General features: G+C 35.9%; 4 pseudogenes across 1 annotated transcript; all 4 read right to left on the reverse strand.

Annotated features, from left to right (window-relative positions):
• Window positions 1–2778: 2778 nt before the first annotated feature.
• Window positions 2779–14480, reverse strand: LOC129879830 (uncharacterized; annotated as a pseudogene).
• A 1308-nt stretch (window positions 14481–15788) lies between these two features.
• LOC129880186 (probable RNA-dependent RNA polymerase 1) lies at window positions 15789–31248 on the reverse strand (annotated as a pseudogene). Its single transcript, XR_008765344.1, has 4 exons — window positions 30714–31248; window positions 19470–21334; window positions 18065–18215; window positions 15789–16942 (listed from the first exon to the last, which is right to left on the reverse strand). The product of XR_008765344.1 is annotated as a probable RNA-dependent RNA polymerase 1 (transcript).
• A 4928-nt stretch (window positions 31249–36176) lies between these two features.
• LOC129879831 (F-box/kelch-repeat protein At3g23880-like) lies at window positions 36177–38768 on the reverse strand (annotated as a pseudogene).
• An 876-nt stretch (window positions 38769–39644) lies between these two features.
• On the reverse strand, window positions 39645–40486 carry LOC129879832 (F-box/kelch-repeat protein At3g23880-like; annotated as a pseudogene).
• Window positions 40487–60836: the final 20350 nt, after the last annotated feature.

Genomic DNA, 60836 nt, shown 5'->3' on the forward strand with positions numbered 1-60836 from the left:
GTTATTTTGTGCTTACAATAAGCCCCAATAAATAGTTGGATTTATTTGGATGAACTTATTTTAAGCAGTTTATAAGTTGAAAACAGTTTATAAGTCAAAAAAAAATTATTCTGCACCTACTTTTTTTTTTAATTTATAAATAATTTTCAACTTATAAACTGCTTATTTTACATCCTATCTTATTTTTTTCTACTAATTTCTTCTTCTTTAAGTTTCTGCTTTTTATTATAAAAATGAGATAAATGATGATTGGTATCTTTGTTTTTTCCTCTCTTTTTCCTGGCTCCGCCCCCCGGCCCCTCACTTTCCTCCCATTTATGCTCTTTGCTATCATTACAAATAATTAAAAAAGATAAAATTGTTGCATTCACTTGCTTTTAAAAATGAATAAATAGCGAAACAGTTCCACCAATCAAGGAATTTGAAAGGATGCCTATGTAATTGAAAATTTCCTATTAGAGCAGGTTTTGAAAAAAATTATTGAAACAAATAAAGCCCAAAAGGCTTTGCATTGACAATTATTTGAAGAATTTATCATAAAGTTGTCCTGAAATTTATTGTTCTCCAAAAATCACTCCTCAAATGGTAAATGTTGATCCATGGATGAGATCGATCCCCAAGCTATGTGGCGAAGAGGTCGATGTTTTTGAAATTTGTTGGATTTTCTACCATGAATAAATCCTTTAAAATTCTTTGTGTACCTTCGCAAGTCTATCTTTATTTTGGGAGAAAGTCGGAATCACTTATGTCATATATGAATCATCGATACCAATATTGCTTCATTTGGGACCTGTTTCATTCCGATACTTAATAATATCAAGTTCTCTTCACATTCCAGAGACAATATACAAATATCTAATTACAATTGTTATCAGGATTTGGGTTTACAATGGATGATTGTAAATCTGATAACAAAATATAACTACAAGTCTGATACTAAATATAACATATATACTATGGAGAAAGCAAAAGAGATCATTGTTCAACTTTGGCAAGCAATTGAAAGATCAGTAATTAATGCATCATAATAAACATCAAAAACAGATAATTACAAGGCTTCATCATTTCGATCCACACAGAAAATGTTGCGGAAGCCGGATATATAAAGAGTGAGGAAATCACAACGACAAAAGTTTATTTTCTTTTGCTTAATTCTCGGGCAAAACCAACCAATATTTATCTTACTCCAAAAGAATACAAGTGAAATACTACAAGAGAGAAAGAAGATCAAATACCTTAGAAGATGAGAAGGAAATTAGTAAGAGGTGTGTTACAAATGAACCAAGAGCTACCTATTTATAAGAATGAAATCTTCCTCTTGATGTCATCCATGAAATCACTATAGGTTAAAATGTCAATGTTTATCTTGTGAAACCATTTAATGATTTACCAATATTTCAACTACAAATTTTCTACCTTGACTTTTTATATCAAAGAAAAATTATCTTCCTACCATATATTCAAATTAATTCATCTAGAATCTTGACATATTTAACAGTCAACAAGTACGAATTTTGTTGCATCACACAAAATATCCCTGAAATTCAGTAGTACGAAACAAGTTAAGGTTGCATCACACAAAATATCCCCCAAAACAGTGTATAGCACTACAGGATCCCTTTGCTTTATCCCCTTTGAATGTCTTGAGCATATACATGGAGCACCATTTGGATGAAACTATTCACTGTGTGGACTATTTTTTGGGCCGAGGGTCTATCGAAAACAACTTCTCTACTTCTAAGTTAGTGATAAAGTCAGCATACACTCTACCGTCCCAGATGCTACTTTGTGTGATTACCGGGTACATAGTTGTTGCTTTTGCTCAAAATATTGTCTAAAAATAATGCTCTAAAAGATACTCCATCCAAACAAACTCTCTTCTTGTTTCTTGTGTCCATCGTTGCATCACATGTACGATTAAGTAATTTGGCCTTTTTATCTTTACATCTTCGTATTCTAAATTACACTGTGTATGTTGTTGTATCCCACATATTCTCAATTTATCAAGTCCCACTATAAAAATTTGCATTACTTGCGTCTTTGTTCGAAATTATAATCAGAGTTTGTTATAGTTTATCTTATTTATAGTGATGAATTCTTTCAAACAAGGATTCTCTATCTCTCTCTCTTTCTCTTTTATAATTATTGCAGACGAGAACAGTGGTTTAAGAAAATATAATGAAAAACTATATATGTACCTAAGAACATTCTGTTTCATGAATTATAACAGAATAAAAAGGAGAAATACGTACAAGAACTACAAGCTATACGTATATATATAATGTGTTGTCACCTTATCAGGAAAAAAACATATACAACGTCTTCTTCTATATTTGACTAAAAAAAGAAGTGCACAAAGAGCATATCACTACAACAAACAAAGCATTTTGTGGCAAGTCTTTGTCCATCAAGTCTCTACTAAGTTATATGAATCAGCAATACCCATTTTGGATCTGTTTCATTCTGATACTCAACAATATCGAGGTTCTCTTCACATTCTAGAGACATTCAAATACCTAACTGTACGATGTAGTTGAATACTAAAGAACCCTAAAAAAATTCGAATGCTCTTTTGTTTTCCGTCTACTAGTCAAGAAAATATGATTGAAGCCTCTTACAGGTCCTACCTTTATTTAAGGAAACAGAAGGCTTTTATGACACGGTAATTAAGTTCCGATATCAGAACAAAATATATTCAATGTCTTGTCCTATATTTGACAACAAAAGAGGTGCCAAAAAGGCATACCAAGCTAAACTAAGCAGAGCCCTTACAAGTTATCAGTTATGTGATGATCGTGGGGTTTCCTGGTTACAACGTCCCTGGTAAGATATCGTTAGGGGATTAACAAGGTTTTCTACATACATTTCTTCAGCATGACATCTCTTAACATGATCAGTGTGCTTTAGTTATCCAGTTGAACTGATAATGCTCAGTGTAGTTGGTTTTGATGATTTGACAAACTCAGGGAACATGTAGAGGACCTGGTCTCTTTGAGGACATCTTGCTGATAATGACAACACACAAATAGAACAAAATAGATCTTGCCAAGTTTGCAGGTCTGTGTGTACGTGGCCGAGTCCCTGTGCAAAAGGTCAGTTGTCTAACCAATACAAATCGTCCAATGCATAGTATATCATTGATATATACATTCTTTACAACATTTCTCATTTGGCTTTTTGGAATCAAAAAAAGGAAATATCCATTGAAGCTCATGCTCTCAAGTATCTGAAATTTGCTCTGGAAGAAGATTGAGTAGTCATGGCTTGGGCTAACATAGAGATGGTGGTCCGGAATTCGGCATGAGTATATTAGTTGTGCGCAACATGATGCAGCCGCGACATATTCAGATTCATCTATTGAGAGAGCAAAAAAATTTTGTTTTTTAGTTCCCCAAGAGATAAGAAATGAACCGAAGAAATGAGCCATTCCTGATGTGTACTTTCTGTCAACCTGAAACCCTGCATAATCTGCATCTACATAAAGAGTAGCCCGGTGCACTAAAGCTTCCGCTATGCGCAGGGTCCGGAGAAGGGCCTAACCACAAGGTCTACATATCCCACTAAATCAAAACAGTCTCCTGATGGGTAAAATAAGACCGGGTCCTCAGTCTCCTTCAGATATCTTAGAATTCTCTTAGCAGCTTTCAAATGTGATTTCTTTGGAAAAGCCTGGAACATTGCACACATACCAACACTGAACACAATGTCAGGCCTGCTAGCAGTTAGATATAGCAGGGAGCTAATTATCTCTATACATAGTCTCATTAATTGCAGAACGGTTCCAGCAGAATCCAATTTTAGATTGGTTCCCATGGGAGTATCAATAGGCTTTGAATCCATCGTATGAAACTTTTTTAGTTGTTCCTTAATGTACTTTTCATGACAAATAGACGTTCCAGTTGGTGTTTTCTTGATCTACAGTCCCAAAAAAAAGATTAACTCTCCCATCATGCTCATTTCAAACTCACTTCCCATAAGGTTTGCAAATTCTTCACAAAGAGATTCAGAAGTGGCTCCAAAGATAATGTCATCAACATATACTTGAACAATAAGCAATTTCTTGCCTCTAAACTTCTAGAATAATGTGTTATCAACTCTTCCTCTTTTTAAGCCATTTCCAAGAAGAAACGTTGATAGTCGCTCATACCATGCCCTAGGAACCAGTTTCAGTCCATATAAAGCCTTTTCCAATTTGAGAATGTGATTTGGATGATCAATATCCTCAAATCCAGGAGGGTGTTTCACAAAGGCTTCTTCTTTTAAAAAGCCATTTAGAAAGGCACTTCTTACATCCATTTGAAACAGTTTAAATTCCATAAAGGTTGCAAAGGCAATAAGAATTCTGATTGCTTCCATCCTTTCCACAGGAGAAAATGTCTCATCATAATCTATTCCTTTTTTTTTGATTATATCACTACACTACCAATCTTGACTTCTTTTTTTTGTAATGACTCTATTTTCTTCTAGTTTGTTCCTAAACACCCATCTTGTTCCAATTATGGTTCTATCAGAAGGTCTAGGAAGTAGGAACTAGATGTCATACCCTGCTTCTTTCGAACTGATGTAATTCCTCTTGCATAGAATTCACCCAATCAGCATCCTTCGAGGCTTTCTTGATGTTCTTTGGCTCAATATTTGAAATAAATCCTGAGAATGTCATTAGATTTCTTGTCTTGGATCTAGTTTGTATTCCTGAATCCAATGAAGAAATCAAATAATCAAGAGGATGAGACATTTTTTGTTTCCACCCCATTTTGGATGTTGAGTGTTGAGAAGGTTGCTCAAATTCTTCATTCTCATTTTGTAGATCCTCATTTTCAGTTCGAATAATATCATTCACTGGAGAGTTATCAAGGAGACCAGGTCCCTCTCTAGGTTCAAATATCTTCATTTATTCCTTCATCTTGTCCAGGTTCAGCCATATTAGTAACAGGGTTCACATCACTCTGTGACTTCATTGAAGGCATCTTTATGTATTTGTAATAGTTCTTCCAACTCATCATCATCTCTGCTTGTAAGATCTTTGATTTTACCATTTTTATCAAAAATCACATGAACACTCTTTTCAATGCATTGAGTTCTTTTGTTATAGACCCTGTAAGCTTTGCTCAAGGAGGAATATCCTACAAAAACTCCTTCATCACTTCTAGGATTAAATTTTCTGAGATCATCTTTTCCATTATTCAATACAAAACCTTTACAACCAAATGCTCTTAAATAGCTCAATTTAGGCTTCATATTATTGAGAAACTCATAGGGTGTTTTGTTCAGAATCAACCTTATTAAACATCTGTTAGTCACATAGCAGGCTGTGTTGACAGCTTCTACCCAAAAGTTTGTAGGAAGATTTGAGTTAACTCCTGCATTTTCAAACTCTGTCCCATGATCAGACATGATTCCAGTGATCTTGCAATTTAACTTTGTCTAAATCATCTTGAAAAATATCAACAATACATCATAAGTTTCATCCTTAGACCTCAGAAACATCATCCAGGTGTATCAAGAATAGTCATCCACTATCACCAAAATATATTTCTTTCCTCCTCTACTTTGAATTTTCACAGGACCACACAAGTCCATATGAATTAATTCTAGAGGTCTTATGGTACTCACTTGTTTCTTGGATTTGAAAGAGGATTTAATTTGCTTCCCTTTGACATAGGCATCACACACTTTGTTCTCTAAAAATTTAACTCTGGACAGCCCACGGACCAGGTCCTTGGATACCAGTTTGTTCAGTAGAGATGGGCTTACATAACCCAATCTTCTGTGCCGTAGATTAGCATTCTCACTTTGAGCACTTAAGCAAGTAAGATCACTCCCTTGAGCAATATCCAGATCAACAACATACATGTTTTTGCATCTACGAGTAGTCAGAATTACTTCTCCTGATTTTAGATTTGTAACAATACATATCTCTAATCGAAATCTGACTTCATTTCCTTTGTCACATATTTGAGAGACACTTAAAAGACTATATTTCAAGCCATTCACATAGTAAACATTCTCAATGGAGTGTTTTAGAGATTTGCCAATTCTTTCCACTCCTAGAATAAACCCTTTCTTGCCATTGCCAAAAGAGACACCTTCTCCTTGAAGTGCATTAAGTGAGAGGATGTTTTTGATCTTGCCAGTAATGTGCTTTGAGCAACCACTGCCAATGAACCAGCACTGTTTGTTACTTTCCTCATTTCCTACAGTACAGATCATTTGTTAGATTTAGAAATTCATTTCAATCTGAGTTCCCAGTAATCAGACAAAGGGTCAACAAGAGTTTTTTTATCCAATTGAGGCAAAGTATCTTTTCTCATCTTATGATTAAGCTTAAAGTTAGAACCAAGTTCCTTTCTGTGCATCACTTCCTGTTCATCAATAGAAGATCGATTCTAAAGACCTTTTCATAGCTAGAAGTCCTTCTTCAAATGACCATCATGACCACAACGAAAACACAACCAATTTTCAGATTCTGAATCACACTTTCAACTAGAATTGCAAGAGGGACTGATTCTAAGATTTTTTAGACTTCTTCTACCATTGTTATTCTGATCAATAGCATTTTCAATTGTTTTTGGGTAATTAGTCCATTTTAGTGATTTAAATAGTTCTTCTTTTGCCAAATCTAGATCATTTTTAAGCTGTACATTTCTATCAAGAATCATAGCCAACTTTACTTTAGCATCACTAAGGTTTCCTTCTAGTTCAAGTTGAACACTACTGACTATATCTTTGCCATTAACGCGATTTTGGTTCAACTTTTTAATATCGAGAGTAAGATTTGTATTTTCTGCCACCAGGATCATTATCTGATTTTCTAGATCAGATATTTTTATAACTAGAGACAAATTCTCATCTTGAGAAGTATTTGAGCAGTTAATAACTCTATCTTTATTGTTTGATAGGTCAATAATTGAATCTATCAATACAGTAACAAGACTTCTCAATTATTTCATAGAATAAGTGTGCAGGTTCTGTTTAAGATCAAGGAGTGTTACCTCTTCTTCAGCTTCTGATTGAGCCATGAGAGTAACTATTGAACTAGAATCAGTTCTGTCATCTTCCACATCATATATTTCTATGAGAGCATCCCAGATTTTCTTTGCAGAGGTACAATTAAGTACTTGAGCACACTCATCTGGTCTTAGACCATAAATAAGTATATGCTTAGCTTCTGCATTCTTTTTGAGTAATCTAAAGTCATCTGCTTCATACTTGCTCTTCTCTTTTTTCACGTCATTACCATCACTGTCTCTTTTCATTGGATATTCAGGACCACAGTAATTCTTGTCCAGAGTTCATAGTCTTTAGCTTGAATGAAAACTTCTATTCTTGCTTTCCATAGTAAGAAGTAATGTCCCTTGAACACTGGAGGTCTATTGATATTCTATCCTTTGGGGTATCTGAGTGAAGCATTCATCTTCATAAGACCTTCTTTTGGTGTTAACTAGATAGAGGAAACCTGCTTTGATACTAATTAATTATTAGAATGTATGCTTCCACCAGAATAGTTGGGACCGGGTTCCTTATCAGAAATTAGTGCAAAAACTTAAAGAATAGAAAGATAAAATAGACACAAGATTTTTACATGAAAACTCCTTGCTCAAGAGAGAAAAATCACGACCTATCCCATAGGATTTCAGCTCAAAACTTCACTAGAACAACTGAGCCAAAGATTCATATTACAAGCTATTGTAATCTAGGAATTGTACTGTAACACCCCCTAAAATTTTTCCTGAAGATTCGGACCCTCCTTGTATTCGGGTAGAGTCGAACTCTAGTATTGTGAAGTATATGCTTGAGTTAAGATGAGTCCCTGAGAAATTGAAAGAGTGTTAGAGGTGATGTGGGGTCACAGAGGACCCTTAGAACCGAGCTAAATCCAAAGGATTCATCGTGGCTAAGTTTTAGGATGAGTTCGTATAAGGGGTCGACTTCTAACGACCTTATCTTTTGAAAAACGACAATCTAGGTGGCCCACGACCTATTAAATTAAAGGTTATCGAGTCTTCTTTCCAACGCCACCAAAAATCTATATTTTGGAGTTTGGAGTCAAAAGATATGATGATCCTAAGATGAACTAGCACGACAGGAATTTCATTTTAGGCCTGGGTTGCAACTGCTGGAGAAATGGCCTTGGCGCTGTAAGGGCGCGACGTGCCACTATCGCACCAGAAACATGCCTCAGTAGTTTGGTCCTTGGCGCGATGCGCCACTAAAAGTTGTGTAGGGTTTTTCAGGCCAAATTTCTAGAACCCAGAAAGTATGGCTTTGGCGCTGTAAGGGCGCGACGCGCCACTATCGCGCCAGAAACATGCCTCAGTAGTTTGTTCTCTGGTGCGGCGCGCCACTATGAGGTATGCAGGTGTTAGGCATAATCGTCCTGGCGCTGCAATGGCGCGATGCGCCACTATCGCGCCAGGAGCATTTAGCCTATTTTTAGAACTTTTGAGGAGGGGCAATTTGGGATCTTACCCAAATTATATATGTATTACCCTAGACCATTTTGGGATCATATTTTGCAGCCACTCTCTCTCTCTAAAAGCCCTAGGAGTTTCTCTCTCTCTTCTTCTTCTTTTCTATTTCCAACAAGAAGGGTCCAAGAGCTTCAAGATTTGAGTTCTCCATTGAAGACCCAATATCAAGGTTTTCTTCAAGTCTTCACTAAGGTATGTAAGGCTAATCTAAAATATGGATTGAGTTCTTCCATATGCCTATAGATGTGTTAGATAGGAGTTGTGAAAGAGTTGAACCTTCTAAGAAGGTTTTCTTGAAAGTTTTCCTAAACTATAGAATATTTTTAGATACTATTGGTTGATTGATGCTTTTAATAACTTGAGTTACTAAATAGTTATCTTTCATATTATTGACTACAAATGGATCTTTGTATATAAATTTGTAGATATTGACGATATTCTTGAGTTGAGTTTTGTTGAGAGTATAGATTCATGTTTCATTCACATGAACCCAAGATGAGATTTCTTTGTCATAATTGTCTTGAGATTGAGATGGATGTTTTTATGTATATATGTATTGATTGGAATAAAAAGAATGAATTGGATAGTTAAGAATGTCCTTTTGCTTCTATAAAATGAACATAAGACTAAAATAAGGATTTTGGAGTAGATGTTTGATGATTGATGTGATGATGATACTTGACAATGATGTGATGATAATGTTTGATGATGATGTGAATGATGATGATGTGATGATGATGTTTGTTGACGATGTGAATGATGATATTTGACGATGATATGAATGATAATATTTGATGATGATGTAAATGATAATATATGATGATGATGTGATGATGATGTTTTGATGACGTGAATGGTGCTTATTTAATATGTGTATAATGATTGATGAAGAGGTATATTGATGAGGATGTTATGTGATGGAGCGGATTGGAGTCTAATGTGATTATGTGATATGTGATTTGCATAATCTGAGTTGATTGGAGTCTTATGAGTATTTTGGAAATAAGGGATCTTTTGAGAAAGAGTTTTAAATAAATGATTTGTGAGAATTTTTGCATAAACTATTTATACACTATTTTTGAGTTTAAGAAATGATTATTTTCATCTATGATCTAAAAAGAGTTTAAGCATGAATTGAGTTTGAGGAGTCTTTTAATTATTTTGAACACGAGTATTTTGATTATAAATGACTTGAGCATTTTTACTTGTTAATATGTCTTATTGATCTCTTTAACCATGTGATTATGTTGCATAAACCATTTTCTTAAATGTGTTATTCTACTTGAGTTGTTGGGCTAAAAGCCATAGAGTTGTGATGAGTCTTGAAGAGATGTCATAAATGCTTATCTAAATGAGGCTTGATTGAGTTGATTTGAGAACAGAGTTGACTTAATTAAGTTGAAATGAGAACAGAGTTGATGAGGTGGCATTGTTCCACATGAAACTAGCCGTGAGGGCTTGTTTGAGATGATTGGAGGGAGTTTTATGAGCATGGAGTCATGGGAAGAGTATTGAGCATCGAGTCGGGTGAGAGTACAGTCCATACTCAAACCCCAAAAACTACACCACCAACGTAGGTAGGGATGGAGTCGTTAAAGTCGGATGCTTCCCGTGGGATCGAACCGTTAAAGTCGGATGTTTCCTATTTTTATTGTCCTGAAATGATAAGACTTGACTAATCGATGGTAACCATGATTAGGGAGGCGTTCATGCACTGGCAAGGTATGGACGGATGTGGCAACGACGTCTGATTGTTGTACTATCACTAGCTCATAGGTGATGATTGTCGGATAAGAGAAACTCCCATTTAGGTCTTGATAGTGCTCCGAGTCAGTTGAGTTGAGTGGTTTATGAGTTGGTCCTGTCTAAACTATTTCTTGTTAGACTTAGGGCACTTGAGTGAGTTGCTATATGCTTATGAGTTAGTCCTGTCTAAACTATTTCTTGTTAGACTTAGGACACTTGAGTGAGTTGTTACATATTTATTGAGTTGAGTCCTTTGAGTTGATTGTTGAGTTGAGGGTACATGATCGGGTTGGGTTAGATGAGTTGTGATTGGATTGTGCATGATTGGATGGATATATGATTCGATTGGATTAGATGATATGTGATTGACTTAGAGCTAACAGTGTATGATCGAATTGGATTGAATAATTTGATTGAAACGTATTGTGTATGATTGGATTGGACTGTATGGTATATGATTGGTCTTTGTCTAAAAATGTATTATTACTTTAGACTTATGATGCTTTGTTGAGTCTCTCTTATCTTTCTGATTTGAGATATTTGGACCACTGCTATTCTTTCTTGAGGTATGTTTTATTCTGCCATATTACATACTCGTACATTTCACGTACTGACGTCTATTTGGACCTGCATCGTTTCATGATGCAGAGATAGGTTAAAAGATCGTCAATAGGAGCATCATTAGGGATCTATTTCACACTTAGTGTATTGGTGAGTTCTCCCCTACATTCGGAGGACACCGCTCATGTAATCTTGCGTCGAGTTAGCCTTTTCATTTTGAGTTGAGGTAGCCATGAACATGTCATTGGCACCAATTAGATAGTAATGATAGAGGCTTCATAGACTAGATAGTGATAAGTCGATTAAGTATTTCTATCCTTGAGTTATCCTTGTCAAACTATTTTTATGACAAATATTGGAGTTGATTTTGTTGGTCTATGGCCTTATTCTTTGAGTTGGATGGGTGAATTGAGTTGCCCGCTAAGTTACTCTTTATTTTTTTTTTCTTCCGCTGATTGAATGAATGAACGGATGTGTGATCAGGCTATGTGGTTCACTTGGGAGCCAGAAATGATTTCTGAGTGCCGGTTACATCTAGGGTACCCTCCCGGGGCGTGACATGTACTCACAATCTCTCTCCACACCTTGTAACAACTTTGTTACAGATTTGAAGCAATAACTCTACTACTTCCTAAATCACTAACCTCCTAGATGATTTAGAGTTCAGGTGGTCTCCATAACTAGCTCTAGTTACTTTGACAAAATGAACAAAAGAAATAGAAATAATAACTGACCTAACTTCCTTTACAGATTAGGAGTAGACCTTAGAAGATTAAGAACAAGAAATTATAACTCTAAAACAAAAATACAACGCTAATAACTCTATCAGATCAAGCAACAACTAGAAGATTTTGGGATTGTCACTCATACAATTCCTCTTTTGTATGAATACCAGCTTTCTAAATATGGTAAAAAAATCCAGTACAACATAAGAGAACAAAACACATAGATATTAGGCATCATTTTCTAAGAGACAATGTTGAAAAGGGACATATCTCCATGAAATTTTGCAAAACTAAGGATTAAATTAATGGCATCTTCACAAAGGCTCTGAACAGGATCAATTTGAAAAGAATAAACTGAAGTTAGGATTATTAAAGTCAAACTGATCTGCACGATATCTGATGCTTGCAACTCTGATTGACTATGATCAGGATGCAGATATCTTTAATCTTTGCATTACTTTAATTGTGAAAAATCAATTGGGTACTTGTACAGGTATACACTCATAGGAATTACTATTGAATAAAAAGAGAACTGAAAGGAAAGAAAATTTGTTTACAAAATTTTGGAGAAGGACCTGGTCCTGTCTCAAGATTAGTACTCTGTACATTGCTCTATTAACTGCTTGTGTAAACCATTGTGATTGATACTTGTTAGCCATCTGTCCTTGAACAATTGTCCAAAATGTCAAAACTCAATTGTTGTGCTCTTGTCAAAGGAGCCCGATTCTTCGGATCAACTAAAACAAATTTGAAACCCTTCTTCCCTCTCATTGGTTCATCAAACCATTGATCATACTCTTTAATGTCTTTTCCAAATGAGAGTGTATTGGGGGGAAAACTGGGCAAGTAAGCAAGGTGTCTGAATTGTTGTTTGAGCAGGAGCAGTTGAAGCATAAGTTGGAATATATGACAACACTCTTAAGTGCTACAAATGCTGAGATTGCAAGGCTTAAGGTATAGATAGCTATAGCACAATCAGAGGAACCAGATTCTTCTGAATTACAAGCACTTAAAGAAGAAAATGCTAGCCTGCGTCAGTCTCAAAGACAAACTGCTTCTACATCATGAAATTCATGCCGATCAGATGTCTCTTCTCCTCAAATCCCTCACCCAAAAGCCCCCATCCATCTAGTGTCATGTCCCTTTTTGAACTAATCACAATGGTTTACTTTTCAGTTAGTTTGTAATGTTTTGAATATTATCTTTTAGTTGTGATGAATGAATATTTCCGTTTCTCCAGTTAATCCCCTAATTCATTGCTTATTGTCTTGTGCTTGTGTTGCCCTTAGTGGCTCTAACTTTTTCTACAATAGTGCATGCTCAGATTTTAGTTTACTGTTTTCCTTTTTAATGATGTCAAAAGGGGGAATATTATAAGTTGATATGTTAGTAATTCACTTGATGAAATGGGAAATGATAAAAAGGGAAAATTGGAAACTGGGATATTGGTAAAAGGGGTAACACTAATTTTTTTTGTGACTTTTGGCTAGAGAGATCGGCTTCTGATTCTGTTATCCGTTTGTAATGGGGGAATGTTGTAAAGGAGTTTTCCATCATCAAAAAAGGGGAAATTGATAATGCCCAATATAGTTAGTTTTGATGATTTGACAAACTTAGAGAACAGGTAGAGGACTTGGCCTCTTTTAGGACATCTTGCTAATAACAACAACAAGCAAATAGTACAAAATAGATCCTGTCAAGTCTGCAGGTCTGTGTGTACGCGGCCGAGTCCCTGTGTAGAAGGCCAATTTTCTAACCAATACAAATTGTCCAACGCATAGTATATCATTGATATATACCTTCTTTACAACATTTCTAATTTGGCTTTTGGGAATCAAAAAAAGGAAATATCCATTGAAGCTCATGCTTTCAAGTATCTAAAATTTGCTCTGAAAGAAGACCAAGGATCTGATAGAGTTATCAGTGTTGTATTCTTGTTTTAAAGTTGTAATTTCTTGTTCTTAATCTTCTAAGGTCTACTCCTAATCTGTAAAGGAAGTTAGGTTAGTTCTTATTTCTATTTCTTTTGTTCATTTTGTCAAAGTAACTAGAGCTAGTTATGGAGACCACCTGAACTCTAAATCATCTAGGAGGTTAGTGATTTAGAAAGTAGTAGAGTTATTGCTTCAAATCTGTAACAAAGTTGTTACAAGGAGTGGAGAGGGATTGTGAGTACAATTCCTAGATTACCATAGCTTGTAATCTGAATTTTTGTCTCAGTTGTTCTAGTGAAGTTTCGAGCTGAAATTCTATGAGACAGATCGTGGTTTTTCTCTCTTGAGCAAGGAGTTTCCATGTAAAAATCTTGTATCTATTTTATCTTTCTTTTTTTTAAGTTTCTGCACTAATTTCTGATAAGGAACCCGGTCCCAACTATTCTGGTGGAAGCATACATTTTGACATGAACCATCATATATCATGATGGCTGAGTGAAGAACAATCAAAATTTCACCTTGGCGAAAATATATATAGAATGTGAAAGCGGGTGCAAAACAGCTATGAATCTCAATTTTATACCGATATTCGAGGTGAACAATTTTGTCCAAGATACATTAACTCCAGAATGCTTCATAATCCATACATTAGAGGTAGTAGCACCTCGATGAAAAGTGCAGAGAAAGTTCACGTCCCACAACTCCCAAATTGATATTAGAATTGTCTTCTCCACAACTAGGAACCTCCAAGCTTCCCCATGTCTCGTCTGCTAAATCAAAAGAAGTGATGTTGCACACATTGTAATCATTAATACCAATAGATGAAGTCCAATAAAGCTTTCCATTAACAAGTCTATTGTAAAGATTTAATAGAAAGATGGCCTGAATCTATTCATGGAGCGTTGTCCAAGAATCAGTTCTCAAACTGTATATGTTGGCCATAATCCTCATATTGGAAGCGCTGTAAACTGAACTAAAAAGATTACCATAATCGATAGATACAACTTTATAATTGTCACGTGACTCATCATATCTGAAACCATATTTGCTAGAGTAATAGGAGCGCAATTTACTCATCGTAAACTTAGGTAATTCCTTTGACTTGGTAATGGTGGGGTTCCATATATATCCATTCCTTTCTCGATTGAACACAAAAATTAACCCATTGAAAGACCCCCACAATGTAAATTAACAAAGTGGAGCTTTCGAGGGGAGAATCAATGTGGAATAGCTCCCAAGTGACTTATTGTTTTGTAAACAACGGAGGGAGAGCACAAAACTTAAAATTTCTGTTGTTGATGATGCCTCGAAATATAACCCTATTTCGAGAGAGATTTGGTGCGAAGCCTTAATAGGATCTCCGTTATGATTTCATCCGGAAAAAGAAGAAAAAGAAAAAAAGGAACTATGGAATCAATCGTTGCAGTTGACATCGCACAATTTTTTTCTGGTGAAGGGTCTAAAATGCCCCTCAACTATTTGAATTGGTACAAAACTACCCTCCATCTACCTTTTGCCCCCCAAATATCCCTGATGTCAGCCTTTTGGCTCAAAAATACCCCTCGATATTAACCCTTTGATTCATATTTGCCTTTATTTTTAACAATTCCCCTAACGTAAAATCATTAAATATTTATTTATTAGGTTGCCTAATCTGATTGGTCCAAGTTTAAACCATTCTCAAATAAATAACAAAAATCACATATAATTCATATTTTGACCTAATACACTCGAAAATAATAGTCAAAAAATATATTAATTTCATGATATCTTTTTATTGGCCTATTTTAGATTAATACCCAATTCGTTATAACCCAATTCATAAATGGGATCCATCTAAAATCCTCGCATGAATGTTCATTTTAAAAAATATTATTATATTTTATTAACATAAAATTTTATATTATTTATCCAATTGTCTTGTTCATTCTCTCTTTTTATTCCTTTTTAATCTTTTATTCTTAATTAGGATATCAAAGACTCAAACTTGAAATGAACCTAGATGCTCATATTCTTTTAATTTATATTATTATCATCATGGGGTAAGGGTGGAGATACGAAAAAAAGATTATTTTTTATTTGTTTATTTTGAATTTTGGATACACACACAAAAAAAAATTGCTATTAAATTATCTTCTATTGAACTAATTATTTCTATATGAATGTTTATTTTCTTCCTTTTTTCTTTCTTATTTTTTCATAAGTTTAAAAAAATTAAAATTTAAAATTGTAGACAAAATTCCAAGAAGAAAAAAAAGTGGAAGAGAGAAGAAGTAAAGGAGTGGGAAGGTGATTTTACTATTTAAAATTGGTCTGCACTTATTTTTTAAAAAAAAATTATAAGCGGTTTTCAACTTATATAATGCTTAAAAATAAGTTCATCCAAACAGACTATCCGTTCTCAAACTGTAAATGTTGACTACGGTATCACATGAGCCACCATCATCATAAATACACTGAATAACTACCACTTTGTAATCATTATTATGTGACTCATTATATCCAAAACCATTTTTGCAATAGTAAACAGTTCCTCAATTTAGCTCCCAATGTAGGCAGTTTCTTAATTAGACTTCGTAATTGTGGGATTCCCTCCGAGCCAGAACTATCTGGGGGGAAAGCCATCCCGCACCCTACTTCCATTATATATATATATATCAGCATAACGCTTACTTGAAACCTCATTTCAACACTAATTTGCGACTCAGCTGAGACCGAGAGATGACAAATTGAGAACTGGTCTGTTAAGTGCTTTCTCCTTCTTAATCTGGATCAGCTGGTCATAAACACACCAGGGAAAGCTAATGAAATGATCTCTTTTCAACCCCTGATTGTAGCAACCCCAATATCTAGGATGATATGTAACGTGGTACCAAGCCGAAGCCTTTGGTAACATGTCATCTATATCATTAAGCCTCTTGAACCAGGTCCCGGCCTCCTTCCTCAAGGACCTCACAGCAACACTAATGGCCTCTGCATCTTTTCTGCGGTCAAAAGTTTTTGATTCCTTCATAATGCCATCACCACTAATTATTTCAGCCTCTGTTTTTATGCCATAGTAGTCCATTAAATTACCCAGCTTGTTGTCATATTCAGTTTTGTAGTCAAAAGCTTCGTCAATGTAATCTTCAAATCCATCAACTTCCAAATCAGTATCATATGATCTCCTGGCAACATCCTCTGTGAAGGTCGCGATAGAGCTAGCCTGAGGTGCTCTGTCCTTCACTTTCCTGAAAAGCTTTCCAATAACTCTTTCTGAGTTATATGTTGGCTTGTCTGGCTTATCCATGAAGTCTGGGTATTCTTTAGGGCGCAACCGAGATGGTATTACAGCAGGAGCACCAGTCTTTGGAAAGTCAACTGCAATTGAAAAGAGCTCAGCAAGTTTTTTGCATGGATTACTCATGGCCATATCAGGTTCTCTGTCTGCAAATACGACATGGGCATTTGCTATGATTCCCAAGCTGTCATTCACAATATAGTTGGTGAAGTACTCTTGAACTTCCTGCAGTAGGCAGACAGTTGAAAAGGAGTTCCTCAGTACTTGCACATACTGGCTAATCCCCCCTCCCCCACAACAACAAAAAATAATAGACTCATCAGTACTTGTATTGCATTACACATCTTATAAGTATGATCTCAAGAGTCCATTCCCTAATACAAACTCAAGAGATGTAATTCTTCTAGCACAGATTGGTATGCAAACCATGATTGCAAGAGATAAATGATAGATACGGCGTTTTAAACCAAAAACCCAAGAATGGGCACTCTTCCATGAACTTTTGGGACTCTCAGGATTGACCCCCCTCTAGAATGAGATAATAATAAACTTGGAAAAGGAATCTCACATGTGCAATTGAAAAGGTAAATAAGAAAGGGGAAAGAAGAAACTATTTCAGGCTTGACACAACGGAAATCTTTTATTTATGGCTTTGGTCACTTACAAGTTGTTTATATTCAGGGTATATTTTCCTCCAGTTTTTTTTTGTGGTAGAGAATTTTATTGATGTAAAAAACAAAGAAAACAAAGGCAATGCTGTTAGCTGTACATCTAATATAGGTAAATTGGACATTAAAGAAAATGCAGTGAAAATATACAATTATGGCATTAAAAATATACATAAGCATTATTCATAAATTACAGTAAGCCAAGATCAATTAATGAACAACATGTAATTCCAAAACTAACTTTGACATCCATAGTTTGATTTTGGTTAAAATTTTTCTCTAGTCTTGAAGTTTACTAACCACTCTGGAATTAGGAATCCAACATTCCTGCAAAAGTTCTAGTTTCACACCCCATCATCCACCCCCATACCTTGCACCACTAAACATATTTCAGGTAGTAAAGATTATGGTGAAAAGTACAATAACCAGTCTGTAGTTGATGCATCTAACACTCATACACTAAAATAGATTCGACTGAATCAAAATCTCGGAGAAGTTAATCTCAGCAATAGAATAAGTGGACTAATATGAAGCGTTGATAAAAAAAGGATAAAAAGGAAAGACTAATATCAAGACCATGCCAATTCTCCCAATGGAAGGTAAGCAAGGTTGAACATAGTGATGCATCAGAAGCATGATAATTTTGGAAGGAAAACTAGTTGTTCGAAACTAAGGGTACCTCAATTGTGACATCATGATCCAACTGTTTGTTGGGTGCTGGAAGATATTCCATCGCCTGGACTTGCTTTGGCGGAATCATGTCTTGATCCCAGCAAACAAAGTAGAGATCCCCATCCAAATCACTCCCAGAACATTCATTTGGATGAGGTCTGTCATCAAAGTTTTAACACTTGAGTAACAATGCCATGAAAAAAGAAATAAAGATAGAGTTCATAAGGATGGAAACTAGTTTCACACTTTTACTAGAAAGAACAATTAATAAAGTTCACATTTGAAAATTCTTCCATGAAGAAAAATTGAGAATATTCCAGATAGATGAAATACTGCTGAAGTATACAACATCAAAATACCCAGTATAATACCACAAGGTGGGGTCTACGGAAGGTAGAGTGTACACAGACTTCACCTCTACCTCAGAGGTAGAGAGACTGTTTGAAATACTGCTGATCAACTATAGTCATAAAAAAATTTGACCCCATAATTATATAAATGCTGCATGATTGCATCAGTTCCACAATCAATAGGGATATATGTTGAAGACTGTAGAATATCATCATTCCAGACTTCAACTCTATGGAACTTGTAACATATACAATGAACCCAATGGGGTCCTAATTTTTTTTTGAAAAATGAGAGACTAGGGTGCATTGGTTTGACTGAAGTCATTTTTCAGAAAATATGTTTTGGAAAATAAGTCATTTTATTATCATTGTTTGGTTGGTCGAGCGGAAAATATTTTCTGCAGAAAACTTAGATATTGATGAAAATATAGCTAAGTGTTTGATGAAATATTTGAGTATTACAGCTTTGATGATAATGTATGAATGTTGGCCGGAGCATTCGTACAAAAAGTTAAGAGTTGAAATAATTGTGCAGCCAGTAGGAAAATGATTTCCACCCATAAGTTAGTATAGAATATGGGAAGGAAGAAAAGACTTCTTCATATTTCAGTATAACTTTAGAAGGGGATTTTATACAAGTGAATTCTAACTAAGGAAAGACGCTCAATTACTCCCTCTGGTGCTTTTTGCTTCCCAAGAGTCAATGTGACTTGTCTTTGAAACTAATTTGGATTAGAGCGTTAGTAAGACCAGGCTATCAACAACAACAACATACCCAGTGGAATCCCACTAAGTTGAGTCTGGGAGGGTAGAGTGTACACAGACCTTACTACTACCTTAAGAAGGTAGAGAGTGTTTCCAAAAGACCCTTGGCTCAAGTGCCTCAAACCCAATTAAAAGATCAAGAAACAATAAAGACAGCATAGCAATGAATAGGAAAGTCTACAATGGAGAAACAACACTAACAGCAAAAAAATTACGATAATAGAGACACAATACACAACACAATGCGCTGATTACTCGTAAATAAACAGTTAATAGGTTTCTAACGTACGATTTTACCTTTTTCCTTTCTGGGGGAATACAACACAATCTACCATGTGGTGCAGCGCGGGAACATCTACAGCCCTTAAAACACGAATATCACCAGGATGCAAGCATGGATTTTTTGCAACAACCACATATCCCTTGAGAAGGAAATTACAGTTGGTGGATCTGCTGTCATTAATTGGATGTAAATCCTCATAACACTCTCTACGTCCAGCACCAGTAATCTGAACAAACACCTGACCATATTCCAAGGTTCTGGATTCATCCAAGCATCCCATCATTGTTCTTCCATTTGGAATGAATATTCTTGTTCTAGTCCGCAAATCAAGCAATTTTGATGCGCGGAAGGTTTGCAGCATCATTGAAAGAAAGGGCTCGGCATCAGGAAGATAACCACAATTTAGCATTGCTTTGAGAATATTAGTGTTCTCTCCAGGAGACATCAATTCCAAAGCCTCCTGTGCCTTCAAAGAATCATGCAAGATAGCATCAAGCTGATCTACGGTTTCCTTTTGCTTCTGTTCGAGAACATAATCTTTTACCCCAAGTGTAGACAAGAGAGTAACCAGTTGACGATTGAGATAACAAGGCTGATATTTGCTCCACCCAAGGACATCTAACTTTATGTTGTTTGATTCATATTTCGACATGCTCTTTCTCAACGATAGCTTCTTTGATGAATGTGGATCAACAGCCACAACACCTTTGTATCCACCATAACGAATCTGGAAAGCAGATGGAGTATATTGAAGGCCACATTTTGTGGCAACTCTACGAGCAAAGTCAGCAGATATTTTTCCGATTCCATCAGAAAAGACATAGTTGGTTCCTTGAACCTTTACGTCAGGAATAACTTTAATCTCACGTCTACGAACACTCAAAGTCTCTCTTGAGGAACCAAAAGATTGACCAAGTCTGGCAGCATATTTTGCGACATTCTTGATCTGCGAAAAATCACCCATCCATGTTCTTATATCATTTGCAGTAAGGCCAGGTCTAGATGCAAACATCCACAATGAATTATCCCGCAACTGGCTTGATGAAAATGCAAGAAATTCAAATTTTTTATCACCAATTACAAAGCCTTTCCTCAGAGTTGATAGGATCCTCTTATAGATGTTTGTCCTAATACCATTTCCAGTACTTGCTCTTGGTAATAAGTCTGTAGAATACAGTTTCTCCCACTCCTCATCAACAAAAGAAACTCGAAGAAAGTTATCGATGTCTTCAGAATATTTGCGGAGAACCCGATTGGAAACATTAGCCTCTGGACCACAAAAATAAACTTTGCATGGTGTTACTAGGACCCTTCTTACATACACCAATCCATCATATAAAGTGATGGACGGAGATTTTGGAGGTTGTCTACCCTTGAGATACCCATCATACTGCTCAGTGAGCCACCTCACTGGATCATAACAGCACTCCTTTAAATAGTACAGTTTCTCTAACGCGTGCTCAATCCATGCAATATTTCTCCTTTGAGGATCAACTAATCGGAAAAAGTAGACATTTAATGCTGGCCCAGGAATGCATCCATGCTGTACCAAAGAACTAATTTTGAACAATATCTTGTAGGGCAATGTGATTCCTTCAGGAGGCTGGACAATGGGAACCAGAGCTGATCTTTTGAGAGACGAAAAAGTGAAACCAGTCTGTAAAGTAATTTTGTTTTCACGTTCTGCATAGTGAAAAAAAAATTCCTGGAAATTTGGAAGATGAACGCCCTTACGAAACTCCAAACATAAGCTAGAAGATAGCCCTATCCAAGATGGAGCGAAATCTGTTGTTCTCACCCACTGATCATCAGGAGTTTCCATAAAGAAGCTATAACGGGAGTTTTCAAGTTTCTTATAGATCCGAGGAGCACCAAATAACTAAATCATAGAAATTGAATGGATAAGTCAATACAGAATCTTATTGTAAATCAGTAGAGTAGACTACCGATCTAACCAGAATTCAATTATATGAAGCGATATATTAACTGATGCAACTATACTCTTGAAGAAATTTTGCAAATACAGTAGAAAAGTTGATTTCGCATTCTTTAACTTAAAAGATCACGAGCACACAAGTCACAAGTATTGAAGAATTTGAAAAATGTGGACTTATATTTGTTAACTTACATAATTATGCAAGTTAGAAACTTGACTTATTTAATTAATCAATGGTACCAAGCCTGTGTAGAGCACATGCCCAAGTTTAACTGCTGTAATGTCTTTATCTAACACGTTTTTTTTTTATCATCATGAACTTTTGGTTGTTAAAGAGAAATTGTTAACTCGGTATCTGTGGGTTGGAGGTAGCAGGTACCCGGGGACTTCGTTGAGGTGCACGCAAGCTAACATAGACACCAAGGTTATAAATTTGAAAAACTGACAAATGTTCTTTAATCATTTTTCAAGTTTTCTTCTTTATCGAAAACAGAAAAGGGCTATCCAAATGGCTCTAGTCTATGATGCACACATTTTGCACCTAGTAAATTTCCAGTCTATTTTACATGATAACAGAGTACATGCCTGTTAAAAGACTAATTAGAAACAATGCAATACTTTAAAATAGGTGTCTTAAGGATAGACAGATCATAAATTACTGACAAATTAAAAATGATCATGTAAATAGTACTATTAGAATGTCTCAACTACCAAATATCCCCCAAACTAACTGAAACCATAAAGTGTGACATGTAAACTGAAAAAAGGCATTAAAATAAGGAAACAAATTACAATTTTAAAGATACCTAACTTTGCCCCCCAAAAATAGAGATAAGCAATACATCATATGCATAAATGAAAAACTACAATAAGGTGCTAGAATGAGTTTTCAGGATAAATATAATATAATTTCACCCATCACAAACTCCTGATTAGGGAGAAAAGAGAGAAAGGATAATGAGGATAAGAAGAATTATCTTAATGTTAATTTTACAGAAATTCCATAATTAATGAACGGACAACAAAGAGCAATATTGATGCTACATCCTACAATATACCTAGAGATCCCCTAATTATTTAATGAACAGCCTTTTGTGAGGAAGTTATTTAATGAACAATTGAACAGCCTTTTTTGAGAAATATTTAATGAACAATCTATCACCAAATTTAAGGAACTAACTTTACTTGAAAAACTGAACTCCAAGTACTGATCGAACACTAAAAGAGCGCAAGATGGTAAATTTGGACAGTAACGTGTGATGAGAAAAGGACATTACAGACAACAAATGTAACACCTTAAAAATTTCTACGTCAAGATCCGAACCACTCGTCATATGCGTGTAGGATCGAACTCGGTGACTTCGAGTTGTACATATGAGTTAGGATCAATTTCTAATTATTTAAAGTGAATTAGATGTGATTTAGGGTCATAAGGGATCCCTAAATTGCTCTAAAACTCATGGATTCAAGCTTCCCATTGAAGAACTAACATCAAGGTTTCTTCAAAATCTACTCTAAGGTATGTAAGGCTACTCAAAACATGGGTTGAATCCACCCATGTGCCCTACATCTTCTTTGAGATTGAATGTTAATAAGAATGGAGTTTCTTGATAGATTTATGTCCTAATGAGTTTTTACATCTATTAACTTGATTTTTGTTATGTTGATATTGATGAGTTGAGAAATTGATAAATGCTTTATGTTGATATGAGTTCATTGATATCAGTTGTTATACATATTTTGTTATGTCTAAGAGTTGATTGATATGAGTTGTTAAACATATTTTTGTTAAAAACTTACATATTTTGAGTATCTTCAATTATTGATTTAGAGTCTTGGAGTCTTGATGAATCCCAAAAAGATTGGTGAAATGAACGAAGAAATGATTGAATAGGATTGAATGTTGTCATAAATGCATATCTAAACTACTCTTGAAAGATGTGATTGGATAGTATGATTGGTTGAGATGTTGATTGTGATAGAATTGATGAATTGACAAGGATCCAAATGAGACTTGTCGATATGATTAGATTAAATTGATTAGATAGAGTTTTATGAGCATTGAGTCTTGGGAGGAATATCGAGCACCGAATTGGGTAAGAGTAAGCAATAACTTGAATTCAATAACTACGTCGCCAAACGTAGGATGAGATTGGACTGTTAAAGTCGGATGTTTCCCAAATTACTATCCTGATATGATAGGACTTGATTGGTTATGGATCCATGATTTGTTGAATCGTTCTTACCCTAGCAAGGTAAGAACGGACGTGGAAACAACATTGGCTTGTTGTATTATCACTGGCTCATAAGTGATAGTTGTCGAATAAGAAAAACTCCCACATAGGTCTTGATAGTACTCTGAGTCGGATTGGGATGGATTGGGTTGGATTGTATGTGATGGGTCTTGTTTAAATCATATTTTGTCTTCTCTGCTGAGGCATAAGCAATAGCAAACAATCTCTAACTAAGTAGTTTAAGTGGTCCGCTGTCTAACATCTTTCGTATCTTGTTCGTGTTCGGATTCAGGACATCTTGATTAAGTTGTTCCTTCTTTTGAGTTGATTTGATCCCACCTTGATGCATGTTTCATTCGGCCATTTTACATACTCATACTTTTCACGTACTAACGCCATTTGACATGTATTATTTTATGATGCAGAGACAGATACTAGAGGTCATCAACAGGCGCACCATTGAAGATCCATTCGCTTCCAACTAGTTGGTGAGTCCTCTCTGTTTTTGGAGGATACCGCAGTTACCTTTTCAGCTTTGAGTTAGTTCTTCTTTTATTTGATTTGTGGTAACCATGAACTTATCATTGGAACCTCTTAGATTATTGATAGAGGCTTCATAGACTAGAGTGTGGATGATGTTGATTTGTTTCCATGTGACTAGTTTCATTTTTACTAGTTGTTGATTGGAGATGTGGTTGGCCTTTGGCCTTATTTATGAGTAGTATTCTTATGAGTTGAGTCTTCCGCTGATAGAATGTGACTGAATGGAAGTGTGATTAGATCAAGTGGTTCGCTTGAAGGCCAATAATGGTTTTTGAGTACCGGTCACGTCTAGAGTACTCTCTAGGGCGTGACAAACTTGGTATCAGAGCCCAGAGTTCAAGAGTCCTAGGGAGTCTATGAAGCCGTGTCTAGTAGAGTCTTGTTTATATGTGTGTTGTACCCCACACTTATAATTAGGAGGCTATAAGACATTAAGAATCGTTTCACTTCTTTCATAACCTGAGTTCGTGCGATAGAGTTTAGCTCTATAAGACTTTATTTCTAATTTGTGCATTTGTACGTTGCATACAATGCCTCCTAAACGTACTGCCAGCCAGAGGAATGCTGATAATACAAAAATTCCACAGTCAGAGATACGCCTACCGAGGACTAGAGACCAACCAGTAAGTTATGCTGAGGCACCTCAAGTGCCTACTACTCCGCCTGCACCAACTTTGGAGGCAGATTTCCAAGGAGCGATTGTTATGCTCACTCAATTAGTGGCTGCCCGTAATGATAACCAGAGTTCGCCAACTCCTAGCTCTAGTTCTCCATAGCCATCTTCTGCTACGAGGATTAAAGATTTTCTGAGAATAAATCTGCCGGTATTCACTGGTTCCAAGGTTAATAAAGACCCCCAGAATTTCATTGATGAGATGTGGAAGATCTTGAAAGCGATGCATGCTACAGAGATCGAGGGGGTTGAGTTGGTGTCTTATCAGCTCAAAAATGTGGCAAACATCTGGTATAACTAGTGGGAAAAATATAGAGGTGAGGATGTTGAGCCTGCTATTTGGGATGAGTTTGAGGGAGCATTCCTTGATCACTTCTTTCCCAAAGAATTGAGGGAAGAGAAAGTAGAAGAGTTTGTAAATATGAAACAAGAGGGTATGACAGTTAAGGAGTATAGTCTAAAGTTCATCCAGCTGTCCAGATATGCTCGAGAGATGATCCCAGATATGAGGTCAAAAATGAGAAAATTTGTCTCTAGATTGGGAAGACATGTGAAGGAGTACAAATCAGCATTGTTGATCTCTGACATGGATATTTCCAGGTTAATGGTATATGCTTAGCAGATAGAGGATGAGAAGAGGAAAGACAAGGAGGAGCATTTGAGTAAGAAGGCAAAATCAACTGGACATGAGAGTGAAGGTAGTACATGAGAGTGAAGGTAGTAGGCCATTGATGACTTTTGGGTAATGATTGTGAGTGATTGTATAAAGTGGTGGGGAGTAGTAGTATTCTATAAGTAAAATGTCCTTATAGAGGTATAGAGTATGAATTCAAAGGTTAGATTTGTATAAGTATGATCTTCTTAGGACTAGCACCTCAGGACTTAGAGCTAGGTTTGAACTTGGTCAGAGGAATGTTAAGGGGTACATTCGAGGTTGTAGCTCTTTTCTCATCCCTGGTTATTTGTCTGCTAGTGGATAAGTTCCGTATCTTTGAATGGATTGGACCATACTTAGTTCACCAAGTTATAGAGGAAGTGAAAACCATTTCGGAGAGTATGAGAATTAAGGTAAGGGGAAAAGACTTGAAGTTTAAGGTGAATTATTGGATAGACGTGAAGGGTGTTATGAGGCTTGGAAAGAAGAGGAAGCTTGGGAACCGATATATTGGCCTTACCAAAGTGTGAAGAGGATTGGAGATGTCACTCATAAATTGGAGTTAACTTTTGAGTTAGTCGTCATTCGTCCAGTATTTCATGTCTCAATATTGAAGAAGTGTTTGAGCGATCCTTCATTGGTATTCCCCATTGATAGTATTGGAGTTAAGAATAATATATCCTATGAAGAGGTTCCGGTCTATATTCTTGATCGTCAGGTTCGCAAATTAAGGAACAAGGAGATTGCCTCGGTCAAAGTCTTGTGGAGAAATTAATTTGTTGAGGAAGCCACATGGGAAGCTGAGAAAGATATGAAATCTAAATATCCGCATCTATTCGTGCCTATCGATGAGAATGTTGGAGGTAATGTCCATTTTCTTGATTTGAATTGATATGTCTATTCTTGAGTTTGAATAGTAAATTATTTTACGAATTCGATTAGTTGAATGATTGAGTCCTGATTTCCATTTGTACGTTGAGTCCATACTTAGTTTACTTATCATTCAAGGATGAATGATCCCAAGAGGGAGATATTGTAACACCTTAAAAACTTCTATGCCAAGACCCGAACCACTCGTCATATGCGTGTAGGATCGAACTCAGTGACTTCGAATTGTACATATAAGTTAGTATCAATTTCTAATTATTTAAAGTGAATTAGATGTGATTTAGGTTCATAAGGGATCCCTAAAACCAAGCCAAGTCCAAAGAATTCGTCTCGGTTAAGTTTCTGAATGAGTTCGTATATGGTTCAACTTCCAATGACCATATCTCCTCAAATATAATGAATTGGGTATTTTGTGACCTATCAAATTAAATATTTTTGAATCTTCTTTCCAACACCACCAAAATTTTAATTTTTCGAGTTCTGAGTCAAAAGTTATGACCATTTTACGACAAACTATATATGACACCCCTCAAAAATTTTCGCTAAGATTCAGACTCTTCTTGTATACGGGTAGGGTCAAACTCGAGTATTGTGAAGTGTATGCATGAGTTAAGATGAGTTACTAAGTAATTGAAGAATGTTAGAGGTGATGTGGGGTCACAAAGGACCCCTAGGACCAAGCTAAGTCCAAAAGATTCGTCGTGGCTAAGTTTTAGGATGAGTTCGTATGAGGGGTCGACTTCTAAATACCCTATCTTTTGAAATACAAAAATCTGAGTTGCCCACGACCTATTAAATTAAAGGTCGTCGAGTCTTCTTTCCAACGCCACCAAGAATGTAATTTTTGGAGTTCGGAGTCAAAAGATATGATGATCCTAAGACAAACTAGCACGACAAGAATTTTAGGCCTGGGGAGCAACTGCTAGGAATATGGGCTTGGCGCCACTATCGTGCCATGAGCCTTTTTAGCCTATTTTTCAGAATTTTGGAGAAGGGGTAATTTGGGAATTGTCCCAAATTATATATACACATCCTTGGGACATTTTTGGGATCATTTTCAGTCCCACTCTCTCTCTCTAAAAGCCCTAGAAAAATTTCTCCCTTCTTCTTCTTCTCCAAATCTTTCTTCAATAAGAATTGCCTCCAAGAGCTTCAAGATTCAAGCTTTCCATTGAAGACCCAACATCAAGTTTTTTTCAAATCTTTACTAAGGTATGTAAGGCTACTCAAAATATGGGTTGAGTTCACCCATGTGCCATATACTTTCCTTGAGGTTAAATGTCCATAAGAATAGAGTTTCTTGATAGGTGTATGTTTGAATGAGTCTTGTCTCCTATTAATTTGATTCTTATTGTGTTGTTGTGGTTGAGCTAAGAAATTCCTAAAAACCTTCATGTTAGCATATGTTGATGGAGATAGTTTGTTAATGTGCTTTGTTGATTTCCTTAACCATGTGATTATGTTGAATATGTCAATTTCCTTAAATGTGTTATTCCACTTGAATTGTTGGTTTAAAACCTTAGAGTTGTGATGAGTCCTAAGGAGGTGATAAATAAGGAGAGGAATGGTTTGTTATGTTTGTGGGATGTTATAAATTCTTATCTAAATTAGGCTTGATTAAGTTGATTGGAGGATAGAATTGACGAGTGGACAAGGTCCTGAATGAGACTTGCCATTATGACTCGATTGAGTCGAATTAAGGATAGAGTTGAGGAGTTGGCAAAGTCCTAAATGAAACTAGCCGTGAGGGCTTGTTTGAGATGATTGGATGGATCTTATGAGCATGGAGTCATGAGAGGAGTATCGAGCATCGAAGTGGGTAAGAGTATAGTCCATACTCGAACTCCTAAAACTACGCCGCCAACGTAGGTAAGGATGGAACCGTTAAAGTCGGATGCTTCCCGTGAGATCAAACCGTTAAAGTCGGATGTTTTCCATTTATTTGTCCTGAAATTATAGGACTTGAATAATCGATGGAATCCATGATTAGGGAGGCGTTCATGCCCTGGCAAGGTATGGACGGGCGTGGCAACAACGTCAGCTTGTTGTACTATCACTGACTCATAAGTGATGGTTGTCGGATAAGAGAAAATCCCATTTAGGTCTTGATAGTACTCTAAGTCAGTTGAGATGAGTGGCATGTGAACTGGTCCCGTCTAAGCTATTTCTTGTTAGACTTAGGACACTTGGAGGAGTTGTTACTGATTGCTGAGTTGATGTGTTCGAGTTGGTTGATTTCCTTCTTTTCTTTGATGATTGTATTACTCGGCCATTTTACATACTCGTACATTCCACGTACTAACGCCATTTAGCCTGCATCGTTTCATGATGCAGAGACAGGTACCAGAGATCATCAACCGGCGCTCCGTTGAAGATCCACACACACTCCCAGCTAGTTAGTGAGTCCTTCTAGTTTCCGGAGGATGTTGAGCTTTCCTGTATAGTTTTGGTGTTATTTTCTTTATTTTGATTGTTGGTAGCCATGGGCTTGTCATTGGTACCTCCTAGACTTTGATAGAGGCTTCATAGACTAGAGTGTGGGAAGGTTGGACTGTTATTTTGAGTAATTATACTATGCTTGTCGTGTTGAGTTGATAGTGTTTGACCTTCGGCCCCCATGATATGAATAGTGTGCTATTGATTGATTCCTCCTCTGAGGGAATGTGATTGAATGATAGTGTGACTGAATCAGGTGGTTCGCTTGAAGGTCAGAAATGGCTTTCGAGTGCCGGTCACGTCTAGGGTACCCTCCCGGGGCGTGACACTATTACTGCAGGAATTTCAGGCCTGCCGCTTCAGTGGCGCCCAGCGCCACTATAGCGCCAGAAACTAGCCTCTGAAGTTTGGCCCTTGGCGTGGCGCGCCACTATAGCGCCTGTATGGTTTTTAGCCCATTTTCTAGAATTTTTAATGTAGTGCAACTTGGTCATTTTTCCTAAATATATATACATGAACTTGGAACATTTTGGGGTCAAATTCTGCAGTTTTTCACCTCCAAAGAACCCTAAACTCCATCCTCTTCTCTCTCAAATCATCTCCAATAAAAATTGCTCTAACACTCAAGGATTCAAGCTTCCTATTGAAGAACTAACATCAAGGTTTCTTCAAAATCTACTCTAAGGTATGTAAGGCTACTCAAAACATGGGTTGAATCCACCCATGTGCCCTACATCTTCTTTGAGATTGAGTCTTTCACGGATAGAGTGTGATTGAATGGAAGTGTGATTGGACCAAGTGGTTCGCTTGAAGGCCAGCAATGGTTTTTGAGTACCGGTCACGTTTAGGGTACCCTCCTGGGGCGTGACAACAAAATTAACAGAGTTTTAGTTGCATTTTATATGGTTATGAGCAGTGACTGCTTTCATTTATGATTCATCAATCGATATAAGGTTACAGGACGACAAGCAGTACTGATATCCTATCGCTGCTGTGTGAAGTGCAATACAAAAATAGCAAACTCAAAGGGAAGATTCCAAAATTACACAATTGGTCGGTAGACAGGACGACAAGAAGCTCCTCTGACTCTCCCTTATTAATATTACTAATAGTAGTAATAGTAATAGTAATTTCTAAATTTGAAATAAGAGGGCATAATAACAGAAAATCAACATTTTTTATCTTTGATGAAACATGTGCACAAAAAAGGAAAGACATTTTCTTCAAGAATTCTGAATGTTGACAGTGCCATATCATGGTGATTCTACTAGATAAAAAGTTCTAATGCAAATATTCATGAAAGAGGTTAAGAATTTCAAACACTCATTTTTAAGGATGTCGACAGATCTTTTTATAAAAAAGAAAAGGACGTCGACCAATCAAAAGATAGGCTGAGAATATGTCACTCTGGCATGTTAATTAGGGTTTTGGACAGGATGCTAGGTTATCCACGTAGCAATGCTTATAAACGCACAAGCATTCAACCTTGACTTCAAGCAGAATGATATTGGGGAGCGCCTAACCACTATTGATGCTAATGAACTTGTACTTTGTATTTTATAAAGCTTCTTTACGTCATGATCAGTAGCTAGTAAGTTTCTACTTAAATAGTTCAAGCCTTCATGCATGTTCAGTTTCTAGAAATGGAATTGATTGTCAAAATTCTCATTAATAGGATTTCAACCCCTTCCATATGGTTCATAACTCAACAAATAAATATATGTTAGCAGAAATGATTTTACCTTAAAAGAAGTGGATCAAAAAACAATAAGAGACCCAATACATGAGAATTGTGTACCATTCCCCCAACAATCAAATAGTCACAATATTCACAAAGACCAGCACAGGGAAAAGGATGAAAATAATAGCTAAAGGTTTGGATAATTGAAAAACCTGTATGAGGAGAAACTGAGCATTTTGACCATATGGACGATGAAGCACAACCTGCCATATATTTTCATATGAAAGCTGAAGTTTATAATCAGCTGAACCACAAGATAAAAGGAAGTATATTTTCTTTAATCCAATGCCAAATTGAATTGAAACTTCTGTTCTTCCCAACACTGCAAACTTCTCATGTGATATCTGACATCCAAAATTCAAAGTTATGCCATCCATGTGATCCATATCCGTCCGCAGTTGGACAATATCAGTTTTCATTTCCGAAGCCTTCAAATAAGAAGTGCCAAAATTCAGCCTCTCACTAGCCAAAGAGATGATTTTGTCCGCACTTATGTTGTCGACAAATTGAACTTTGGCAAATACTCTACGTCCTCCTTTGGGCTCTTTAACCTCCAATGCACATACAGTTCCATATCCTGTATATTTCTCTAAGAATGACTTTACCAGTTCTGCAGACAGAAGACGAGGGAATCCGTAAACCTGAATAGTCTTTCCCATATAGCCAAATTCCAAGTGCAGTTCGACTTTCAAATACTAATCACCAACTGGAATACCCCCTGAAGTCTACAAACATGTGTAACACAAGTAAGAATACTTGTAAAGAATGAAGATAACAAGAATAAAATAACAAGATTAAGGTAAAAATGTTACTATACTAGGTAAAAGAAGAGCCAAAAGTTACTAGGTAAAAGAGAATCCTAAATGTTATGTATTTCAAATTTAGCTGCATCCTCCTGTTTCACACAGACATAGTGTGTCCAAAAGCAAGATCCTTGAACTATTGATCTTTTGTGTTTTTCCCATACCTTCACTAGAGGACAACCCAGAGCTTCATATCCGCAGAACATGTAAGCAACTAAACAGCTGCATAAGCAGGATATCTAAAAGTATGCTCAGCCTAATGTGCTGAAAACTAGAATCCACAAAGCTATGCAAAACTATGACTAACTATAGGAATACAGCAAACTACTAGACACCTATTTGACTTAGTGAAGCTCAATTTACATTTTCCGGACTAGTGAGACATGAAAATGTAGGATTTATTGCACTACTAAAGGCAGAAGTATGTTAATGTAGTTGTGAAGTGTTTAGAGAACGAGCCACTACATTTACTATGCTTGTTGATCTGTAGTCTAACCAAATAGGTCACAGACTCGCAAATAGAAGAACAGATGACAACACAAAAGAGAAAAAAAAGGGTTTTTTGGCCTATAAAGATATGGTACCCATTCCTAACTCAACCCCAGAAGCTTACTTCATAGGGGGAAGATTGTCCAAGTCCATATAAATCGATCGCCGCTAAAGCTCACATTAGTCGCCGCCAAAAAGAAAATATTAGTGACAACTCTAGGCGCTTCAAAATCATATATTTGTTGCCACTAAAAGCGACAATTAGTGGCAACTGTTCTTGCCGCTAAAGCTCTTATTAGTCGCCGCTAAAAAATGTTTTAGTGGTAACTCTGGACATCAATCCATTCCCCAATCGATGTGGGATCCACTCTAACACCCTTTCACACCAGGCCCAAATAAAGCGTGCACCGGGAGCCCAAACACGATGAACCTAACTCTATACCATAGATATGACCACCAATACATTCCCCAACTGATGTGGGACCCACACTAACACCCCTTCACGCCCAACCCCAACTAGAGTGTGCACCAAGGCCAAACAAGATGAACCTAACTCTGATAGCAGGTAAGATATCATGTAAGATAACTTTTGCTTCTTCTTAGCCAATGATCAACAAATAGCATACTAGAAACATTAGTTAAAACATTCTTTCCATAAGACATTTTACAAAAATTTCACCACTCATGATCATATAGATTCAGTCAGACTCACAAAATCGTTAAAAAGATTCAAACTTTAAACAACTAAAACCAAAAAAAATAAACCAAGAAACAGTCACCCAAAATCCTCAAAGACATAAACAACACAAAATAAACTGAATCAAAGAAAAATTTCACATGGGTCTTTGAAGAAGAGACTTACTATTAAAAAATTATACAACCCAGTAGTGCCAGAAACTGAAGCATTTATTCACACACACACAGAGTGGGGGGTGGGGGTTACGGGGTGTGATTAGTCAATCCCTAGTGAACTAAGTAAAGAATCTTTCTTTATCAATGTCTGGTTGCTTTTTCTTTCAAAGTTTTTGTAACATAAGTTAAAATCGAATATAAGACCCAATAATTCTTCGCTTTTTTCGTACAATGATTCAATTGATAAAATTTTGGGATTGGTTTAGATGCTTGCTGATGATTGAGACTTACGTAAGACAACCAATCAATTATTAAACTATTAAATATTTTTGAAGATGAATTTTATGTTCGAAGATCAGGATAGAATGTTAATTTGTAATTGAGCATCTTTTAGTTTTGCTTACAAGTATAGTATTAGTAACTCTCCTATTATTATATTATTTTATTATTATTTGTTGTTTTCCTTGCTTAGTTTATCAAATATGATTTGTGGTTGCTATTGTTTTTTCTACAATATTTTTTATGACTTTCAAATATGATATTATTTTTCATTTTTGTTAATCCTTCCATTGGAGTTCTCAGCTTTTTACCTTTTTATGACTAGAATTTAGAATTGAAAGTGAAGGACCATTCCAACAACTCATCTATTATTTTTCAATTTCTTTCAAATAGTACAACTTTTTGTTTTTAAATAGTACAATTTTCATGTGTCCTTTGGACTCATTGCTTCTTTTTAAATTCTTCTTGTTTCTGTTTATTATCTTTTATCAAAATACATATTTGATAGGAGAAAAATATCATATATAAATTAAACTATTAATTAAGTTTTAATATTTTTTACTTTCTTTGTTGAAAATTTCATGATTGAATAAGAAAATTATTAGTTCATTAATTAAGGAGATGTATGGTAAATGAATTTCAAATACTGATTTTAGAAAGAAAAGTTCAAAATAATCAAACACATAATAGCATAGTACTGTAGAAGATAAGGAAAATGACATAAAACAGGGAAAAAGATTAATAACAATCTATTTTTAAATAGATGATTTCTATTTATCTTTTTTCCTATTTTTATGACAATTTCCATATCTTTTACTATTTATGTTATAAAAATAGATGATTGCTATATTTTCACCATTAATAAGGAATATGAAATACTCTTTGTTTTTGGTTTTCCATCCGATGTTCGGAGTTCGTGGACCCCAATTAAATTCGGATCACGCACTGCAGAACCCATTTGAGGGTGGAGCTCCCAATATGATTTTTTCCATACGACTCAAATTCGAGACCTCTGCTTAAGGGTGAAACAATCCACCATTGCACCACATCCCATATTGATAGGAACATGAAGTTCCGGCTTATAATAGAGTTAAAATTAGTATTAGTATTAGTATTAGTATATGATGATGATAAAGGTGACAATTTGAGACAAGTCTTACTTCCGTAAATTTTATCAAATTTAAAATACGACTCTTTAAGTTCAATCCATCTTTAAATTCTAAGGTCTATTAAGATTTTTTGGAGGCTATTCTATCCCAAATTTTAGCTTATGCCTATATAAAGAGATACGTATTTCCTTGAATAAATATCTTGAATATCCCATAAACTCTTGGTTGTTCACAAAGAGATCAAGACATCAAATAATGTCTTTCTCAAAGATGAATAGTGGTCATTTCGAATGCTCTGATAAACTCTTGAGTATTCATAAAAAGATCATGATCTCGAATATTCCATAAACTCTTGAATATCATAGTATTAAATATTGTATTTCTCAAAGTTGCTATCCGATGTTCCTAGCAATGAAATACATTGTCAGAGGTTCAAATCATCCCATGTTCGAGAAATAAGTTCTAGTTGAAAGGAAATTCAGGGAGAAAAGAATTATACTCACAATTTTAATAAATAAAATCACTTTTTATTTATTTATTTTGTACGTAATTGCGGTTGATTTTCCTTAGAAAATTTCTTGCAAACATTTACCTTTATATTTTGTACATTTAAAGGAGGATAATTAGTTTTCGGCTGCTATTTAAATATTGATCGTTTATCTAGAAAAAAACATTCTTAAAAAAAACTAATTATGTTTTAAAAAACTGAAAATTGTTGTAAATATATTATTTGGGGATGTGATGACTTCACCTTGTTACTGTAGCATTTTGACTATTCTTAATGCCTCGCAATATCATGCCTTACTGTAGCATTATGACTACTCCAAGTCTTAATGCCTTGTTACTTTTATTTACTTTGCTCTTGCAATATCATGATATCTCTTTCTTCTCTAGTTTTGCTATTTAAAGTTTTAATATCCTATCGTTATCTTTTTCTACTAATTTCTTCTTCTTTAAGTTTTTGTTTTTATTAAAAAAATGAGATAAAGGATGATTGGTATCTATGTTTTTTCCTCTCTTTTTCCTGACTTTTCCCCCTACATTCCTGCCATTTATGCTCTTTGATATCATTACAAATAATTAAAAAGGATGCCTATGTAATTGAAAAATTCCTATTAGAGCAGGTTTTGAAAAAAAATTATTGAACGTATCGACATCAACAAATAAAGCCCAAAAGGCTTTGCGTTGACAATTATTCGAAGAATTTATCATAAAGTTGTCCTGAAATTTATTGTTCTCCAAAAATCACTCCTCAAATGGTAAATGTTGATCCATGGATGAGATCGATCCCCAAGCTATGTGGTGAAGAGGTCGATGTTTTTGAAATTTTTTGGATTTTGTACCATGAATAATTCCTCTAAAATTCTTTGTGAGAAAGTCGGAATCACTTATGTCATATATGAATCATCGACATCAATGTTGCTTCATTTGGGACTTGTTTCATTCCGATACTCAACAATATCAGGTTCTCTTCACATTCCAAAGACAATATAAGAATATCTAATTACAATTGCTATCAGGATTTGGGTTTACAATGGATGATTGTAAATCTGGTAACAAGAAATAACTACAAGTCATATACTAAATATAACACATATACTATGGAGAAAGCAAAAGAGATCATTGTTCAACTTCGGCAAGCAATTGAAAGATCAGTAATTAATGTATCATAATAAACATCAAAAACAGATAATTACAAGGCTTTATCATTTCGATCCGTGCAGTCAGTTTTGCAGAAGCCGGATATATAGAGAGTGATTAAATCACAATAGCTATATCTAAAGGTAGCTAATAAATAATAAATGAGACAACAATAAAAAGAACATCAGGAATTTACGAGATTCGGCAAAAGTTTATCTTCTTTTGCTTAATCCTCGGTCACAACTAATCAATATCTATCTCACTCCAAAAGAATACAAGTGAAATACTACAAGAAAGAAAGAGGATCAAATACCTTAGAAGATGAGAAGACAAAAGAGAGGTGTGTTACAAATGAATCAAGAGCTACCTGTCCTATATTGGACAACAAAAAAGGTGCAAAATGAGCATACCAAGCTAAACTAAGTAGAGCCCTTACAAGTTATCAGTTATGTGATGATCGTGGGGTTTCCTGGTTACAACGTCCCTGGTAAGATATCGTTAGGGGATTAACAAGGCTTTCTACATACATTTCTTTAGTATGACATCACTTAACATGATCAGTGTGCTTTAGTTATCGAGTTGAACTGATAATGCTGAGTGTAGTTGGTTTTGATGATTTGACAAATTCAGGGAACAGGTAGAGGACCTGGTCCCTTTGAGGACATTTTGTTGATAACGACAACACACAAATAGTACAAAACAGATCTTGCCAAGTTTGCAGGTCTGTGTGTACGTGGCCGAGTCCCTGTGCAGAAGGTCAGTTGTCTAACCAATACAAATCGTCTAATGCATAGTATATCATTGATATATACATTCTTTACAACATTTCTCATTTGGATTTTTGGAATCAAAAAAAGGAAATATCCATTGAAGCTCATGGTCTCAAGTATCTGAAATTTGCTCAGGAAGAAGACCAAGTATCTCATAGAGTTTTCAGTGTTGTGTTCTTGTTTTAAAGTTGTAATTTCTTGTTCTTAATCTTTTAAGGTCTATTCCTAATCTGTGAAGAAAGTTAGGTCAGTTCTTATTTCTATTTCTTTTGTTCATTTTGTCGAAGTAACTAAAGCTAGTTATGGAGATCACCTGAACTCTAAATCATCTAGGAGGTTAGTGATTTAGGAAGTAGTAGAGTTATTGCTTCAAATCTGTAACAAAGTTGTTATAAGGAGTGGAGAGGAATTGTGAGTACAATTCCTAGATTACAATAGCTTGTAATCTGAATCTTTGGCTCAGTTGTTCTAGTGAAGTTTTGAGCTAAAATCCTATGGGACAGATCGTGGCTTTTCTCTTTTGAGCAAGGAGTTTCCACGTAAAAATCTAGTGTTTATTTTATCTTTCTGTTTTTTAAGTTTCTGCACTAATTTCTGATAAGGAACTCCGTCCCAACTATTCTGGTGGAAGCATACATTATAACATGAATCATCATATATCATGATGGCTGAGTGAAGAACAATCAAAATTTCACCGTGGCGAATATGTATATAGAATGTGAAAGTGGGTGCAAAAGAGCTATGAATCTCAATTTTATACTGATATTCGACGGTGAACAATTTTTTCCAAGATACATTAACTCTAGAATGCTTCATAATCCATACATTAGAGGTAATAGCACCTCGATGAAAAGTATAAAGCAGAGAAAGTTCACGTCCCACAACTCCCAAATTGATATTAGAATTGTCTTCTCCACAACTAGGAACCTCCAAGCTTCCCCATGTCTCGTCTGCTAAATCAAAATTGTTAGTGTGGTATTTTAATATTTTATTAAATTGCAATTTTAGCAATTGTCCATTGATGACATTTAATGTCATCTTTATTATATTTTCTTTAATGCATAAAAATGTCTTTCATTATCATCTTTAGTTAATGCAAAATTATTTATTCCATTATGTATTTTTTAACCTAATTATCACTAATAAATGGTGCACTAAATCATAATGGTGCTCTAAATCATAATGCTGATAACGATCATTAATAAGTGGTGAACTAAATGATAATGATGGCATTCCATTATTTTTCATCTTTTGAATGATTTCCTCTCCTATAAATGGAGAGGTCTTCTTTGTTTTGAAATGTAAGAAAATATTGAGTGCATTAAATTTTTCAAAAAAGAAAGTTCTTATTAGTTGAAGGGATGTGTTCTTATTTGTGGAGCTTTAAACTCAACTCTTGTCCAGAGTTTGTTGAGTTACATTTTGTGATAAGACTGTTGTATCCTGGACAGGACAAGTCAAGAGGGCTACTGCTGAACCGGTGAAAAGATTTGTTGCAGTGGATTTGAATCTCCTTAAAGAGAGCGAGATATCCGCGCCTCAGCCAAGAAGTAATTTATTTTTTTCACTTTATTTTTCAATTGTAATTATAATCTTGTAATTTCAACAACAAAGAAGTGATGTTGCACACATTGTAATCACTAATACCAATAGATGAAGTCCAATAAAGCTTTCCATTGACAAATCTATCGTAAAGATTTAATAGAAAGATGGCCTGAATCTATTCATGGAGTGTTGTCCAAGAATCAGTTCTCAAACTGTATATGTTGGCCATAATCCTCATATTGGAAGCGCTGTGAACTGAACTAAGAAGATTACCATAATCGATAGATACAACTTTATAATTGTCACGTGACTCATCATATCTGAAACCATATTTGCTAGAGTAATAGGAGCGCAATTTACTCTTCGTAAACTTAGGTAATTCCTTTGACTTGGTAATGGTGGAGTTCCATATATATCCATTCCTTTCCCGATTGAACACAAAAATTAACCCATTGACAGGCCCCACAATGTAAATTAATAAAGTGGAGCTTTCGAGGGGAGAATCAATGTGGAATAGCTCCTCTGTGACTTGTTGTTTGGTAAATAAGGGAGGGAGAGCACAAAACTTGAAATTTCTGTTGTTGATGATGCCTCGAAATATAACCCTATTTCGAGAGAGATTTAGTGGGAAGCCTTAATAGGATCCCTGTTATGATTTCATCCGGAAGAAGAAGAAAAAGAAAAAAAAGAATTATGGAATCAATCGTTGCAGTTGACATCGCACAATCTTTTTCAGGAGAAGGGTCTAAAATGCCCCTCAACTATTTGAATTGGTACAAAACTATCCTCCATCCACCTTTCGGCCCCCAAATATCCCTGATGTCAACCTTTTGGCTCGATATTAACCCTTTGGTTCATATTTGCCCTTATTTTTAACAATTCACCTAACATAAAATTATTAAATATTTATTTATTATGTTGTCTAATCTGATTGGTCCAAGTTTAAACCATTCTCAAATAAATAGCAAAAATCACATATAATTCATATTTTGACTTAATACACTTAAAAATAATAGTAAAAAAATATTAATTTCATGATATCTTTTTATAGGCCTATTTTAGATTAATACCCAATTCATTATAACCCAATTTATAACTGGGATCCATCTAAAATTCTCTCATGAATGTCCATTTGAAAAAATATTATTATATTTTATTAACATAAAATTTTATATTATTTATCCAACTGTCTTGTTCATTCTCTCTTTTTATTCTTTTTTAATCTCTTATTCTTAATTAGGATATCAAAGACTCAAACTTGAAATGAACCTAGATGTTCATATTCTTTTAATTTATATTATTATCATCGTGGGGTAAGGGTGGAGATAGGAAAAAAAATATTTTTTATTTATTTATTTTAAATTTTGGGTACATACAAAAGAAAATTTGCTATTAAATCATCTTCTATTGAACTAATTATTTCTATATGAATATTTATTTTCTTCCTTTTCTCTCTCTTATTTTGTCATAAGTTTAAAAAAATTAAATTTAAAATTGTAGAGAAGATTTCAAGAAGAAAAAAAAGTGGAAGAGAGAGAAAGTAAAGGAGTGGGAAGGTGATTTTACTATTTAACGAATAAAAGCCTAAAATATTCTTAAACTATGAAATCGGGATTCAACATGGCTTCTGCAGCAGCGCATTCCTCAAATTGTTCAGCAACCTCTAGTTGTTTGGTTAAACCATTATCTATCATGATAACTGGGGAAGTAAAAGTAAAATTTCGTTCTTATTTGATTGGTAACAAGGTACGGAGAAAATGGGTGTGAAGAATATAATTAAACTCCCCAAGGTCTTTAAGATGATCGACGGTGAAAATCTTTGTCCATGATATTTAACTCCACAATCCTTCATAATGCACACATCAGAATTAGTTCCTTGAAGAAAATTAAGACAAAGAATAGAAAGATGACTTCCCACTATTCCCAGTGCCAAAGGATAACTACCTTCTCCATGTCTCGTCTGCTAAATCAAGAGAAATAATGTTGCACATATTGAACATATCAACATCAGCAGATAAAGCCCAATAAAGCTTTCCATCGACAAATTTACCTGGAGAATTTACCAGAAAATTGCCTTGAAACTTATTGATTGTTCTCCAAGAACAAGAATCGGTCCTCGAACTGTAAATGTTGACTACGGTATCACATGAGCCACCATCATCATAAATACACTGAATAACTACCACTTTGTAATCATTATTATGTGACCCATCATATCCAAAACCATATTTGCAATAGTAAACCGTTCCTCAATTTAGCTCCCAATGTAGGCAGTTTCTTAGACTTCGTAATTGTGGGATTCCATAGAACTGGCTCCTCTGTCTCACTGTACAGATTTTGAAACACACATGAAATTCAACAGAGACTTTGGGGGCACCTTTAAGAGTATCTCTATGATGATTTCACGGGGAAGAATAGGGATTATCGATTCAGCCATAAGTCTAATGGAACAGCTTTTGTGTTTTTTTTTATAAGCATAATAGATCTAGAATATTAATCAACACACATAAATTGAAGAAAATCAACAGAAGGGGTAAGGTTTGTGTAGAGTTACGGTATGTTGTTGTAAAGTAAGGAAACAAAAATAGAAACTTATAGAGAAAGGGAAACGAGTGATTTTGGAGTAGAAAATATGGGAGCAGGCATTAGACGATATGTCATCCTTGTTCTTTTCTTCCTCTTCTTTTGCTGTACGCATGATTGTACTTATTTAATATGAGGTTTTAATTTTCTAGTCAAGGTAAAATTAGTGGCTAAATTTTTGAAGGGTAATTTTGTAAATCAACTTTCAACTATGGGGCTTCCCACTTCTAGAATAAGTATGATGATATGTTGTCCAAAAGCAAAGCAGTCCTGAGCAAGTGATCGTTGAATATATTCACAATTTATTTAAAAAATAAATTGTTTTTGACGTTTGTCTTGATTTAGAAGGAGTTATAGTTTGAATGGAACACAGTTTGTTTAGAAGTCTTGAATTATAAATTTATTAAAAGTATACTTGACGACATAAATAGAAATCCTAATTTGGTTCTTTTCTCTCCCTAGTTGACCGTCGAACTTGTGGTACAAGAGATTTGATTCCTTCATTATAAGCCTTGGATACAACAGACATAGTTCAGATCCTTGTGTTTATTATAAACGATTTGGTGATGACGATTTTGTTATTTTGCTGTTGTATGTTGATGACATGTTGGTAGCAGGCCCCAATAAAGATCGTCTCACAAATTTAAAGGCACAGTTGGCTAGGGAGTTTGAAATGAAGGACTTGAGACCAGCAAACAAGATTCTAGAGATACAAATTCACCGAGACAGAAATAATAGAAAGATTTGAATTTCTTAAAAGAACAACTTGAAGAAAATCTTCCGACGCTTCAAGATGCAAGAATGTAAGTCAATTTCTACCCCACTTTCTATTAATTTCATGTTATCCTCAAGAATGAGTCTTAACAATGAAGCAGAGAGGATGGAGATGTTTCGAGTACCATATGCATCAGCAGTAGAAAGTTTAATGTTCGCCATGGTATTTACAAAACCCGATATTGCACAAGCAGTGGAAGTGGTTAGTCGATACATGGTTAATCCTGGTAGAGAGTATTAGAATACTGTTAAGAGGATCCTGAGATATGTCAAGGGTACCTCAGATGTTGCAATGTGTTATGGAGGATCAAACTTTACTGTTAAAGGTTATGTTGATTCAGATTATACAGGTGATCTTGATAAAAGCAAGTCCACCACAGGTTATGTGTTTACTCTTGCTGGAGGAGCTGTAAGCTAGGTTTCAAAACTGCAATCTATCGTGGCTACATCTACGACGGAAGCAGAATATGTAACACCCCAACTTTTTTTTCCACTAAAATTCGGACCATTCTTCATGTACGTATAAGATCGAACTCGAAGGCTTCAAATTGTATATATGATCTATGATTGATTCATAAGTATTTAAAATATATTATATGTGATTTAGGGTCATAAGGAATCCCAAAAAAATCAAGCCAAGTCCAAAGAATTCCTTTCGGCTAAGTTTCCGAATGAGTTAGTATAAGGGTCAACTTCAAATGAGCATATCTCCTAAAATATAACGAACTGGGTGTCCCATAACCTATCAAATTAAAGGTCTTTGAGTCTTCTTTCCAACGCCACCAAGATTGTATTTTTCTGAGTTTAGAGTCAAAAGTTATGCTTAGTCGAACAGAGAGGACCTGCAGCGAATTTTGGCCGATTTTCAAGATTTTGTAGGGATATTTTGGTAAAATTATCTAATATCTATATACACAACTGGACGCGTTTTGGATCATAATTTCAGTCTTTTGCCTCTCTAAACAACCCAAATCTTCATTCCCTTCTCTCTCAAATTATCTCCAATAAAATCCTCTCAAACTCAAGGATTCAAGTTTTCCTTTGAAGACCTAACATCAAGGTTTCTTCAAAATCTACACAAAGGTATGTAAGGCTACTAAAAACATGGATTAAATTCACCATGTGCCCTACATCTTCTTTGAGATTGAATTTTCATAGGAAATGGGTTTTCTTGATAGATTTATGTCCTAATGAGTTCATACATCTATTAACTTGATTTTGTTATGTTGATATTGATAAGTTGAGAAATTGATAAATGTTTCATGTTTGATATGAGTTGATTGATATGAGTTGTTATACATATTTTGTTATGTCTAAGAGTTGATTGATATGAGTTGTTATACATATTTTGTTATGTCTAAGAGTTGATTGATATGAGTTATTATACATATTTTGTTATGTCTAAGAGTTGATTGATATGAGTTGTTAAACCTATTTTTGTTATAGTAGCAATAGATAATTAGCTTGCAGTAACTTGGAATCCGTTGATACGTTACAGTTTAATTCAATTACCAAATGATGGAACATAGAAAGAATACTGAAATGTTGGTTAGGATGTTTTCATTAGTTTAACACCTTCATAGATTCAAATTGCTAGAAACAAGATGGGGACAATATTTGATTAAACTTTTAGTTATATAACATGAATCCAATTTCTGTGAGTTGATGCCTCAATGGAATTCCATTAGCATTATGAAATTAAATTATATTTAAGAAAAAGTTATATTCCTATTAGTATATTCATATAATACTTCCACTTTGATATATTTTAATAATATATAAAAAGTTAAACTTTATCATTTATTTCCTAATTTCACGTAAAGTGTTTGGTTTGATTTGGGACAACTTGGATAGTTATTAAATAGTAATGTTTGGCAAAAGAACACTATGGAAAGACATTCTTTCTAGTCAAAGGTGATGACAGAAAGTAAAGTAAACAATATTCTTGAGATTTCCTAAAAATAATAATAAAAAAGATATAGACTAGGCCATTGTCTTTTACATGACTTTAAAAAAAATATAAGATTGGGGTTGATTGGATAATATAATTGGTCAAGAGGCTTGATTTGGGATAGAATTGATGAATTGACAAAGGTCCAAACGAGACTGATCGATATGATTAGATTGAATTGATTGGATAGAGTTTTATGAGCATTGAGTCTTGGGAGGAGTATCGAGCACCGAATTGGGTAAGAGTAAGTAATAACTCGAATCCAATAACTACGTCGCCAAACGTAGGAAGGGATTGGACCGTTAAAGTCGGATGTTTTCCAAATTACTGTCCTGATATAATAGGACTTGATTGGGTATGGATCCATGATTTGTTGATTCGTTCTTACCTTGGCAAGGTATGAACGGACGTGGCAACAACGTCGGCTTGTTGTACTATCACTGGCTCATAAGTGATGGTTGTCAGATAAGAGAAACTCTCATATAGGTCTTGATAGTACTCTGAGTCGGATTGGAATGGATTGGGCTGGATTGTATGTTATTGGTCCTATCTAAATTATATTTCGTTTAGACTCAGAACATCTTGATTGAGTTGTACCTTCTTCTGAGTTGAGATTCTGAGTTGATTTGATCCCACCTTGATGTATGTTTCATTCAGCCATTTTACATACCCGTACATTCCACGTACTGACGTCATTTGGCCTGCATCGTTTCATGATGCAGAGACAGGTACTAGAGATCATCAACAGGCGCATCGTTGAAGATTTATTCACTTCCAGCTAGTTGGTGAGTCCTCTTTATTTTTGGAGGATACCGCAGTTATCTTTTCAGCTTTGAGTTAGTTTTCCTTTATTTTGATTTGTGGTAGCCATGAACCTGTCATTGGCACCTCTTATATTGTTGATAGAGGCTTCATAAACTAGAGTGTGGATGATACTGAATTATTTCGTTGTGACTAGTTTTATTTTTTCTAGTTGTTGAATGGAGATGTGGTTGGCCTTTGGCCTTATTATGAATAGTATTCTTATGATTTGAGTCTTCCGCTAATAGAGTGTAACTGAATGAAAGTGTGATTGGACCAAGTGGTTTGCTTGAAGGCCAGAAATAGTTTTCGAGTGCCGGTCACGTCTAGGGTACCCTCCCGGGGTGTGACAGAATATGTAGCAGCTACATAAGCTATCAAAGAGGCAATATGGATGCATATGTTACTGGAGGAGCTCGGGCACAAATAAGAGAAAGTTGCTTTGTTTTGTGACAGTCAGAGCGCTTTGCATCTTGCAAAGAATCCGACATTTCATTCAAGGACAAAAAACATACGAGTTCAGTATCACTTTGTTCGTGAGAAGGTGGAAGAAGGCAGTGTGGATATTCAGAAAATTCACACTAATGACAACCTAACAGATATGTTTACGAAGCCGATCTACAGTAACAAGTTTATATGGTGTCGATCATCTGTTGGCCTAGCAGAAATGTAACATTGCAATAATTGGGTAGAAAGGATGGTGTAAAGATTTAATTGATTCTCAATTAAATCTTCAAGTAGGAGAATGCAAGATTGTCAAATACTACAAAATGTGTTTTGAACTCATAGTCAAAAAGGGAACAAAACGCGTTTTGAACGCGTAGTCAAAAAGGGAACAAAACGAGTTTTGAACGCGTAGTCAAAAAAGGAGGTGCAATACGCGAATTTTACGCGTTTCTTGTTTCCTATAGATAGAGAGCCTCTTGCCTCATTTAGATCATCCCACAAAATACAATCCCAAAAGAGTAAGAACACAAAGAGAGTTATACACCAAGATAAATATTGTAGTCTTGCGTGTCCTCTTTAGTGAGTTGTTCCTTTTACAAGAGAGAAGTGTTAATTGTTGTTTTCTCCTTGTATTTGAGAGCAGTGTACTCTCATATTATCATAGTAAGATCCTTCCATCCCGTGGTTTTCCCCTCTATTTGTTTGAGGGGTTTCCACGTAAAATTCTTGTGTACAATTTATTTTCATTATTTATTATCATATCAAACTTTAGTTGTGGTGCTTCCTCCCCAACAGAAACTTGCATCAATTGCTGGTCTATTTAGAAAGTAGATTTGTGTCTTGATAGAAATATAAAGAGAGCTTGTTATTGTGTATTTAATTTATAGTGATGAACCCTTTCAAACAAGGATTCAATCCAAGTGTGTAACGATAGGGAACTAAGTGCAATGCACGCCTCCAGAAAAAAGTATAAAAAAAGGAGAAATAATGCTTACAAGGACTACAAGCTATACAAGCAACTATGATGAATGAATTCATATATACATTCACTAGTTCTGAAAAAGTGCATTACACGTGTATCTCATATTATAATACACATATTTCAAAACAATACAAATAATATTAGAATGGACATGCGTAGAGTCAGAATTTGTAATTTATAGGTTCAAGATTCTAGTTCTTTAAAGCTACTGAGTATGACCAAACTTGTAAGCTATACATTGGCTCCACCCTGTGTGCGGTTAGTTATACTAAATCTGATGGGGAAAATATAAGCTTAAACTAATGAATGATGAACCTATCCTACCGACTTAATTGTTGAACGCAAGATGAATAGATATTGTTAGAACAATTAAATCTAGCTATGTAAATACCAATGTCATATCAATTATTTATTTCAACGGCATATAGTTTACATGTGTAAATGGTAACACCAACCATGACTGCAAATACTTCACTTCTAGAAGTTTGTGGATATATATATATAATTATTTATTTCAACGGCATATAGTTTACATGTGTATATGGTAACACCAACCATGATTGCAAATACTTCACTTATAGAAGTTTGTGGATATATATATATACACCACACATCAATAAGTTGTCAATGAAATTAGCATTTTGTGAAAGTTGTACATAAATTCGATCAACATGTCTTTCTTGGGATGAGTAATGTATCATATATTATCAATCTCATGGTATAAAACTGCAAATAAGTAGTTATTATGATGGAGATTTTTGATATCGTTATTAAAATCAAAAAAGTTTTATTGATATCATAATTGTGTGCACATGATCCTTTTGTTTGTAAATTTGGGAAAAAAATATTATTATATTAATCACATAAATATGATTAAATAACGGAATATAACACGATAACCTTAGGTCAAATATAAAATCCATTAGGTAGCCTGTAGACTATTTAAGAAATATGAACTTACAGTTTATGTTCTAAACTTGTATAGTGATAGAAAAAAGGAAAAATTACTTAATTGAATGTGTTTTAAAAAATATTTACCATTTTTAAATATATTTTTATTTTATTATCATTTTTAACGATCAGTAACAATACTCTAATTAAGAAGGCATTATATACACTTTTTTATTTGGGGAAAAGGAAAAGGACGCTCATTATCTCTCTCTTTCTCTAAGCGTTTTTCTTCAGTTTTTTGCATTTCTCTTTCTCTTATTTCTTCATCTTTTCTTCATTCTTCCCTTATCCCTTCATCTTTTTGTTTGTTTCAGACGGAACTCATAGGTTTTAGGTGCACAATTGTAATGGAAGGTCAGAAATCTCTTAGAAGAAGTCCACGAATTCGAATTGTTGATTCAACCGGCAGTGGTGGGGTGAATGTCGGTCCTATTTTTAGTTTGAGAATTTCTGCAAATCAATCTGTCACGCCCCGGGAGGGTACCCTAGACGAGGCCGGCACTCGAAAACCATTTCTGGCCTTCAAGCGAACCACTTGGTCCAATCACACTTTCATTCAGTTACACTCTATTAGCGGAAGACTCAAATCATAAGAATACTATTCATAATAAAGCCAAAGGTCAACCACATCTCCATTCAACAACTAGAAAAATAAAACTAGTCACAACGAAATAATTCAGTATCATCCACACTCTATGTCTATGAAGCCTCTATCAATAATATAAGAGGTGCCAATGACAAATTCATGGCTACCACAAATCAAAATAAAGAAAAACTAACTCAAAACTGAAAAGATAACTGCGGTATCCTCCGAAAACAAGGAGGACTCACCAACTAGCTGGAAGTGAATAGATCTTTAATGATGCGCCTGTTGATGATCTCTAGTACCTGTCTCTGCATCATGAAACGATACAGGCCAAATGGCGTCAGTACGTGGAATGTACGAGTATGTAAAATGGCCGAATGAAACATACATCAAGGTGGGATCAAATCAACTCAGAATCTCAACTCAGAAGAAGGTACAACTCAATCAAGATGTTCTGAGTCTAAACAAAATATAATTTAGACAGGACCAATAACATACAATCCAGCCCAATCCATTCCAATCCGACTCAGAGTACTATCAAGACCTATATGGGAGTTTCTCTTATCCGACAACCATCACTTATGAGCCAGTGATAGTACAACAAGCCGACATTGTTGCCACGTCCGTTCATACCTTGTCAGGGTACGAACGAATCAACAAATCATAAATTCATAACCAATCAAGTCCTATTATATCAGGACAGTAATTTGGAAAATATCCGACTTTAACGGTCCAATTCCTTCCTACGTTTGGCGATGTAGTTATTGGATTCGAGTTATTACTTACTCTTACCCAATTTGGTGCTCGATACTCCTCCCAAGACTCAATGCTCATAAAACTCTATCCAATCAATTCAATCTAATCATATCGACCAGTCTCGTTTGGACCTCTGTCAATTCATCAATTTTATCCCAAATCAAGCCTCTTGACCAATCATATTATCATATATATATATATATATATTTTAAAGGCAATCTCAAGAATATTGCTTACTTTACTTTCTGTCATCACCTTTGACTAGAAAGAATGTCTTTCCATAGTGTTCTTTTGCCAAACATTATTATTTAATAACTATCCAAGTTGTCTCAAACCAAACCAAACACTTCACGTAAAATTAGGAAATAAATGATAAAGTTAGCTTTTTTCTATATTATTAGAATATATCAAAGAGGAAGTATTATATGAATATACTAATAGGAATATAACTTTTTCTTAAATATAATTTAATTTCATTATGCTAATGGAATTCCATTGAGGCATCAACTCACAGAAATTGAATTCATGCTAACTAAAAGGTTAATCAAATATTATCCCCATCTTATTTCTAGCAATTTGGATCTGTGAAGGTGTTAAACTAATGAAAACATCCTAACCAACATTTTAGTATTCTTTCTAAGTTCCATCATTTGGTAATTGAATTAAACTGTAACGTACCAACGGATTTCAAGTTACTGCAAGTTAATTATCTATTGCTAATATAACAAAATATGTTTAACAACTCATATCAATCAACTCTTAGACATAACAAAATATGTATAACAACTCATATCAATCAACTCTTAGACATAACAAAATATGTATAACAACTCATATCAATCAACTCTTAGACATAACAAAATATGTATAATAACTCATATCAATCAACTCTTAGACATAACAAAATATGTATAATAACTCATATCAATCAACTCTTAGACATAACAAAATATGTATAACAACTCATATCAATCAACTCATATCAAACATGAAACATTTATCAATTTCTCAACTTATCAATATCAACATAACAAAATCAAGTTAATAGATGTATGAACTCATTAGGACATAGATCTATCAAGAAAACCCAATTCTTATGAAAATTCAATCTCAAATAAGATGTAGGGCACATGGTGAATTTAATCCATGTTTTTAGTAGCCTTACATACCTTAGTGTAGATTTTGAAGAAACCTTGATGTTAGGTCTTCAAAGGAAAACTTGAATCCTTGAGTTTGAGAGGATTTTATTGGAGATAATTTGAGAGAGAAAGGAATAAAGATTTAGGTTGTTTGGAGAGGAAGAAGACTGGAATTTTGATCCAAAAAGCGTCCATTTATTTAAATAGTTATTAGGTAATTTTACCAAAATATCCCTACAAAATCTTGAAAATCGGCCAAAATTCGCTGCAGGTCTTCTCTGTTCGATCAAGCATAACTTTTGACTCCGAACTCAGAAAAATACAATCTTGGTGGCGTTGGAAAGAAGACTCAAAGACCTTTAATTTGATAGGTTATGGGACACCCAGTTCGTTATATTTTAGGAGATATGCTCATTTGAAGTTGACCCTTATACTAACTCATTCGGAAACTTAGCCGAAAGGAATTCTTTGGACTTGGCTTGATTTTTTTGGGATTCCTTATGACCCTAAATCACATATAATATTTTAAATACTTATGAATCAATCATAGATCATATATACAAATTGAATTCTTCGAGTTCGATCTTATACGTACATGAAGAATGGTTCGAATCTTAGTGGAAAAAAATTGGGGTGTTACACAATCTCCAGAAGAAATTGGTGGTGAGGTTAATCAAAATTTCCAAGCATTGCATGTGAAGAAAAATGGCGGTAGAAGTAAGAAAAAACCAGTGAGTTGAGTTCTAAATCTAAATCGAAAAGAAAACGAGTTGATGTTGCATCGGCATCTAAGAAATTTGTTGACAGTGATGATGATTTTGAGGATTTACCTCTTCAATTTCAGTCAAAGAAAGTGAGACCTACAGTTGCTCAGGAGAAGAATCCAAAAAGTCAAAATCGATTGTGCAAAAATATGATTCTGCCGGAGAGTCTATATCCGGTATGTCATTCTACCAACACATTATTTAACTGATAGTATTTTCAATCTGTTTATGTGTATTTTCTTAGTTTGTTGTTGTTTTGAACTTGTGTGCTAGATGTTGAAGAAATAATTTGTGTATTTGATACTTTTATTATAGTCTAAATTTATTTGCTCAAGTTTATTATATCAGTGATTGTTGGGAGTTTTGCCAGGAATTGTTAGATATTTTGTATTGCAATTTTTTTATATTTTTAAATAAATAAATATAAATGAATTAAACTTTGAACTAAAATGTATTACACATACATTAAAGTTGAATTAGAAGAGAATTAGAGATGAATGAAATCTGTAGTTAATTGAAAAAAGTTTTCAGTGATCTTGTCACGACCCAAAAACTGAGGTCATGATGGCACACATCTCAAAACCCAATCTAATGTGTAACCCTAAAAATAAAACTCATACAAGACTCCTAAAGGGGAAAGTGATTCCACGATTTAAATAAATAAATAAATAAATAAAAACAATGAAGAAATTATCCCAAAACCTGGTGTCATAAGTATAAAGAGCATCTAATACAAGGTTCGAATCTGAAGATACAACATAAGTCTCTGAATGGTACAAAAGACTGAAAAATAAAGATAGACTAGTGACGATCCGAATTCTGGGACCTCACCACTAATCTGAGAATACACAATTCGCTAGAATATTAACTGCCACGTGGGGTACCCTGACTAGTATCTGCATCAAAAAGGGACACAGAAGTAGGGGTGAGTACAATTCACATGTACTCAGTAGGTTTTAGCTGACTGAGTATAAGGAATTAATCAAACCTATGAAATAAACTAAGGAACGCTTCCACCTGCATATAGAAAAGTCCCACTTCGGCATTGGTGCCGCCAGTTTATATATATAGTGGCACGAATAAAGTATAATAACAACTCATAATCACAATTAATCAAATAATTCAAGCAGCACAAATGTCAATGCAATGCAATGCAATATGATGATGCAATGATGTGGTGGTACGGTGGAATCAAGACTGTCGCACAGCCTGTCGTATACACCTGCCGAGCTGTGCTACCAAGCAGGACCCATGGGGGTCTCGCAGACCATATACCTCAATCACAATATCTCATTATCCTTGTCACCTCCTCGTGGTCAAGGGATCACAATGCATCCACTACCCTGCCGGAAAACTACCTCGGTCAGGAACTCAAGATACAAAGGTTGGGATCACAATGCATCCACTACCCTACCGGAAAACTGCCTCGGTCAGGGACTCAAGATACAAAGGTTTAAAGGTGTTTCATTTTCTTTCTCAAAAAGAATTTCCATATTTCTCAACTTCCCATGTTTCATGATGTGATGAATGAGGATGAATGCATCAAAACACATATGCATGGAAGTAATAATCAACTCACATGTGGTATAATGTTCAAAGTTCTCAAAACTTAACCTACACATGATATTCACCCTCAATAAATAGTAATGGGAAGAACACGCTTTCATTTAAATATTCACCCCTTTCTCAATAATATTTCAATACTCAAGTATGCTCAAAACCCCCAACTCAATCTCTCAGGCGGCATCACAAGTCAAATAATATACTCAAGCCTCTCTCTTAGGCAAATCATAATTCACATGCTCTCAAAGCAAATAAGATAACAAATAAGGCCCCCACACGGGCTATGTAATACAAATAAACCCCGTCACGACAACACATTAATAAATAAGCCTCCACACGGACATCATAATATATATAACATTCTCAACTCATACTACAATCCCATCCCAAAGTCTATAACATATGAATGATTAATTACCCCATCTCAATCTCAAAGAAAGATAGTCAAACCTACCTTAATTGCCGAAACCGCACTCGAATACCTCAACCGGACAAGTAACTCTCGAATTCAGTGCTCGGAATGACAACCCACTATCAACAATGAAACATACACGTCACAAGGAGTCCAATGACACCCATATTGATAGATTTCGGAACCGGGGGTAAAATGATCCAAAAATTAACTATTTTCGAAAAGGGTCAAATCTGTAAATTTATTGAACAATCTCATTCTATTGGTAATAAGGAACTCATGGTTGAAAAACCCATAAAAATAGAGCTCAAAATGAGTTGGAAATCACAATTTTCCTTAAATTCGGATTAGGGAAGAAACAAGGATTTTTGGGGTTTGAAACTAAAATTTAAGAGTTAAAATCGTCAAAAACTTAATGAAAAAGGAAGGTTTTAGGTCAAAAATCACTTACCCAACACTTTGCCTCGAAAATCTCTTCTCAAATCACCTCAAGGAGTTCAAGAACTCAAACAAATGTTGAAAAATATTGAAATGAGAAGAAAGGGGCATTTTCTGCCCAAAAAGTTACTGTTCATGCGTGTTACTGTTCACGCGTGTTACTGTTCACGCGTGTTTTGTACAAATTTACGAAAATCACCCTCAAGGTCATTACAATATCCACCACTAAAAAGAATGTTCGTCCTCGAACATAAGATAAAATAAAGTACCTGGGGTCTCAAAAAGCTGAGGGTATCGAGCCTGTATATCAGACTCTAACTCCCAAGTCGCCTCCTCAGCAGGCCGATGCTGCCACTGCACCTTGACCGAAGCGACCTCCTTGGTCCTGAGTCTACGAAGCCGCCTATCTAGAATAACTGTCGGCTCCTCCTCATAAGTCAAATCCGAACTCAACTCTACCGCATCATAAGAAATCACATGAGACTCATCCGGTATGTACTTGCGAAGCATGGAAACATGAAACATCGGATGGACAGCTGACAATTTAGGGGGTAAGGCCAACTTATACGCCACTCTACCTACTCTCCTCAGGATTTCAAATGGGCCAACAAACCTTGGGCTAAGCTTGCCCTTCTTTCCGAACCTCATCACACCCTTCATGGGCGATATTTTAAGCCACACGCAATCACCCACCATGAACTCTAAGGGACGAACCCTCCTATCAGCATAACTCTTCTGACGACTCTGAGCTGTCAATAGTCGACCCTGAATCAAACGTACCCGCTCCACAGCATCCCTAAGTAAGTCAGTATCCAATGCATCAACCGCAACAGAATCAAACCATCCAATGGGTGATCGACACCTACGACCATACAATGCCTCAAATGGTGCCATTTGAATGCTGGAGTGATAACTGTTATTATAGGCAAACTCTGCTAAGGGCAAGTGTTGGTCCCATCGGGCACCAAAATCAATCACACAGGCCCTAAGCATATCCTCCAACACCTGAATAGTCCGTTCAGACTGACCATCGGTTTGGGGATGAAATGCTGAACTCATCTCTAGTCGCGTACCCAAACCACGCTGTAATGCCTTCCAAAAGTGAGAGGTGAAAACTGAACCCCGATCCGATACAATAGAGATAGGCACCCCATGCAGCCTAACAATCTCACGAAGATAGATCCTAGCTAACTCATCCGCATTGTAGCTAGTCTTCACCGGAAGGAAATGGGCTGATTTGGTCAATCGATCCACAATCACCCAGACAGAGTCATACTTACCCAATGCCATGGGTAATCCAGACACGAAGTCCATAGTGATACGCTCCCATTTCCACTCAGGAATGGGCATCCTTTGCATAGGACCACCCGGTTTCTGATGCTCATACTTCACTTGTTGGCAATTTAGACACTTAGCCACAAAATCAATAATGTCTCTCTTCATGCCACACCACCAATAATGTTGTTTCAAGTCATGAAACATCTTTGCCACTCCCGGGTGAATCGAATACTTGGAACAATGAGCCTCCTCTAATATCATACGTACCCATTCACTAACCTTGGGCACACAAATGCGACCATTAATCCTCAAAACTCCTTCCTGATCAAGAGAGGCTGATTTTGCTTCACCACTCAACACTTTGTCTCGAATGGCCCTCAACTTTTCATCTTCAAACTGGTGTGTACGAATCTGGTCCATCAAAGTAGACCTAGCCTCCACAAATGCCAAAATACCATGATGTGTAGAAATATCCAGTCGGACCAACTGTCTAGCCAATGACTGAACCTCCAACGCCAAAGGCCTCTCCACAGCCTTAAGAAAGGCCAAACTACCCATGCTAGATGCTTTGCGACTCAGGGCATCCGCTACCACATTAGCTTTGCCCGGATGATAAAGTATGGTAATGTCATAGTCTTTCAATAACTCTAACCACCTACGCTGCCGCATGTTCAGATTTGGCTGAGAAAAGATATACTTAAGGCTACGGTGGTCAGTATAGACCTCGCAATGCACTCTATAGAGATAATGCCTCCACAACTTCAGAACAAACACCACTGCTGCTAACTCTAAGTCGTGGGTAGGATAGTTCTTCTCATGTACCTTCAACTGTCGAGAAGCATAAGCTATAACTCTACCTTTTTGCATCAATACACCACCCAAGCCGACTCCCGAAGCATCACAAAACACAATAAATGCCACGCCCTCCTCGGGTAAGGCTAGAATAGGTGCTAAAGTCAATAATTTCTTGAGCTTTTGAAAGCTCGCCTCACACTCATCAGTCCACTGAAATGCCACGGTCTTTTGAGTTAGCCTAGTCAATGGGGCTGCAATAGAAGAGAATCCTTGAACAAACCGACGATAGTAGCCTGCCAATCCAATAAAACTCCGAATCTCGGTAACCGAAGTAGGCCTAACCCAATCACGAACCGCTGCAACTTTGGATGGATCAACCATAATACCATCCTTGGTCACTATATGACCCAAGAATGTCACGGACTCAAGCCAAAACTCACATTTGGAGAATTTTGCATACAACTTCTCCTCTCTCAATCTCTGAAGGACTGTCCTCAGGTGCCTAACATGATCCGCCTCATTCTTGGAATAAACCAAGATGTCATCAATAAACACAATCACAAACGAGTCCAAATAAGGTCGAAATACCCGGTTCATCAACTCCATAAAAGCAGCCGGGGCATTAGTCAACCCGAAGGACATAACCACAAACTCATAATGCCCATAATGAGTCCTGAATGCAGTCTTCGGGATGTCAGATTCTCGAACTCTCAACTGATGGTAACCCGACCTCAAATCAATCTTTGAGAACACCGATGCACCTTGAAACTGGTCAAATAAATCATCAATGCGAGGGAGAGGATACTTGTTCTTGATAGTGACTTTGTTCAACTGTCGATAGTCAATACACATCCTCATAGTACCATCTTTCTTCTTCACAAATAAAACCGGTGCACCCCACGGTGATACACTAGGTCTAATAAACCCTTTTTTCAATAAATCTTCCAATTGTTCTTTCAACTCTTTCAATTCTGCCGGAGCCATCCGATAAGGAGAAATAGAGATGGGTTTAGTGTCATGCTCCAAATCAATCACAAAATCGATATCACGATCAGGAGGAACTCCCGGCAAGTCTATAGGAAATACATCCATAAACTCTCTCACCACCCTCGTAGTCTCTATATGAGATGACTCCGTGGTGAGATCACGTACATGAGCCAAATAAGACAAACAACCCTTATCCATCAAGCGACGAGCACGAATATAAGATATCACCCCCTTAGGGTATGAACTCGGATTACCCTTCCATACTAAGCTAGGTAAACCGGGATAAGCTAAGGTCACGGTCTTTGCATAACAATCTAATATAGCATGATAAGGAGATAACCAGTCCATACCCAGTATCACATCAAAATCAAGCATGTCTAATAAAATCAAGTCTGCACGGGTCTCTCTACCCGAAAATATCACCAAACATCCCTTGTATACCCGATCCACTACTAAAGATTCACCTATTGGGGTAGAAATAGTAATAGGCACAATAAGGGACTCACTCACATAATCAATACCCACATCAAAATAAGTCGACACATAAGAATAGGTAGACCCTGGGTCAAATAATACTGAAGCAGAACGATGGCAAACTGGAACAATACCTGTAATAACTGCATCAGAGGCTTCTGCCTCATATCTACCCGGTATAGCATAGCATAACTGACGGTCACCCTTAGCCTGCGAACCACCACGAGCACCACCTCGTACTCTACCCCTAGCACCATGGGTGCCACCTCTAGTATTCTGCGAAGAACCTCAAATAGTTAGAGCATCTATAGAATGAACAACTGGTGCCCCAGGCCGTCCATTAGAAGGAGCACGTTTGGGGCAATCTTGGGCCTTATGCCCAAACTCATCACACACATAACAACCTCGAGGACCTGAACTCCGTGGGGAATAACTAGAAGTGTCAAAACGACCTCCGGAGCTCGAAGAACCCTGAATAGCTGCCTGGACTGGTCTGCCCTGATAACCATGGGTTCCTGAACCCGAATATTCTCTACCCTTGGAGGAATGATCGCTGAATTGACCCTGCCGACGGAACCTCTTGGCCCCGCCCTGTCTAGCACGTCGGATACTCTCTATCATCCTGGCATGATCAATAATACTCTGAAACGTACCCCCAGACAGTACAAGAGAGGCTGTAGCCTCCTGGAGATAACCGGCGAATCCCTTCACTAGTTTGCGAATCCGCTCGAATTTGGTGGGAATACTCGACATAGCATAACGAGATAACTCATGGAAGCGAGTCTCGTACTCAGATACAGATAAGGAGCCCTGCTCCAGTCTGTCAAACGCATCCCTACGCTGATCACGAAGGCTATATGGCACAAATCTCTCAAGGAACACCTCAGTAAACTGTTCCCAACTCATCATAGGAGAACCAATAGGTCTACGAGCAAGAACTGACCTCCACCATTTTTTGGCCACTCCCGCAAATTGATATGAAGTGTAAGCAACTCCATGTGCCTCTAAAATGCCTAGGTTGAACAACCTATCTTGACACTCAGTCAAAAAGTCATAGGCTTTCTCTCCGGCTTTACCATCAAACCTTGGAGGTGCCAATCGAACGAACCTCTCGAAACTCTTCTGCTCAGCTACCGACATGGCAGCATTAGCAGAAACTGGCGGAGCTGCAAATCTCGGAGGTGCAATAGAAGGCATTGAAGATGAACCAGGAGTCTGAAATCCTACACTAGGCCCCTGAACTGGCGGTGTAGCACCAACTGTGATAGGAGAACCTATAGTACCTGAAATAATACCAGAGGTAGGAGCACCATCCAGTCTAGCCAATAATCGAACCAATAGCTCCTGAAGCATTGGAGTACTATCGGGAACCACAGAAGGCTGGGATGGCCTCTCCTCCTCAGTCTTCTGCTCTAAGTCATCCTCATGCTCATACATGGGCTCAGGTGATAGCTCTCTAGCTCGTCCACGAGCAGGTGCCGCTCCCCTTGCTCGGTCTCATCCCTTGACTCCACCACGTCCTCTACCTCGCCCGCGTACTGGGGCTTGAGCAGCAGGTGCAGCCTCACTCTCAGTAATTGTGGCTCTAGTCCTCACCATCTGCGCAGAAGGAATAGATCAGAGGTATACAACACTTGATATGAATAAATCGCAATAAGGAAGTAAAAAGAAAGAAATTCTCCTATTAAGTATCTTGTAGCCTCTCGAAGATAAGTACGGACGTCTACGTACCGATCCGCAAGACTCTACTAGACACCCTGCTCTTTAACTTATAAGACCGGTGAACCTAGTGCTCTGATACCAATTGTCACGACCCAAAAACTGAGGTCATGAGGGCACACATCTCAAAACCCAATCTGATGTGTAACCCTAAAAATAAAACTCATACAAGACTCCCAAAGGGGAAAGTGATTCCACGATTTAAATAAATAAATAAAAAAAAAAAACAATGAAGAAATTATCCCAAAACCTGGTGTCATAAGTATAAAGAGCATCTAATACAAGGTTCGAATCTGAAGATACAACATAAGTCTCTGAATGGTACAAAAGACTGAAAAATAAAGATAGACTAGTGACGATCCGAATTCTGGGACCTCACCACTAATCTGAGAATACACAATCCGCTAGAATATTAACTGCCACGTGGGGTACCCTGACTAGTATCTGCATCAAAAAGGGACACAGAAGTAGGGGTGAGTACAATTCACATGTACTCAGTAGGTTTTAGCTGACTGAGTATAACGAATTAATCAAACCTATGAAATAAACTAAGGAATGCTTCCACCTGCATATAGAAAAGTCCCACTTCGGCATTGGTGCCGCCAGTTTATATATATAGTGGCACGAATAAAGTATAATAACAACTCATAATCACAATTAATCAAATAATTCAAGCAGCACAAATGTCAATGCAATGCAATGCAATATGATGATGCAATGATGTGGTGGTACGGTGGAATCAAGACTGTCGCACAGCCTGTCGTATACACCTGCCGAGCTGTGCTACCAAGCAGGACCCATGGGGGTCTCGCAGACCATATACCTCAATCACAATATCTCATTATCCTTGCCACCTCCTCGTGGTCAAGGGATCACAATGCATCCACTACCCTGCCGGAAAACTACCTCGGTCAGGGACTCAAGATACAAAGGTTGGGATCACAATGCATCCACTACCCTACCGGAAAACTGCCTCAGTCAGGGACTCAAGATACAAAGGTTTAAAGGTGTTTCATTTTCTTTCTCAAAAAGAATTTCCATATTTCTCAACTTCCCATGTTTCATGATGTGATGAATGAGGATGAATGCATCAAAACACATATGCATGGAAGTAATAATCAACTCACATGTGGTATAATGTTCAAAGTTCTCAAAACTTAACCTACACATGATATTCACCCTCAATAAATAGTAATGGGAAGAACACGCTTTCATTTAAATATTCACCCCTTTCTCAACAATATTTCAATACTCAAGTATGCTCAAAACCCCCAACTCAATCTCTCAGGCGGTATCACAAGTCAAATAATATACTCAAGCCTCTCTCTTAGGCAAATCATAATTCACATGCTCTCAAAGCAAATAAGATAACAAATAAGGCCCCCACACGGGCTATGTAATACAAATAAACCCCGTCACGACAACACATTAATAAATAAGCCTCCACACGGACATCATAATATATATAACATTCTCAACTCATACTACAACCCCATCCCAAAGTCTATAACATATGAATGATTAATTACCCCATCTCAATCTCAAAGAAAGATAGTCAAACCTACCTCAATTGCCGAAACCGCACTCGAATACCTCCACCGGACAAGTAACTCTCGAATTCAGCGCTCGGAATGACAACCCACTATCAACAATGAAACATACACGTCACAAGGAGTCCAATGACACCCATATTGATAGGTTTCGGAACCGGGGGTAAAATGATCCAAAAATTAACTATTTTCGAAAAGGGTCAAATCTGTAAATTTATTGAACAATCTCATTCTATTGGTAATAAGGAACTCATGGTTGAAAAACCCATAAAAATAGAGCTCAAAACGAGTTGGAAATCACAATTTTCCTTAAATTCGGATTAGGGAAGAAACAAGGATTTTTGGGGTTTGAAACTAAAATTTAAGAGTTAAAATCGTCAAAAACTTAATGAAAAAGGAAGGTTTTAGGTCAAAAATCACTTACCCAACACTTTGCCTCGAAAATCTCTTCTCAAATCACCTCAAGGAGTTTAAGAACTCAAACAAATGTTGAAAAATATTGAAATGAGAAGAAAGGGGCATTTTCTGCCCAAAAAGTTACTGTTCATGCGTGTTACTGTTCACGCGTGTTACTGTTCACGCGTGTTTTGTACAAATTTACGAAAATCACCCTCAAGGTCATTACAGATCTGTACACTATAAAAATGAATTAAACTTTGAACTAAAATGTGTATTAAACACACATTAAAGTTGAATTAGAAGAGAATTAGAGAGGAATGAAACCTGTAGCTAATGAAAAAAGTCTTCAGTGATCTGTACACCACAAAAACGAATTAAACTTTGAACTAAAATGTGTATTACACACATATTAAAGTTGAATTGGAAGAGAATTAGAGACAGTGATCTGTAAAGAACAAAAATAATTTTTTTTGTGTATTTGATACTTTCATTATAGTCTATTTTATTTTAATTTGTGTATTATACTTATGTAGTCTTGACTGTGTAGGCATTTGTTCCGCATTAAACAAATCCTAACTATCTTGTTGTTTTGAAATCAGGTTGTTGTATCTTCCTATATTTTTCTGTGTACCAATTACTATCTTTTCTATGTTATGATACAATAGGTAAATTCTAACAAATATTAAGATAATTTCTGGATAGGCTCTGTCTTATCCTTGATTGATGAATGCTAATATTATCATTTGGTTGTTTGCTTGGTGAGATTTGTATGAAACTGGATAGTAATTACCTTTTTCTCTGCCTGAATGTGCTTAGTTTCCTGATTAAAGGCAAGTCTGTTCCTTATTATCTTTTTTTTTTCATAAAATGATTGGGTTGGATATTTTCGTTTTGATAGATCTATTGGTAGGTTAGATTAGAACTAGATTAGAGGCATGTCCTGGATAGAACTTTATAACGTGTGTTATGTCGAAAAATGGAGAAAGTGCAAAATTAATTTCATCTTTATAAGAAAAAATTAATTTTAGTAAAAGAGGAGTCGCCACTTAATTTTTTAAAGAAATTAAGAAAACTTAATTTAAAAGACTCTAACAGATTTAAGTCTTAAAATTTTAGAGAAAAAGGGTACGAGGTTCATATTACTATTTTAAGAAGGTTTTAGCACTTAAAATAGCCGCTAACATGCGGTTATTCAACGATTTGAAATTTATTTGACTAACTTTAGGAAATATTAATTTAAAAGAAAACGAAGACTTTGAAATTATTTTTTAGAAAAAAATAAAAAAATAAAATTGATATCTAAGCAATCATGAATGACATAAATAAATTAATTATTACAAACCGAATTAATAAAATAATAATAAAAAATAAGTAATGAATATATAAAAATATGGCCCGACACTTAGTTTCTGTACGCCTGGACTAAGCTGTTGGGCCA

This window comes from Solanum dulcamara, chromosome 2, assembly GCF_947179165.1.
Source record: "Solanum dulcamara chromosome 2, daSolDulc1.2, whole genome shotgun sequence".
Classification (NCBI taxonomy): Eukaryota; Viridiplantae; Streptophyta; class Magnoliopsida; order Solanales; family Solanaceae; genus Solanum; species Solanum dulcamara.